Raw genomic sequence first — 72,089 nt, forward strand, 5'->3', positions numbered from 1 at the left:
TCAATCAAACAAACTGCCTAGTTTGAATTGCTTTCTAATTATGAAAGACTTATCATGTTGTCAAATGTTGTATAGTAGCTTGACTTGAAATAATGTGGAACTTGATTTATTATGAATACTTTATTGTTGCTTTTTAAGTATTAAGAAACTTTCATAGTAGAAAATGTTTTATTTTCTCTTGATTTTGTTAACTAAGAAAGTTTCAACCTGTCAAATGTTTTATTTTGGCTTTAAAATTATGATACATTTTCATATTGTCAATGTATTATTTTGGCTCGATTATATCACTTTTGTATTTATAGGAACTTTAGTATAAAGAACTTTATAAGGCATTTGGGCATGTTCGTTGGATGGTTATCGCTGAAACTATTGTTTGAAGTAATAATACATCTTTTGCCAATACATATTTTACTATTTCCCCTATAATTATTATGTTCAGAATCCATTTCTGTAAAATGTTGTTTTGCATTCTTTTGAAGTTGTTACTTTTATGTTTGAATTTATAATCATGTGATTGACAATAGTGTTCAAACATCAAAGTCCAGCACCAACACTGGCTTGTTAACATGCTGGTGTATTGAATAAATGACAGCATTATGCCATAACTGCCCTATTTATACCCAACTTTTTGGATGGGCAATTTATTATAAAAGGCAGGTCAGAAGTTGGCCAAGCAGGAATAGCCAGGTGTAAGAATCTCCATCACTGAGCTTAATATAATTTAACATTTATTTTATTACAAGGAATCATCATTCGCACATTTTGTTATCAATGTTGTATATAATATTAGTAGTATTCTAACGTTTTAGCCATTTCATTCCGCATGCTAATTATAACTTTTTCAAACGCCAAATAAACAATCCATCAAAAATAGAATCATGTGTACTTGACATCTTCAAAAGACAAGTAGTCTTTTTCTTTTCATTGTTCATATCAAAACTTGAATAAATCTGGAAATATCCTTTGTTTTTGTTGTATTTTGGTTTAAATTTGTTCACCTGAGCACAATGTGCTCATGGTCATGGTGAGCTTTTGTGATCGAGTTTTGTCGGTCGTGCCTGTGTGGCATCAATATTTGCCTTGTAAACACTCTTGAGGCCACAATGATTGTCGGGTTTTTATGAAACTTGGTCAGCAGATTTGTTCAAATGATATCTTGGTCAAGTTGGAAATGGGTCTGGTTTGTTGAAAAACATGGCTGCCAGGGAGCAGCGCATTTTCCTTATATGACTATAGTAAAACCTTGTTAACACTCTAGAGGCCACATTGATTTTCCGTTACTAAGATATTGTTTCTAGCAAGTTACTAAGACAACATTTTTAATCAATTAATAAGACATAATTTTAAGTCAATTACTAAGACATCATGTCTAGCTAGTTCCTAAGACATCATTTATAGTAAATTACTAAGACATCATTTCTAGCCAGTTACTAAGATTCATTTCTAGCCTGTTGAGCTCATTTCTAGCCAGTTACGAAGACATCCTTTTCTGGTCAGTTACTAAGACCTTATTTCTAGCCAGTTACTAAGACCTCATTTCTAGCCAGTTACTAAGTCATCATTTCCAGTCAATTACTAAGACCTAATTTCTAGTCAATTACTAAGACATAATTTTTAGTCAATTACTAAGACATAATTTTTAGTCAATTACTAAGACATCATTTTAAGTTGATAACTAAGACATTATTTCTAGCTAGTTTCTAAGACATTATTTCTAGTCAGTTACTAAGACTTAATTTCTAATCAGTTACTAAGACATCATTTCTTGCTAGTTACTAAGAAATAATTTCTAGCCAGTTACTTAGACATCATTTCTAGGCAGTTACTAAGACCACATTTCTAGTCAGTTACTAACACCTCATTTCCAACCAGTTAATACAACGTCATTTTAAGCCAGATACAAAGAAATCATTTCTAGTCAGTTACTAAGACATCATGTTTAGCCAGTTACTAAGAAATCATTTCTAGTCAGTTGCTAAGACATCATTTCTAGTCAGTTACTAAGACATCATTTCTAGCCAGTTACTAAGACAACATTTGTAGTCAGTTACTAAGACATCATTTCAAGTCAGTTACTTAGACAGCATTTCTTGTCAGTTACTAAGATATCATTTCAAGCCAGTTACAAAGACATCATTTCTAGCCAGTTACTAAGTCATCATTTCTAGTCAGTAACTTAGACATCATTTAAAGCCAGTTACTAAGACATAATTTCTGGTCTGTTACTAAGAAATCATTTCTAGTCATTACTAAGACATCATTTCTAGTCAGCACCTAAGATATCATTTCTTGCAAGTTACTAAGACATCATTTTAAGTCAATTACTAAAACATCATGTCTAGCCAGTTACAAAGACATCATTTCTAGCCAGTTACTAAAACATCATTTCTTGTCAGTTACTAAGAACTCATTTCTAGTCAGCAACTTAGACATCATTTCTAGCAAGTTACAAAGACATTTATAGTAATTAACTAAGACCTCATTTATAGTCAATAAATAAGACCTTATTTCTTAACATTGTCAGTTAATTAAGAAATAATTTCTAGTCAATAACTAGTCCAGTTTATAAAACCTTCTTTCTAGTCAGTTACAAAGACTTCATTTAAAGTCAGTAATTTAGACCTAGTGTTTAGTCCGTGACTTAGACCTCATTTCTAGTCAGTTACTTAGACCTCATTTCTAGTCAGTTTCTAAGTCATCTTTTTTAGTCATTTACTTAGACCTCATTTTCGAGCCAGTTACTAAGACATCATTTCTAGCCATTTATTAAGACATCATATCTTGTCAGTTATTTAGACATAATTTCTAGTCAGTTACTAAGACATCATTTATAGTCGGGTATAAAGACATCATTTGTAGTCAGTTACTAAGATATCATTTTTAGACAGGTACTACGACATAATTTCTACAGTAACTAAGACATCATTTCTAGCCAGTTATTAAGACATCATTTCGAGTCATCCACTAAGACATCATTTCTTTGCAGTTACTAAGACCTCATTTCTAGCCAGTTACTAAAAAAGCATGTCTAGCCAGTTACTAAGACATCATTTATAGTCGATTACTAAGGCTTGATTGGTGATTGTCGGCTTGGGTACTACTTAAATGTACCCCGGGTGCTCTTAAGTATACTTAAATGTACCCCGGGAACGGAAAATATACTAACATGTATCCGGCCAATTTAGCCTGTACCCAATTTTTATTCCCGCCCAAAATCCTATGTCGTCAAACGCGGTACGGAATAGGAAACACAATTCTCTTTGAACAAAAATTGCCTCAACATGCTTTTTTTAGCAGGAGTTTCGATAATATAGAAGTCATTTAACAGAATATGTACATAAATATGAACATAATTAATTTGAAGAAAAAAAAGTCGACAACCACCAATTTAGAGTTATGATTTCCCGAGTACGTTCCAGTTTATTATCCGTACCCGGGGTACATTTAAGTGTACTTAAGAGTACCTGGACTACATTTAAGTAGTTCCCGAGCCGACAATGACCAAACGAGCGTTACTAAGACAATAGTAAATATACAGTCAATAAATAAGACCTAATCTCTAGTCAGTTCCTAGGACCTCATTTCTAGTCAGTTACTAAGACCTCATTTCTGGTCAGTTACTTTTATTGTTGTTTTTTGTCAATTTTGTTCAAGTGTGTACAAGTCCCTTTAAATGCCATAAGATCTGCAATTATTGTTGAATGATTTTCTTTGTATGTGACCTTTTAGTAAAGCATGCTGGACTAGGCACATGAACAATTACACAATATATATTTTTTAATTATAATCTTGATATGTATAACCAAATGTTACATTGAAGTTAACAAAACAGCAATAGCAAAATCATGTATTGTGTAATATTAAATTTAAAAACAAATGTGAATACAAATGATAGCAAAACATCACATGTTCAAAATCTTGCAAGTGGAAAAAAAATGACAAAAAGGTGCAATTTGTTAACAAATAAGAAATATTGTTTTATATTCTTAATTCAATTGACAAAATACAGACAAAAATTGTCTCACTACCTAGTACATGTACGTGTAAATATATGGTAATTTAATGCTTTTGTATTTGTAAAGTAAAGAATTGCATTTAAAAAATGATTTTCATTTATAATTTATGATATTCACATTGTAAACAACAAATTTGAGTTGTAAAACAAAATGACAATACATGTCTAACAATAATGCAGTACATCTAATCAAAACCTGAATTATTCAAATTTATTTTATGCTTTCCGGTGGTTTATAGAGAAATATCAGTGAATTAAAACTGATAATTTCACTGTTGCAAACTGTGAAAATTATCAGTGAACATTATCGATAATAATTTCACTATTTTTTGTGAAATGACGTCTTTTTTGTCACGAAATGATGTCATATCCCAGCGAAATTCTTCAGTTAAACTGTTTAAAAATGCATATAAACTGTGAAAAAAAGCATAAAATAAAAAGAAAATTTGTTGGATTCAGTGGACTATCGATTTTAATTCACTCTTGATCAAAGAAAATATATATATATAATATTATTTTCTATGATCACTCGTGAATTAAAATCGATAATCCACCGAGTCCAACCAATATCCTCTATAAATTAACTTCAAATAAATTAACAACTTTAGCACAAAATCATTTACTTCATTAGCAAATCATAAATATAAATTTAAATCCCATTAGTAAACTAGTGTACAATTTTGCAGTATAAAAGTATAATCACGTTTCTGTGAAGAAATATTAATATTAAATACTTGTATTATGTTGTCCATGTCAACCAATAGAGTAAAGCTGAGGGAAATGTATGAGACGTGTTAATCTGCACATGCATCATTTGTGTCCAGTTCTGAGAAAACTGGGCATAATGCCTGTGTTGAAAGTGTTGTCCCAGATTAGCCTGTGCAATCTGCACAGGCTAATCAGAGACAACACTTTTCGCCTAAACAAGATTTTTGGTAAGAAGGGACTTTCTTTAAATGAAAAATACCATAAAAGCAGCAAGTGTCGTCCCTGATTAGCCTGTGCAGACTGCACAGGCTAATCTGGGACATCACTTAACGCACATGAATTATGCCTAGTTTTCTCAGAACGGGACACATTAGTTTAAGAATTGTCCATTGCATAACTTTCAAGTTTTCTGACAAGTAACATGATTCTTTATGCTTGTTCACATAGTGGAGGCACACAGACCTGTCAATCAGCCTACATTTAATACAGGACACTTTTAAATAGGGTACAATGTCACATATCTGAGTATTATATACAAAGTAAAATCAGTTTAAATATATCACTGTTAAGTACACCAACCATAGGCAGCCCCATTTAGCATTGTGTCCTTTTAACAAATGAGCAGCGTTCTAGGACAACTGGGCTTAATGCATGTGCGAAAAGTGTCATCCCAGAGAAGCCTGTGCAGATCGAACAGGCTAATCAGAGATGACACTTTAAGCCTAAACTAGATTTTAATTTAGAAGAGACTTCTTTAAAACACTAACTAGGGACAATACTTTACACACTTGCATTAAGCCTAGATATTCTAGAACATGGTTCATATACATTATTATACAAAGAAAAAAATGAATTGTTTACCATAATTTCTCTAAGTTTTTGGCCCTAAGATTTCATACAGTCTCTTTTTTAGCAAAAACAATGATTTTTCGTGACTTAATTTACGGACTTTTGTCCAAAATTAATGCCTCAGCTCTTAATTTTCGGACAGTATATTTTACCGCCCTATTCTACAGTTATCTGCCCTGTTTTCGCTTATCTTGTGACAATGCGATCATGGATTTTTACTTAAGAATTGAATAGCATTTTTCTGCATTTTATTGGTGTATGAACTGTTGGAAAAATTATGTCTAATCTGCATAAACGCCGACGGCGTTTGTGCATAAATTAGGTGTTCTTTTCCCTTTTACACCGATGAAATGCAAAAAAATGCTGTTCAATTTTAATAATTACAACACAAAATGATCTTAAAGCTGAAATTCTATCGTGGTAAGGGACATAAAAGTCCTTGTTTATCTAGCGTATGAATCTATTTTCAGTTAGGTTGCATCACCGTCAAATGGGTATATCGTTTAAGTTTTGCCCAAAACATAATGTCATTTTGGCAACTTGTTTATTACCAGAAAGTAGCGCCATGAATATTTATGTTAAAATGTGCATACAAAGTGGGTTCATTGGAAAATGAAAAACTGGTCATGTGAACAAATTATCCAATCAGAATGAAGCATTAATATAAAAGTGACAGAAGTTGTAATTATAACCAGATTAAGGTCATAAAACCTGGCAAATGCATGCCTGAGGGGAATGGACCCTGACATTCTCCTTATTGGGTAAATAACAATGTATAATGGTAGAAAACAATGGATTTTCCCAACAGCAGTTGAAACAGTGTTGTCCTAGTATGGAAGCAGATTGTTTTCTGTTTTTACGTTTTGTTCTATATCATTTCAGGCAAGAGTTTTTAAAGCAGAAAAAGAAGAGTTAATCACACACAAAAATATTGTACATTGATTTTTATGTATTGTTTTTGCCCTGTCAGTTGGTTTGGGTGTTTGTTTGTTAGCGCCAACTTTAACATTTGCAATAACTTTTGCAATTTATGAAGATAGCAACTTGATATTTGGCATGCATGCCTATCTCGTGGAGCTGCACATTTTGAGTGGTGAAAGGTCAAGGTCATCCTTCAAGGTCAAAGGTCAAATTTATAGCTTCAAAGAGGCGCAAAAGGGGACATAGTGTTTCTGACAAACACATATCTTGTTTGCATTTACTTTAATTATAATATTCAGACACCTTAATTTTTGTCTTAATTTTTGGACACCTGTAATTATTGAATATTTTGTGTATCTAAATTTTCAGACACGAACAAAATTTATTATTTTAAAGTGTCTGAAAACTTATATTAATTTCGGTATATCAAATACATAAAAAAAATCCTAACCAGCACCATTGATCTTCGTTTCTCTTTAACATATAAGATATAACAAGTTAATCACATAATATAATGTCTCGTAAGCTATACAACGCTAACTGTCCCCTCACAAGCCCTTGTTGAAGTACACACGGTCGGGTAAAGAACCAAACTGGCTCTCCAGTACAGACAGGTCTTTCTTGTCCATAGTGGCTAGACGGGAAACAGCAATTGAGCTGAAATAACAACAATGCATACATGAACCACGGTCTTCAAAAAAGGGGCTTAATGGATATGTGTTAAATGTTGTCCATGATCTGACAGGCTAATCAGGGACGACACTTTCCGCTTTGTATACATGAACAACGGTCTTGGAAAAAGAGGCTTAATGCATGAACGTAAAGTGTTGTCCAAGATCTGACAGGCTAATCAGGGACGACACTTTCCGCTTTGCATACATGAACAACGGTCTTCAAAAGGGGCTTAATGCATAAACATAAAGCGTTGTCGAATATTTGGCTATGCAGTCCACACAAGCTAATCATGGACGACACTTTCCGTTTTTCTGGTGTTTTTTTATTAAAAAAAGTCTCTTCCTAGCAAAATCCAGTTTAGGCGGAAAAAGTCGTCCCTGATAAATCTGTGCACATGCATTAAGCCCAGTTTTCCCAGAATGAAGCGCATATAATTATTTTGGATTTGTTACTTAAGTAAATATTCCATTTACACCAACCACTTCTGGAAATCAACATAATTATATGTTCTGGCATTTCTGTCAAACAAGTTAGTTTTCAGGCAAAAAATTTAATTTCATCAGAAATAATGCCATGTAAACATGTAGCAGCAACCAACTTACTCATATTCTTACATCATACATGAAAATATCTTGTGACTTAGTTTATCATTATGTGCATTATATTGAACATTAAAAAATCCATACCTTTTTTGGTTGAAGAGAGCACATCCAATAGGGACCATAATTAACAACCTGAATAAAATGTTAAAAATGTTACAAATACATTTAAAAGCCAATGTTCTCCATTATAAAGAAACTAAAACGGGCATTTTTTGCACTGTTTTGAATTGATATTTTGGGGAAAAGTAGTAGGGCCAAGATTGTTTGTAACGGTGAAATTGCCAGCTGCTGGTGCTTCTGGAGAACACTGTTGAAAGCATACTTAAATGCCAAAATAGCTCTGAAAGAAACACAAAACAAGTTATGTGTTTGTCAGAAACACAATGCCCCCTACTGCGCCGCTTTTAATTCTTTTCTTTTTTATTATATCCCTTTAAAAAATATTACTTTCCTTGTGAAAATGATCTGTACCTGCCAAATGATTTCACATAGAAATTATCTCCCTTTAAAGCTTGTTACTTCCCTTGGATTTTGTTTTTTGACCTTTGACCTTGAAGGATGACCTCGACCTTTCACCACTCAAATATGTGCAGCTCCATGAGATACACATGCCAAATATCAAGTTGCTATCTTCAATATTGCAAAAGTTATGGCCAATGTTAGAGTTTTCGGACGGACGTACACACTGAGGGACTGACAGTTCAACTGCTATATGCCACCCTACCGTGGGCATAAAAAGTTCTCATTGACTTATTTTCATACCGTCGCTGTCGTTCTCAAACCTCGTAGCTCCAAACTTTTCAAAATATTTTTTTCGTCTTTTCCGAATATATGAAGTCTGGCGCGTGTTTTGTGCTATCCCTTCTCAAAAAAGTGTGTGAAATGTACGTTTTAAGTACGTTTTGCGTGTGTTAAACGTGGCGGTATTGGCACTGCGTTTTTTGTGCGCTTTTTCTTACCGAGTGAGTTTTTAACAAAAACAAACAAACAAGAAAATGTGCGCTTTTTGTGGATAAATGTGCGCTTTATGTGCGTTAAACGTGCGCTTTTTATAAGTGTGTTCAATGTGCGCTTTTATGTGCGTTAAACGTGCGCTTTTTATATAAGTGCGTTTTTGACTACCATTTATGTGTGTAAAATGTGCGCTTTTAAGTGCGTTAAATGTGCGCTTTTTGTGAGTTAAATGTGCGCTTTTTTAATTTAAAAAGCGCACATTTAACTCACAAAAAGCGCAGTTATAACCCACATAAAAGCGCACATGTGTGTTAAATGTGCGCTTTTATGTGCGTTAAATGTGCGTTAAACGTGCGCTTTTTATAAGTGCGTTTTTGACTGCCATTTATGTGTGTAAAATGTGCGCTTTTAAGTGCGTTAAATGTGCGCTTTTTGTGAGTTAAATGTGCGCTTTTTTATTTAAAAAGCGCACATTTAACTCACGAAAAGCGCAGTTATAACCCACATAAAAGCGCACATGTGTGTTAAATGTGCGCTTTTATGTGCGTTAAATGTGCGCTTTTTAAATAAAAAAGTGCACATTTAACTCACAAAAAGCGCACATTTAACGCACGTTAAGCGCAGTTATAACCCACACAAAACGCACAATTTACGCACATGAATGGAAGCATAAAACGCACTCACAAAAAGCACACATGTGCGTTAAAGGTGCATCTTTTGCCTTAACAGTTGATTCAATTATATGCTGTTAAGTTTTTTTTAATTCAGATATGCAATAAAAACCAATAATTATATAAACATATATATTTGTGTATTTTAATAATTACAAGATAATTCAATTTTATACTTTAATGTACACCAACATTTTTTAACATACATGAGTAAATATCAATGGCAATTTGATGAAATAAATATAAACATAATTTGATTATAAATAAACAAAAAATAATAGCATACTATAATAACATGTACAGTATATACACACGAACAGCTATATACATAAGAAAGATGCATATCAATCAAGTCCTGTCAGCATTTCTTCATATCAATGGCAATTTGATGAAATAAATATAAACATAATTTGATTATAAATAAACAAAAAATAATAGCATACTATAATAACATGTACAGTATATACACACAAACAGCTATATACATAAGAAAGATGCATATCAATTAAGGCTTGTCAGCATTTCTTTGAGGCGGCAGAGTGCAGCTCTCATCTTTCTCTCCACGTCTGCCACCAGCCGGTCAAACTTCTTTGCAACTATTATACTGTCATGGCCTTTGAGCGATGTGTCTCGTGCATGATCTCATTTGATCAGGTCCTGAAAGATATTTTATAATGTAAGTGTTGCATATTGCTGTTATGGTAATCTCGTTGCTATAAAAATTATAAATTTAAATCAAAACTAGTTTGTTTGCTTGTTGTTTTTGGTTGTTTATTTTGCAATTTTAATCCCCTGATCACATGTGACTTAACGCTTTTCATAAATAAATGCGTTTGATAGAAAATACTGTTCGAAAATGTACCAAGATACGTGGTCTCATTTTGCTGTGTGGACTGGTCGGAAGTGTGACACCTTTAAAATGCAATAGCCAGTACCCTGTATAGTTTTACCTCTAAACAAATCCAGCTTTTCTTGGTCAAGGAGAGGGCGCAATTTTCCCACTCCTGTTCTCCTCATGTCGGCCAGCTTGTGCAGGGTAAAACCTGGTATTCAAGTCCATACATCAGGTAGTCTCTCTTTTGCTCCCTTTTTTGGCAGGCGATGCGATGATGCACATTCTTTCCAAAGGATCTTCTGATCAATGTAAATTTCACGGTCACCATGGAGTTTAACCCTTAAATTAAAAAGTTCTTATTTAATATGGGGGAAAATCTGTTCATTAATGACCAAAAATAGGTATAAATAACTTAAAGATGACAATAACCATAAAATACAGCCATAATAATTCAAATGGTGTTGTTTTTCTTTAAAATTGCATTACATTTACTCATCCATTTACATTTCCCAGTGACAATACATAAATATGATAATGATCATAATTAATTCAATAAACTAAATAAAAAACGGATGCAGAATTGAAAATACGAACCTGTTACAACAGAATGTTCTTCAGTATTCCAAAAATACAGGCAGCTTTGAACTAGACCATATCACTTTATATGTCTTTAACCACCCACTTTTAATCTCATTTGCAACAAACTTATTGTTGATTTACACATTGTAGTAAATACACATTTTTTTCATCACACAATACTTCATGCTGAAAGTATTTCAAGACATTTTACACTAGAATAATAAGTCTTAATTCTAGCTTAAAGTCAGTTGCTGATGCTGCTTGTTTAAAAAAAATAACTTCCTATCTGTGGTTCTCAAATAGATGGTGCCTGAACAAATCAAAAGTATATCAACAGCCCTTAGTTAGGCTTAGATGGAGGACTGATAGGGAATGGCTATTCTCTTATCTGATTCCATGCTGTGTATAAGCCAAAAATTGCATAATTTGAGAAATACTGATAAGGCAGTCATTTCAAAACCAAAATATTTATTGAATAATACACAGTACCCTTAACACATTATATTTAATTGTAAATATTTAAATATAACATGCTGAATGGTTTTAGCAAATAATATTAATAGTTTAAATATTATTTTAATTGCCTTTTTAAATGTATGTTTATGAACAATGTGGTAGACATTAATTGTATTAGGGTATAAATATCAGTATAAGAAAGTTCAAATACTTATTTATGTTGAGGAAATATAATTGATACTATCAAGCACACATAATACTTTTGACACTTTCAATATTTTTAATTAGTTACACACAGTCTGATTTAGGTGGAAATTTTTTAGAAATGTTTGAGATGAAAACGTAAGCAATAGGGTATGCATTGAAATTGTATGATAAAGTATGTAAACATTAAACAGGTTAATATGGACAACCAGTAATTATTCAAACTGCCCCTTATATTATTACAGGTTACTGAGATATGTCTATGTTTATTCATTTGATGTAAATAAATTGTTAGAGCCTACAATAATTTTGTTTCTTGTTCAATTTCTGTACAACATTTGCTAAACGGTTGTTAAAGACGCACTTTTTAAGAAGTGTGTTAAACATGTGTCTTTTTTAGATACATCCGTTTAAAACAGATCATATGATAAAAACGCACTTATGAAATAAAAGACTAACTTATGCTTAAAAAAGACGCACATCAAAATAGAAAAACGCACTTTTGTGAGAAAAAAACCACATCTGTAAACCTTAAAACACACTTCTTAGATAAAAGACGCACTTCCTAAATAAAAGACGCACTTCTTAGATAAAAAACACACATTTTGCTCAAATCTACACTCAAAAGCGCACTTACAGATGAAGAAAACACACAAAAAACGCACTTCCTAAATAAAAGACGCACTTCTTAGATAAAAAACACACATTTTGCTCACATCTACACTCAAAAGCGCACTTACAGAATGATGAAGAAAACACACAAAAAACGCACTTTTTCACTAAAATAACGCACTTGTAAAGAAAAAACGCACAAAAAGCGCACTTAAATGCACTTTTGAACACGGAAAACGCACATATTAACAAATAACACACAATTAACGCACTTTTAAGTGCGCTAAATGTGTGTTTTGGTAAAAAGTGTGTTTTTATTTGACAAGGGATATCTCGTAGCTCTACGCCAATCAGAGCCCTTGAAAAAGCCATGTGACGTGACGAAATGTTGTAGAATGATTGTTGGCTTTTTTCCCGGCGAAAAGTCGTAGCGACGCCATTTCACCTATAGGTACGTCGTTTCGTTTGGACAAATTTGACAAAAACGTTTTTATAATTTTTTTTATTTGCAACTACGAGGTTTCCTATTAAAAAAATGAGACGGTTTGAGAACGACAGCGACGATACAGTAATTTTATTGTATATGTTATTTTGCACATTCATTCAAACACTTCTTAAGGCAAACTTGGAGCTAGCATTAAATTGAAACAAGAGCGCCCTGGGTCCAAGGATGCTCACCTGAGACTTTGGAGTACTTAACTGTTCTAAGCAGCTTTTGTGGTTTTAAAAATCATTTTGTAATGTTTTTCCAAACCATTTTTTTTCTAATTGTCTGAGATATCATTAGAAGCAAATTTTCTGGGCAAGTTTTACAAAGACTGGACAACAACTTTGACTTCTATAGTGTTCACAATGATTCACTTCTGCCATATGAGAAAACTCACCACCCTGGCAGCCATGTTTATCTATGACCATAACCATTTTCAAACTCTGCAAAGATATCATTAAAACAAGTTATCCCCAGGATGGGGCCAATTTTGACCCCCTGGGACTTGATTTGAACAAACCAGTAGACAACAACTGTACGATGTTAAGTGCTAAATAACAAACCTCTGTGTAGTGGAGTTTCACAAGAGATGTTTCACTACATATAAGGAAAACAAAAACGGGGCAAATTTCAACCAAAGGACCACTATAAGATGTTACATGACAAATAACAAAATTCTAGGCCTAGCAGTTTCAGAGAAGATAATTTTTCAAAGTTTTCATTAAATACATATAAGGAAACCTAGTATCCCCAGTGAGGCCTCCAGAGGCATGATTTGAGAAAATTTGGTAGAGGATAACCATATGATGGTAAACATCAAATATCAAACCCTCACTCTAGTGATGTCTAGACAGACATCAACAGACAGACATACTGACATTTACAGACAGATGTCATTAGACATACTGACAGATATAAACAGACTCACAGACATCGACAGACAGACATCAACAGACAGACAGACATTGACAGACATTGAACAGACAGACAATGTCAGACATAGACAGACAGACTGACATCGACATACAGACATTGACAGACAGACAGACTGACATCAACGGACAAACATCCACAGACAGACATTGACAGACTGACATCAATAGACAGAAAGACTGACATTGACAGACAGACTGACATCAACAGACAAATATCCACAGACAGACATTGACAGACCGACATCGATAGACAGACAGTCTGACATCAACATACAGACTGACAGACATCTACAGACTTACAGACAGACATCTACAGACATTAAACAGACATTACAGACCAACAGACAAGTCAAACGACAGACACATATCAACAGACATGGATGGTCTGACACACAGACACCCTAGCACAGACTGTGAGACAGACAGACAAAAATGCACTGACAGCTAGAAAGAAAGACACGCAATGCCAACTTTAAAATGATTTGTCAAGCCTGTCCTATATATCTTTGTTTATATCCTTTTTTTCTTTTACACTCTTCTTCTCTGCTGAAAAACTCAACTTCAATCTTATAAAATGTTTTTTCACGTAAATAATGATTAAAAGATTCACTGGCAACTAAAATATACTAATTTCAATTAAAAGCATCATGATGAAGCATAATTTGCAGCTTTCAAGCCTTCTACCCAAAATTAGCTCTTAAAAAGTACTTATTGCTTTGTTGACATCTTACAATCAATGCAAGTTGATGTTTGTTGCCAATCCAGTCTCTTTTTACCCTTTCCCCTATAAGAAGCAAAGTGAAAATGGCTTTTGCAACGAGCCTACAACCAAAACAGCCTGTGATTAACTCTCAGTCTGTCCAGGTTTTATGCTGTTTGCTGCTTATCAGTGACTAAGGGTTGGAAATGAAGCCTTTAAAACTTGAATTTAGTAAGAAAGGTATTTAATTAAATGTAACTTTCTAAGGGATTACAAATGCGTCAAAATATGTATCTAAGTGGTAAAGGGTTCAATGTGTTTGATGTCTGACAAAGGCTGCAGTTGTGTATGTGATACATCACCTGGTCAATGAATTGACATAAAGTTTCTGTTAGCTATATACAAGCAACAAATTTTAGAAGTGGAAACACAAAATGAATCCTATACGGTTTCCTTTAGTAAACTAGATCTTTGTCACAGACATGACGTACGGTATACTCCCATGTGCCGCATTGACACAAACTATTTTGAATGCTGTCTTCACAAACCATGAGAATCTAATTTATGGCGATTTTTAAGAATTAATATGCATTTATCATTTATAGCCATTTTGACCTTTGAACTCTAGAACTCTTTCACATAACACGCCGTCCAATGACTTTGAACAAAGAGCCAAATGATTTTAAAATCTCACAATAAACGACATAGTTTTGGCATGGACTAGCTCATTTAAGGCCATTTTTGACTTTTTAACTCAAAGTAAGACCTTGACCTTGCAGATATCGACGTAATTCTTTCGCGCAACACACCGTCCAATGATGGTGAACATATGTGCCAAATGGTATTTAAATCTCACAATGAACGACATAGTAATAGCCCGGACAAGATCATTTATGGCCATTTTTGACCTTTGAACTCCAAATGTGACCTTGACCTTGGAGATATCAACGTAATTCTTTTGCGCAACACACTGTCCTATGATGGTAAACAAATGTGCCAAATGATTTTAAAATCTCACTATGAACGACATAGTCATGGCCCGGACAAGCTCATTAATGGCCATTTTTTACCTTTGAACTCCAAATTTGACCTTGACCTTGGAGATATCGATGTAATTCTTTCTTGCGACACACCGTCCAATCATGGTGAACAAATGTGCCAAATGATTTTAAAATCTCACAATAGACAACAAAGTTATGGGCGGACAAGATCATTTATGGCCATTTTTGACCTTTGAACTCAACGTGTGACCTTGACCTTGGAGATATCGACGCAATTTTTTCACGAGACACACCGTCCAATGATGGTGAACAAATGTGGCCAATGTTTTTAAAATGTCACAATGGACGACATAGTTATGACCTAGACAAGCTCATTTATGGCCATTTTTGACCTTTGAACTCAAAGTGTGACCTTGACCTTAGAGATATCAACGTAATTCTTTCACACCACACCGTCCAATGATGGTGAATAAATTTGCCAAATGATTTTAAAATCTTACAATAAACAACAAAGTTATGGCCCGGACAAGCATTTGAACTTTGAACTCAAAGTGTGACCTTGACCTTGGAGATATCGACGTAATTCTTTCGCTTGACACACCGTCCAATGATGGTGAACAAATGTGCCAAGTCATTTCAAAATCTTACGATAAATGACATAGTTATGGTCCAGACAAACTTTCGGTTAACAACGCACTATGTGACCCCGTGACCTAGTTTTTGACCCGGCATGACCCATATTCAAATGTGGCTTAGACATCATCTAGATACAACTTTGACCAAGTTTGGTGAAGATCGGATAAAATTTTGGGACAGACAGACAGACAGACAGACAGACAAAGTGACTCCTATATAGCCCACATTACCAATGGTAATGGGGGTATAAAAAGAAGGGGTATTTTATTTATGCATATGAGCTGCACTCTGGGGAAAGGGGGCTTAATGCATGTGCATAAGGTGTTGTCCCAGATTAGCCTGTGCAGTCATACTGGACTTTCCTTTGAAAGAAAAATTCGATAAAAGCTGAAAGTACCGTCCCTGATTAGCCTAGGCGGACTGCACAAGCTAATCTGGGCCAATACTATAAGCACATCCATTACACTCTGTTTTCTCAGAGCAAGGCTCATACAAATTTTTAAAACCTTATTACGTACATAATTCCTGACAAGCCAATTTGGATTGGTCCATTGATGTATGGATAGCGTTTAAACCATGCCGTGGTCTCAAACCTTTGTATCATCACAGGCAGCAATACTGAAACAGGGAACCAAGAGTTATTGAGCTGCGTTCCTATAAAAACGGGCTTAATGAATGTGCTTAAAGTGTGGTTCCAGATTAGCCTGTGCAGTCAGCAAAGGATAATCAGGAATGATACTTACAGCACCCTCACACTACTTTGGGGGGAGGGGTCCGCAGCCTTTAGGAGGGGGAATTTTCGCGGCGTTTCCCTTTTGGGGGGATTTTTTTACTTACTCTCTCATTATTACATTTGTACATGTTTGCACTATATTCATTGCATTTTTCATAATTTAGTATGTGTGCAAAGATTAAATTGAAATAGAATTGAGATATAATAATCATGAGACACATCTTTATATTAAAAAAATTATTTTTTTTTTTTTTCAGGGGGAATTTTTCCCCCCAAAAAGGGAACAAAGTATACGTTTCAGGTGGGGGACTACTGCCGAATTGCTTTTATGACAGCTTACAATCAATGCAATTTGATGTTTGTTGCCCATCCAGTCTCTTTTAACCCTTTCCCCTATAAGAAGCAAAGTGAAAATGGCTTTTGCAACGAGCCTAAAACCAAAACAGCCTGTGATTAACTCACAGTCTGTTCAGGTTATATGCTGTTTGCTGCTTATCAGTAACTAAGGGTTGGAAATGAAGCCTTTAAAACTTGAATTTAGTAAGAAAGGTATTTAATTAAATGTAACTTTCTAAGGGATTACAAATGCGTCAAAATATGTATCTAAGTGGTAAGGGTTCAATGTGTATGATGTCTGACAAAGGCTGCAGTTGTGTATGTGATACATCACCTGGTCAATGAATTGACATAAAGCAAAGGATAATCAGGAATGATACTTACAGCACCCTCACACTACTTTGGGGGGAGGGGTCAGCAGCCTTTAGGAGGGGGAATTTTCGCGGCGTTTCCCTTTTGGGGGGATTTTTTTACTTACTCTCTCATTATTACATTTGTACATGTTTGCACTATATTCATTGCATTTTTCATAATTTAGTATGTTTGCAAAGATTAAATTGAAATAGAATTGAGATATAATAATCATGAGACACATCTTTATATTAAAAAATTATTTATTTTTTTTTTCAGGGGGAATTTTTCCCCCCAAAAAGGGAACAAAGTATACGTTTCAGGTGGGGGACTGCTGCCGAATTTCGGCGGCAGATTTAATAGATTGAGGGCCCCGACTAACCGTCTACACTGAATTTTTGTTTTAAAGAGACCTTTTTAAACAAAAAAATCCATCAAAGCTAAATGTCTCTTCCCTGATTAGCCTGTGCAGACTGCGCACATGGATTAAGCACAGTTTTTCCAAGATCTGGACTCAAATTATTCACAAGTACACCCTATAGACTTTCTCACTCTCAACTTTACCTTTTCACACAGTATGACCATCACTAGCATATGCTAATCAATGTGACACTAATAAATAAACTGTAAAGTCTTTATTATTTGTGAGAAAATAATTTTCGCTGATTTAGTGAGATGACCGATCCACAAATTGAACAAAAATACACTTGTTAATGACCGACGCAAAATTCCTCATTTTTTCCCCAAAATAAGAAATGCACAGATGTGTCAACAAAATTATTTTTTTCACAAACACTTCATTTAATGCCAAAAAATATCAATAATTTTTCAGGTTTTGTTGTGAAATGGATCGATATATGAGCCTCATTTTGGAAAAACTGGGCTTGATGCATGCGTGGAAAATGTTGCCCCAGATATATCAGGGACATCTTTTTCTACCTAGACTAGACTTTTGTTTAGATACTTCCTTAAAACTCAACATTCCACAAAAGCACAAAGTGTCAACCCTTATTAGCCTATGCAGACTGCACAGGCTAATCAGGGACGGCACTTTATGCAGATGTATTAAGCCCTGTTTTCCCAGAACAAGACTCATATACACTCCTCATACGTACACATGCTTGGTGCAGCCATGAGTATACGACTGAACGTGACTTGACTGATGCCTTTGACAGCTGCATAGCGCGACTCTGTCACTTTGCGATTGTTCTCATCATATACTGCTATACCATCCAATAACTCGCTGAAACAAATATGGAATTCGTTTTGAGACAGGCACACCACAACATCAATTAACTGTGCCACTTTTACAGGGCTTCATCCTCATAACCACAGGCTTATCCCTTTAATAAGAGGTGCACCCCCTTTATCAGTGGTATGGTCCCTTTACCAAAGTAATAGCCCTAACCAGCAATACTGCCTTTTACCTCAGTTAAAGACCCTAATAAAAGTTACTGCCCTAACCAGGTATACAACCAATGACACAAGTAATAGCTTCTTATCAGAGTTACGGCCCCTTACCTCTGCCTCATCAGAGGAATGTTCACCATGTTGGATCAGAGGTACAGCCCCTTACCTCTGCCTCCTCAGAGGAATGTTCACCATGTTGGCAGAGTTGCGGCCCCTTACCTCTGCCTCATCAGAGGAATGTTCACCATGTTGGCAGAGTTATGGCCCCTAACCTCTGCCTCATCAGAGGAATATTCACCATGTTGGCAGAGTTACGGCCCCTTACCTCTGCCTCATCAGAGGAATGTTCACCATGTTTGCAGAGCTAAGCCCCTTACCTCTGCCTCATCAGAGGAATGTTCACCATGTTGGATCAGAGTTACGGCCCCTTACCTCTGCCTCATCAGAGGAATGTTCACCATGTTGGCAGAGTACTGCCCCTTTACCTCTGCCTCATCAGAGGAATGTTCACCATGTTGGCAGAGTTATGGCCCCTTACCTCTGCCTCATCAGAGGAATGTTCACCATGTTGGATCAGAGTTACGGCCCCTTACCTCTGCCTCATCAGAGGAATGTTCACCATGTTGGCAGAGTTACAGTCCCTTACATCTGCCTCATCAGAGGAATGTTCACCATGTTGGCAGAGTTACGGCCCCTTACCTCTGCCTCATCAGAGGAATGTTCACCATGTTTGCAGAGCTAAGCCCCTTACCTCTGCCTCATCAGAGGAATGTTCACCATGTTGGATCAGAGTTACGGCCCCTTACCTCTGCCTCATCAGAGGAATGTTCACCATGTTGGCAGAGTACCGCCCCTTTACCTCTGCCTCATCAGAGGAATGTTCACCATGTTGGCAGAGTTATGGCCCCTTACCTCTGCCTCATCAGAGGAATGTTCACCATGTTGGATCAGAGTTACGGCCCCTTACCTCTGCCTCATCAGAGGAATGTTCACCATATTGGCAGAGTTACAGCCCCTTACCTCTGCCTCATCAGAGGAATGTTCACCATGTTGGCAGAGTTACAGTCCCTTACCTCTGCCTCATAAGAGGAATGTTCACCATGTTGGCAGAGTTACGGCCCCTTACCTCTGCCTCATCAGAGGAATGTTCACCATGTTGGCTGCGGCAACAGCAGCAAAAGGAACAAACCTCTGCATCAGAGGAGAGGCACGCTGAAATAGGAAACAACAAGAGATGTGATTGTCATTAACACAATGCCCCCTACTGTGCAGCTTTGATTTATTTATTTATATTCTTGATTATATGCCTTTAAAAAATATTACTTCCCTTGTAAAAATAATCTGTACCTGCCAAATGATAAATAGAAATTATCTCCCTTTAAAGCTTGTTACTTCCCTTGGATTTTTGTTTACCTTTGACCTTGAAGGATTACCTTGACCTTTCACCACTCAAAATGCGCAGCTCCATGAGATACACATGCATGCCAAATATCAAGTTGCTATCTTCAATATTGCAAAAGTTATGGCCAATGTTAAAGTTTTCCGACGCATGCACAGACAGACAGATAGACAGACGGACGGACGGACGGACTGACCCACAGTTCAACTGCTATATGCAACCCTACCGGGGGCATAAAAATACATTATTATTTATATATATCAAGAACCATTTTGTGGTAAATGCAAATAGCAAATGTGCATATTTCTGTCATAGACAAAACACCAGTCCCCTACCACGTTGATGTTGTTGGAGTAATTCTTTTGCCTGACTAAAAATAAGAACAACATATATGGACTGTGCTCTGTGAAAGGGGCTTAATGCATGTGTGTAAAGTGTCGTCCCAGATAAGCCTGTGCAGTCCCCACAGGCTTATCAGGGACGACACATAACAAACTTTTCGTTTCAAGAAAGTCTCTTCTTACCAAATATCTTGTTAAGGTGAATAGTGCCATTCCTGATTAGCCTGTGCGGACTGCACAGGCTAATCTTGGACGAAAATGTATGCACATATATTAAATCCCCTTTCCACAGAGCGCGGCTCATATATATGTCCCATAAGGCTCTCTATCTGCATACTAAATTGCATCAACCTAGCTGAATACTTTTTTAGTTGTTGCAGGATCCAGATTTTAGTTTTAACTTATTTATTTAACCGCAGCAACCACATTTGATTTTGGACAAAAATGTAAGTAAGTCCATCTATTTACACACCAAGTTTCATCATTCTTGCTTGAGAACTTTCTGAGCTATTGAAAGATCCAGATTTTTGAAACATTTTTCACTAATTTCTGTAAATTAAATAACCACATTTTTGGTCAGATATAAAATCTAAAACAAGACCTTGACCTTTGACCTAGTGACTGAAAAATGGGTGTGGCATGTAGAACTCATCAAGGTGCATCTACATATGAAGTTTCAAAGTTGTAGGTTGAAGCACTTTGATTTTAGAGCCAATGTTCAAAACCTTGACAAAATGTCAAGGTTTTAGCACGACGCGGACGGCGAACGACACAACGACTGACACAACGAGCTGGCTATGACAATACCTCAAGGTTTCTCAGAAAACAGCCGAGCTAATAACATGCATATTTCCCACATGGCGCTCTATCCATACAACAAATTTAATCAACCTAGCTTAAGAACTCTTTAAGGTATCACAGGATCCAGATTTTTATGACAGTCTTACTTATTTATGTAACTCTTGCAACCACAATATTTGCTAGATTAAACAAGCGATGTGTTTGTGAAACACTATGTCCCCATATATTTGACCTTTGACCTTGAATGATGACCTTGACCTTTCACCACTCTCAATGCGCAGCTCCATGAGATACACATGCATGCCAAATATCAAGCTATCTTCAATACTGCAAAGGTGTACATTAAATTAGCGATTTTGACCCATATATTTTACCTTTGACCTTGAAGGATGACCTAGACCTTTCACCATTTAAAATGTGCAGCTCTATGAGATACACATGCATGCCAAATATGAAGTTGCTATCTTCAATAGGGCAAAAGTTATTGCAAATGTTAAAGTTTGCACAAACAAACACACAAACCAACCAACAAACCAACCAACAGACAGGGCAAAAACAATATGTCCCCCACTATTGTGGTGGGGGACATAAAAAGCTGCAAAATGTGCATATTCACCATATGGCTTCCTATCCACATACCTTGTTTCATCACCCTAGCTTTTGTATCATTTAAGTAATCACATGATCCAGATTTTTCCGACAATATTCACTTATTTCTATTACCATAGAAACAACAATTTGTGATGGTAATTAAAAAACATCAAAGTTGTGCTGTAAGGACACAAGTTGCATGTTTGTGTTCTATCACACTAAGAAATAAGGAATTGTTATCCGATTGCTGGTCTTTTATATTGATAATCAGGGCTTCTTTCACCATCTGGGTGTAATGACTGTCATTCACTAAAATGGGAATTTTAAAGTGCCTTTAAATTGGGAAAAAATGACATTGTTTTATGAATAACTTAACTGAACAAAAATCATGAGTAAAAGCATATGAGTGCAATGGTTATTACAACTTCAAACATTTTTTATATTTTTACACTATTTCCAAAGAGCTTCTTAAAATCTAACACCATAGAAATTTGGGACTAGATTTAGGTAAAAAAAAATACTTTCTAAAAAAAAATACATTGAAAAACTTTGGCCACCATATGATTGTTAAAATTCATGAGAAGTTGGACAGCATAATTGAATTAACAACAAGCAATGCAATATGTTACACTCTATTTTTAGACATGTATTTATTAACAAAAATCAATACTCTTCATCAATAATGCACAATAGGTACACGGATCTTAAAGGTGATTGACAAATCAATCTGCAAACTCATTTGTTTGTCTAAGTTATCCAACAAACAAACATTCCCAGATAAACCCTACCTTTGCCAGCTGCCCCTTCAAGCCTAGGGCCACAGCTAATGCAGAGCCTGTGGCAGATACGTAGGCTACTCCTATTCTCCTGCAAAACATCGAGGGTGTAAGTCTCATACCATAAGGAGTCTTTTTACTTGTTAAAATAGCAAAAAGAGTCTTGCAACTTGTTTGAATAGCATGATGTGTATTGCAACAATTTGGTTTGAAATGTATGTCAGTAAATATACATATTACCGGTAAGCATTAGTATATTCATATTGACTAAACAATTAAAAGCCTATCAACTTACTGTGGAGTAATTTCCGACTCGGCATTTCTGTTTGTATAGTTGACTAGAGCGTTGAATGACTGGTTGGCCCACTGCCAAAATATGACTGCTGCATTGGACCTGATTATAGATGAAAACTAGATTGCAAAAGTATTACAGGACCATCATCATCAAATATTGGTCTTATTACACACATTAAACAAGAGATGTGTTTGTCAGAAACACAATGCCTCCAACTGCACCGCTTTGATTTTTATTTTTTTTATCTTTGACCTTGAAGGATGACCTTGACCTTTCACCACTCAAAATGTGCAACTCCATGACATACACATGCATGCCAAATATCAAGTTGCTATGTTCAATATTGCAAAAGTTAGTGCAAAAGTTTAACCAAGGTTAAAGTTTGTGACAGACAGACACACACACACAATGACAGATATACAGGCCAAAAACAATATACCCCCGATCATTCGCTCCGGGGAAATAAAAAGGAATTTTAATTATTTGTTCTGTTCATATACTGTACATTTAGATGTATAGAATAAACCTTGCAGCCAAGATTCACTTTTCAATAAATTCATTAAATTTTTGTCATGAGTTAATTAAGAGATTGCCAAGCAATATTGTCCCCTACCGGTGAAACTCATACATTGTCAGTAATTTTTTATATATTTTTTTATTTTTTATATTTGTTGCCATAGCAACCAGAATTCTTGACGTAGGAACAAAATGAAATGATGTGCATAATCTCCATATTGCCATCTATCCATGTTTCAAGTTTCATGAAAAAATATGAAGAAATTTTAAAGTTATCGCAGGATCCAGAAAAGTGTGAGTGACAGACTGACAGACAGACAGAGCGCAAACCATAGGTCCCCTCCGGTTTCACCGGTAGTGGACAACAAGCACAAATCTCTGTGGCTCTAAGGGTATAAATTCTCCAATAAGGGAAAACTGAAGGCCATGTGGTACATGTACAACAATTTTTTTCAATTTGCCCTAATGAACTAGTTGTTCACTTCATGTGAAACAGATTTAAACATGGCTTCATGTAAATATGATCAAGGCATTCAGACGAAATTTCATTAAAATCAGGACACAAATAATGCATCTACACTGTTTATGTCTTTTCTTTTATTTGTGGAATCCAACAGCCAGAGTGCAGAAATATCCTTTTATGTATCCTTTCAGTTAATGAAAAACAGTGTCTTTATGTTCCCAAAAATTTTTGCTTATAATATCATTAGAATTATTGTCTTAACCCTAGTTATATCAATTTATTACATAATATTTTACTTTTACTGTGTTTTAATATTGTAACCGGCATTGTTTTATTGCTTCCTTACAGTATTTTTTTTATATCACATAATTTTAGATTATTAATCCTTTAATTAATTCTCCATAATAGTATCAATTACTCTTATTTTTTATCAATTTTATGTACATACAGATGTTTTGTACAACGCCATTGAATATAATTATATAAATAGGCGTTTCATCAAATTAGCAAGTTTCAAGTATTTGAATTTGTGACCTAGTTTTTGACCCCATCTGACCCAAATAAATTGCTGCCAAGGTTGCCCTTGATATAAAAGATAAACATTTTATGCAAGAATCCTGAGAATTCAATCATAAACATGGCATGTAGAGTTGTTGCAAAGTTTTTGAAAAGGTGACTTTGTTCTAAAAAAAAAACACTTGACCGAAATTCTGATTCCAAATTCCTGGTCTAGATAGTGTTAATCTAACATATTCCAACCAAGTTTTATCAAGATTTTGCATACTTTAATTAATATAATTAATATATTTTACCTGGTGACTTTTTTTTGGGGGGCCTTCTAGGCCCAAATTCGATCTGGCCTAGATACTTTCAATGTAAATATTTTGACTATGTTTCATCAAGATATAGCCAAAACTATGGCATTTAGACTTTTGAAAAAGCTGAAAGTTGATGATACACAAAGCCGCACTGCGGACATAGACTTATCACAACAGCTACTTCATGCCCAGATGCGTAAAAACCCCATAACATATTTTTCTAAAACCAAAACATTTTGGTAAAAAACAAACACAATACCCAAAAGAAAAGAACACAACATGTAAATTGTTCTATTATTGTGTTGTCAAGTGGGAGGTTGTTTTTTTAATAGCATTCTATTGAAGCTTAACTCTGCCAATATCAACAATGATGTTACTCTCAGCATTACATGTATAAGACTGAATGTGCAGGCTGTCTAATATTTTTATGACTAACAATTTTGTACGTCAGATTTCTATAGTCTGTATCAAGGTATCTGAATCATGCAACATAACTTACTTATAAAAAGCCACCATTCCACTGATGAGCACCATGCCTCCAGGCACGTAGAAGGACATTCGACCAATCACATTCTGCAGATCTCCCGTGTCTGGGTGGAAAGCAGACAGGTAGAGCTGCTGAGCGCGCCACACTTTCTTTGGGTCAGTGCCGGGTGGTTCTGTACCTGCTCTTTGGAGGAAAAAAACAAAAGCAGTTTGAAGAGACTTTATGTTGCGAGGCTTAGAACGCCGGGGGTGAGAGCCTTGGTGAGCGCTTTCGGTGTTTGAGCCGAGCAACATAAACTTCTTTCTATTCAACGCCAATATCAAAAACAATGAAACACAGCGAATGATTGTTTGTTTATTAATGACATCATTTGTCCGTGCACGCAACAGGTTTATTCAACAAGGTGGGATAGAGGCTAGCCAAAATGGGACCTAAAAATGCTCATCAGAAGAATGTTCACCAATTGGATACTTTTTTCCATCGGGAATGGAGCCGGATACTGGCCCCAATTTGAAACAAAACAAGGGACAAAATTGTCACAAAACCAGGTTTTCATTGTGAAAAAAATCTGATAAAGGGAGACAACTCAAACTGAACTTTTGAAATGAACAAACAAAATTAACCCCCTTTGTAAGTTTGTTTTAAAATAAATCTATTTTTAGTCGTGGCGACCTTGACATTGGAGATATTGACGTGATTCTTTGGTGCGACACACCGTCCCATGATGGTGAACAAATGTGCCAAATGATTTTAAAATCTCATAATGAATGACATAGTTATAGCCCAGACAAGCTCATTTATGGCTATTTTTTACCTTTGAACTCAAAGTGTGACCTTTACCTTGGAGATATTGACGTAATTTTTTCGCGCGACACACCGTCTAATGATGGTTAACAAATGTGCCAAATGATTTTAAAATCTCACAATGAACAACAAAGTTATGGCCCGGACAAGCTTGTTCCGCCCGCCCGCCAGCCCGCAAGCCAGCCAGCCAGCCCGCCCGCATTCGCCAATCTAATAACCATTTTTTTCCTTCGGAAAACCTGGTTAAAAATCCCACGGGTTTAAAAAAACAACAACGTAAATCCTATTTGCAACATGTCTGTGTAAGAATCTGGTACATTTCAATGTAACACTTGTCAGTTAATGTTCTTAGACCATGAGAACAATATGGACAGTTGATTACTTTAATGCCTTATCAAAGCAGAATAGAACGGTGAAGTAAAGAAAATAGGACAATTATGAATTTGAAATTCTTATGGTCCGTTAAACACAGGTAGCTGTAAAATGAAATTATATGAAAAGCTTAAGAATTTTAATTACTGGCAATCAGAAAATTTGAAGAATGTTTTTTTTTCTATTCAACAAGAATGCAACCAACTAAACCCTGTGTTTCATTAGTATTCACCTGTACTGCTGTAGCAATGTTTTAGCATCATAAAGCTGTTTGCTGGAGCACACACTGAGTCTAGGGTCTGTAATCCATGCAAAGTACTTGAGCCGACCCATAAAAGTGTCCTGTGACCACATAGGCTTGTCTAGATCAAGCCTTTCCCCTGGACTCATGATTGTTGTTTTGTCTGAAAGCAAAATTTAATATAAACTCGTCAATAAGAATACGAATGGTCATAAATAGTACAATATAATAATGAATATTTCAGAAAAACTCAACAGCCTATTATTAAAGTGATATTTTAATATAAATGAATACATAATTCAATGATTTTAATTATCCCCATGTTTTTCGGAGAAAAAGTGGGGATATTGTGGTGATGTGCGTCCGTCCGTCCTGGCCACCTGCTCCTCCTACACTATTAGCACTAAAACCTTAAAACTTACATACATGGTAGCTATGAGCATATGTGCGACGGTGACAGTGACGGAATTTAGATCTGACCCCTGGGTTAAAAGTTATGGGGGTTGGAGCAGAGCCGGGTCAGAGATTTTCACTCATTTTTTTATGTTATTTTACATTAACTTCTTCATTTCTGCACTGATTTACTTCAAATTGATACTGAGCCTCTTTTATGACAATACGGTTAATCTCATCTATGCATGGCCCCATTACTGACCCTGGGGCGCCCCGGCCACATAGGCCACGCCCATCCAAAATTGCCTTTTACTATAATTTCTTCATTTCTACATGGATTCACTTCAAATTGATACTGAACCTCTCTTTTGACAATACGTTCAATTTCAGCTATGCATGGCCCCATTACCAACCCTAGGGCACCCCGCCCACATAGGCCACGCCCACATAGGCCACGCCTACCCAAAATAGCCTTTTACTATAATTTCTTCATTTCTACACCGATTCACTTCAAATTGATACTGAACCTCTCTTATTACAATACGGTCAATCTCAGCTATGCATGGCCCCATTAATAACCCTGGGGCGCCCCGCCCACATAGGCCACGCCCACCCAAAATTGCCTTTTACTATAATTTCTTCATTTGTACATCGATTCACTTCAAATTAATACTAAACCTCTCTTATGACAATACAGTTAATCTCAACTATGCATGGCCCCATTACAAACCCTGGGGCGCCCTGCCCACATAGGCCACGCCCACCCAAAATTGCCTTTTACTATAATTTCTTAATTTCTACACCGATTGACTTCAAATTGATACTGAACCTCTTTTATGATGATACAGTCAATCTCAACTATGCATGGCGCCATTACCAACCCTGGGGGGCCTCGCCCACCCAAAATTGCCTTTTACTATAATTTCTTCATTTCTACACCGATTTACTTCAAATTGAAACTGAAAATCTCTTGACAATACGGTCAATCTCAACTATGTATGGCCCAATTACCAACCCTGGGGCGCCCTGCCCATAATAGGCCACACCCATCCAAAATTGTCCTTTACTATAATTTCTTCATTTCTACACCAATTCACTTCTAATTGATACTGAACTTCTCTAATGACAATACGGTCAATCTCAACTATGCATGGCCCCATTACCAACCCTGGGGCGCCCCTGGGTCAAACATGCGGCGTGGGGATACGCGTCAGCCTCTGCCGCGCCATTTCTAGTTATTTTTGTAATTTTGTATAAGTAGTTTGCAATAAATTCTTCTTAATGATTATTAACACAATATTGTGATAAATTATACATAGAATATCAAATTGTGTTTGAGTAAGAAAAATAACATCATTCAATCATTCAATTCAACAGAGATCAAGGTTAGGATAAGTATTTAATTTAATTATGAGTGATTAAAATGGGAATTCAAATTAAAGTAGCTTAAACCTTGAATCAAAATCCCTTGTTGGTGTATTTAACAATACAACTATTTTTTTTAATTGTTAATTGCCTGTGTAACATATGACGCCCTGTAAATTTGAGAAAATTGGTAATTATATCAAATAATAAATATCAACTTAAATATTCTTATTGTTTATGAAATAATTACTTATTTTATTATTGAAATTCGGGCATCATAATTTAACTGCACATATGAGAACAAAGTGAGTTTCCAGAGCGGCAATTTTTAACAAGGACTGTTTGTAAAACATGCAAGCCCCCCATAAGCCCTCTCCGTTGTAGTGACAGCAATTGTGTGAATATGTTTTTTGTCACTGTGACCTTGACCTTTGACCTAGTGACCTTAAAATCAATAGGGGTCATCTGCCAGTCATGATCAATGTACAATTATGTTCGGGTCACTGTGACCCTGACCTTTGACCTAGAAACCTGAAAATCAATACGGGTCATCTGCGAGTCATGATCAATCTACGTATCAAGTTTCATGATCCTAGGCCTAAGCTTTCTTGAGTTATCATCCGGAAACCATTTTACTATTTCGGTTCATTGTGACCTTGACCTTTGACCTAGTGACATGAAAATCAATAGGGGTCATCTGCCAGTCGTGACAATCTACCTATCAAGTTTCATGATCCTAGCTATAAGGGTTCTTGAGTTATCATCCGGAAACTATTTTACTATTTTGGGTCACCGTGACCTTGACCTTTGACCTAGTGACCTGAAAATCAATAGGGGTCATCTGCGAGTCATGATCAATCTACATATAAAGTTTCATGATCCTAGGAATAAGCTTTCTTCAGTTATCATCCGGAAACCATTTTATTATTTCGGGTCACCGTGAACTTAACCTTTGACCAAGTGACCTCAAAATCGATAGGGGTCATCTGCGAGTCATGATCAATGTACCTATGAAGTTTCATGATCCTAGGCATAAGCGTTCTTGAGTTATCATCCGGAAACCATTTTACTATTTTGGGTCACCATAACCTTGACCTTTGACCTAGTGACCTCAAAATCAATAGGGGTCATCTGCAAGTCATGATCAATGTATCTATGAAGTTTCATGATCGTAGCCATTAGCGTTCTTGAGTTATCATCCGGAAACCATTTTACTATTTCAGGTCACCATGACCTTGACCTTTGATATAGTGACCTGAAAATCTATAGGGGTCACCTGTGAGTCATGATCAATCTACCTATCAAGTTTCATGATCCTAGGCATAAGCGTTCTTGAGTTATCATCCGGAAACCATTTTACTATTTCGGGTCACCGTGACCTTGACCTTTGACCTAGTGACCTGAAAATCAATAGGGGTCATCTGCGAGTCATGATCAATGTACCTATAAAGTTTCATGATCCTATGCATAAGCGTTCTTGAGTTATCATCCAGAAACCATTTTACTATTTTGGGTCACCGTGACCTTGACCTTTGACCTAGTGACCTGAAAATCAATATGGATCATCTGCCAGCCATTATCAATCTACCTACGAACTTTCATGATCCTAGGCATAAGCGTTCTTGAGTTATCATCAGGAAACCATTTTACTATTTCGGGTCACTGTGACCTTGACCTTTGACCTAGTGACCTGAAAATCAATAGGGGTCATCTGCCAGTCATGATCAATCTACCTATCAAGTTTCATGATCCTAGGCCTAAGCGTTCTTGAGTTATCATCTGGAAACCATTTTACTATTTTGAGTCACTGTGACCTTGACCTTTGACCTAGTGACCTGAAAATCAATAGAGGTCATCTGCGAGTCATGATCAATCTACCTATCCAGTTTCATGATCCTAGGCCTAAGCGTTCTTGAGTTATCATTCGGAAACCATTTTACTATTTCGGGTCATCATGACCTTGACCTTGTGACCTCAAAATCAATAGGGGTCAAATGCGAGTCATGATCAATGTACCTATGAAGTTTCATGATCCTAGGCCCAAGCATACTTGAGTTTTCATCCGGAAACCACCTGGTGGACAGACCAACCGACCGACATGCGCAAAGCAATATTAACCCCCTCTTCTTCCAAGGGGGGCATAAATTTTTTTAAAACTACAGTTTGTCAACCAGTTCCAGATACTCAGCAGTTCCGATTAATTTGTATTTGATTTTCCATAATGCCCCAATATAAACAAAACGATTAATGTCTCAGGTATACATTTGGTAAAGGAATAAATAAACAAAGTTTTAGCAAGAAAGCTTTTGTATTATGCTTACAGGGGAAATAAATGCAGCAAAAAGTTAACCGGAACTGATTGAATGAGTTATGTTTTGAAATGTGCATATGGATATAGAAGGCTTTATTATTTTTATATAAACTTTTTGCCGATTAAAAACAAATGCCATGACAATGTTTTGACATACTAATTTTGTAAGTTGAATGATTTTTATAATTTTCCGAGGGGTGAACTTTAATTGGCTATTTTTGACCAAAAAATGCATATGCCGTCTTGCCTAACCTGTTATCATACAAAACAAATTTTACCCTTTATTTTTACATCTTCTCATATAGACACTAAATCCCGAAATAAATTATTATGGTCAAAAGAATTAACATTTTTTGCCAGGTTATTCTAAACTGGCTGACTGACTCAGTGACTGTATTTGATGTCGGACAGTTCTAAAATATTTATTTTTTATTTCATCAATAACTAAATATTACAGCAGTGATGTTACTGGACAGCTATACAATAAAATATCATTTATGTTACAAAAAATGCTCTGTGTTACGTTAAAATAAAAGTGAAAACATTTATTAAAGACAATTATATGTTCACTTTCATTACTTTATTTTCTTTGGGGTCTTATCATTCTGAAAGTGAAATTTCCAAAGGACTGCCATATTGCTTCGTGCGAAGGGAACCAATGCTGTCATTGGTTTTGCAAAATAAATAAAGCTTTACTGTTACCTAATGTTTCTTTTGCAAACGAGTTTCGTTCACAAATTGTGTGCAAGTTTTAAATGCATTCACAAATGTCAATGTTTTCAATGTCAAACTCTTCTCTGGAGTTACAAAAAGCTTCTTCCGCTTATGACGTCACGCGTAGTTACACCAAGCCAAAATATTTTGTGAAAAATGGTATAAAACAGCTGTTTCATGATCTTATTGTTCACGAAGATCACACCTTTTGATAAACATAATATATTTTTTATTGTGTAATGATCATTCATTATTTTATGTTTAAAACTTCCTTTATTTTGGTAACAAATGCCAGAACCAGCATTGAGGTTTTCGTTTTGCGGCTGATAATAGTGGGTGGGGTAGCATTGCTGTTAATTATGCATCAGCCAGCGCCCTCACACTAGTTTGGGGGAAGGGGTCCGCAGCCCTGAGGAGGGGAAATTTTAGCGGCGTTTCCCTTTTTGGGGGATTTTTTTTACTTACTCTCTCATTATTACATTTGTACATGTTTGCACTAAATTCATTGCATTTTTCATAATTTAGTCAGGGTTCCCGCTGTCGATCGCCATTGGCGCCAATTGCGACAAAATAAAAAATCTGGCGACAAAATTTCGTAAATGGCGATTTTAAAAAAATCGGCATTTTTCTGCGTTCATATTTTCTTAAAATGACAAAAGACGCTGTGTTTACCAGCCGCTTTACGGCAGTCGTAATACTATAGATTTCCATGGTGTAAGCGATACAGCTGTAATCAATGGAGCGTGGTGCTGACTGCCGACTACCGCAAAGTGGAATGTTATGGTGATAATTGCGTTGCGTTTTTGACCCCTAATGACCCATATTCGAACTTGACCTAAACTTCTGACCAACTTTGGTGAAGATCGGATAAAAACTTCTTGAATTAGAGAGCGGACACCATGCTAAATGTTTAAATGTTGTTGCAAGTTATCTTAATTGGTCGGCAGTTTTATTGCTTCAGAGATAAGGCAATATTGAAATATACCGACTTTGCGCTTAAATGTGAAGTGTTTGTCACAGTGTTCGAAGCAGATTCAAGACCGTTAAATTGACAACAATGACAATCAAAAAGGTAAGTATCGATTGTTTTTAGAAAAATCGGTGTAATTATAGAAAATAGTAAAACATTTTACATCTATTGGTTCTATTTAAACGGTGACATATTGCTGTTTCACTCGTCAAAATGGCAAGTTCAGAGTGTAAAACGACTTTTAGAAAGTGAACATTAGATGCTGCTTATTTTGAGACTCATTCAAAATGCAAACGTTCCCACCGCTATTGTTCACCAGCTAACAAACAAAAACCAAACAAAGACAGTTGTTTATCAGAATTTCATTTCCTTCAATATGATTTCCAACACACAATCTATGCTGTGTGAACTCTTTATATCCTCAACACTTATCAATTCATTCACTACCGGATGTACCTTAAAAAAAAGGTAAACATAGTTTAGCACATGGAAATCAATTTGACATTTGATATACACAAATGCTTATTTTATTTGACTGTTGTGTTAAGGGCTCTATGTAGTAGATCATATGCTAGCACACATTTATATTATTTATATACTTCACATTCATTGATTATTATTAGTATTATATTAATATTATATTTCCCTTTTTGTATTTTCAGAATACCACAAAGCTTCTGAAGCACCAAAACTGTGGCAACATATTCAGGCTGCTAAGAAGGTGTCAATCAACAAGAGTTACAACTGATTGAATGTGCCTTTATTTAATTAACAATGTTAAATGTGTTGTTATTATTAATACTACTGTTATTAAATCGATTCCTTTAACATACTGTAAATGCTCAGTTTTTGTTTGTATTATAATAACATGATCTTCATTGCCCAAATGTAGCCCCAGTGTGGCGACAACTTTTTAAATTTGGCGAAAGTAAGTGGCGACAACTTTTGAAAGCCCAGAGGGAACCCTGTTAGTATGTTTGAAAAGATTAAATTGAAATAGAATTGAGATACAATAATAATGAGATGAGACACATCTTTCTTTTCGGAAAAGGGGAAAAAAGTATACTTTTCAGGTGGGGGACCACCGCCGAAATTCGGCGGCAGATTTGATAAATTGAGGGCCCTGCATCAGCTCAGTAAATGAATAGTCATTTGGTATACATTCCTCATTATTATGCCACCATATATTAAGAGATATACTGCATGTGTCCATAGTGTAAATATAATATGTGCAGGCCTTTACCTGTTAAGGCACACGGAGACAGGTGCATAGACAGTAAGCAATAGTTTTTTTCTTAATTTAAGTCGCCAGTAACGGATTTTCCCCAGTAGCGGATCATTTGTCGGAAACATTTACACATACATGCCAGACGTCCCGATCTCGGCGGGACAGTCCAGCTTCTGGGCTCTTTATCCCGGCATCCCGATATGAGACGATTTGTCCCGACATTCGTTAAAAACAATATAAAGGTCTTTAAGTTCCCAATAAAATTCGCTTTTCGAGCTCTTTCTGGCTAAAACTTGTCATCGCTAATCCCTTTATTTCCCCCAAATAACAACCCTCTTCTACTACTTGAGTGCACCAGTGTTGTTTTTGACACCTTATCAGCTATTTATCGGCAACTTATTTATTTAATGAGCATTCACACCATGGTGTTTTTATGATAGAGGTGGCTAATTGCTATCAAAAGATGTATCGTACAGAAATTAACGGCACCTGCGTTTGTATTTCATGGCCCAATCAAGTCCAACGATACTTTTATTCTGTGAATTATACAACCTAAGGTTATAAATCCTGTTAAAACACCGATTTTGTACATCAAACAAATTGAATGATGACCAATATACATTGATGTTTCTCACAAATTACCTTTCGTATTCGACTGATTTTCAGGAAATAGTTTGTACATATTGCATCAATCTAAATTAAGAGTCAATTTACGATTGGTTGAATAAGAACAGTGCTCGATGCACTCACATCGTGTCACGCGATTTACATATCAAGGGGATATCCCTGTACCAATTGAATTTATGGAGTGTGTTTACTTCCGGAAAATGGAGAACGTCTGTGCTCACGAAATTCTGAACACACATTTATCGTCAAGATTAGGCAGAACTTTAGAGTTTTTGTAAGTAATATACTGACTGTTGAGTATATAGAAAAAGTGGAATGATTGATCGTTTTAGTGTCCCGCTTTTTGGTAAAATGTCCCGACAATTTTTTATGGAAAGTCCCGATTTGGGCCTGAAAAATTTTGGCATGTATGATTTACATTATAAATTAAAATATTTTATAAAAACATTTTAAACTAAATTACTCAAATATACATGTAAACTTAAAGAATAAACAATAATAAAACTATCATCTCTGTGCCACTCGTGAAAATATTATTTTCCATGATCACTTGTGAATTAAAATCGATAATCCACCAAATCCAACAAATATCCTCTATTTATTTAATAATAATTATTTTTACTTTTTTAGAAACCTTCAATTGGGAATAATTTTTGACAGCAATTTGTAGTTTTTTTCTTATTGGAAAATTGCATTTTTTCCGGTACTTGATAAAGAAGGAAAAAAATCACTTTACCATGGTAGGCACATGCATGAAAATTGAGAAGGAACATTAATCATTTATTAAGTTTTTGTGTATTGCATACATTGCTGTAAAACAATAGATTGTCAATTGCTGAAAAGCAACAGCTTGTCACTATGTTTAAAGGCTGATTTTAATGTTTAATGAAGGCAAAAGGGTAATACTTATGCTGTGATCAAGGCTTAAGGTATGTTTTAAATATTACATTTGAAAAACATGTTTTCTGTTGGTTTAATGTTTATTTTTGTCGATTTCCATGCTATTGATAATAAAGCAGCTGATTTCTGTCATATTCAGGTGTTTTGACATGCCCCCCCCCCATGCCAATTCCACATGATTCTATACTGGAGAAAATGGTCCCCTAATGGAGAAATCCTCGCCGATGTACAACATGCTGAAACATAATTTTGCTGACAGATTTTGTAATCTTCATTGTAAATAATATTTGTATGTTAAATAGCATTTTTTTGTGAATAAAGATTTATTAATATCTTGAGGACATTGTGCATTGTTTTCTTCTATGTACTGGAAGTGATCCGTTACTGGCGATCAAACTGCACTTTAATATTTTCTTAATCACTAAAAAGTACAACCAAGCTGTGACATAACGGTATATCCATATTGTTTATTCTTATGATAGAAATTTAAGTACAGATAGATTTAATAATAGGGAAATATTTTAATAATATGTTTGAGTAATTAATTAGTAACTGTTATAATTACTGATATGTAAGGAAATGTTGAAAGATTATTTACATCAATATTTCTATCTTATACATAAACAGAAGTTAAAAGTTTAAAGTGATCAAACTATTTGAGAGTTCATCTTGTAAAGTAGCTGTATGTTGCGGGTATTTAGGAATTAACATAACAGATGTCTTTGGATGGGGTATGTAATAAAGTTTAAAAAATTGATTATAGAAGTATGGTTTCATTTCTCCAATCTAGTTCAATTATCGGGAACATCTGTTGACATGGTCTTGGTATGATTAACAATTTGGCTCGTAGGTCAACATTACTTCAAACCAATACATAATTCAGATATGATAATTATATAAGGGTAATTCCAATTTGCCAAGGTACATAACAGATACAAGTTCGGATTGAATGTGTATCGGGGTTTACATAATTGATTATAGAAGTGTTAGGTTTCATATTACCAATTTTGTTTGTCCATAGAGAACATCTGGTTATATGATCGAGTATGCTTAATGAAATTATCTGCACATGGTCATCACAAACTGTGACATATGGTAGTTGCATGAGCGATCCATCCAATCAACAAGGGTTATTCGAAGGGGTGGGTTTAGTAAATCGGGGATAGAGTAACAGTCAACCAATCAAGAATGGGATAAGACATATCTAAACTTTATGTTTATTTTCCTCAGAATAAAATGCTGTGGTGTTGTTGTAAGAGGGGGATTCTGCTGTTAGATTTGGAAAAGGACTTTGAGAGTTGTCACGTCTTCTTGGCGTGGTGGCCATGTTGGCCGCCGTGCTGTAAAATTGTATTTCATTAACAATAGTTAGCATTGTGTTAGAATATATTCAACAGAAATAAATCACGATGAAAACAGAAATGAACTTTGTTTGTTACTGTGTGTTTTCCACGAGCGATACATAATTACGTGACAAAGCAAACACAGATAATCACAGGAAATATAGATACAAAGGTGTTCCTGAAATGAAATTTCAGACATATGGGTACTCTTTTTTTGGGCGAAATTCAGGCACAGGGGTACCAATAATGTGGAAATTCAGGCATAACAGTATCTCTGTGCTTAAATTCCCAGGGAAATAGCCTGACAGTGGCAGGTGTTTAAAATATTTAGTTTTGAATAATTTCTTATTTGCTGGCATGTTGCTTTCTGGCCATACATATTCTTATCCATCACTTTAATTTTATTTGCCTTATATATACCGATCGCAGTGGTTAAGTATCCATTTTAATAAACAATCAAATTTTTTATTGTGCAAATTCTCTGGCTTCTACCCTGACAGACTGAATACACACGTATTGCGTGTGTCACTTTGATTGGGTATTGGAAGGTCATTTTAAAATGACCTCTTATGCAATATTATCAGATCCAGTCAGCGAATAGCATACAAGCTTCAGAATAGAGATTATTAACAATCTCCAAAGGCAGAGTTTTGTTGTTGTGTGCAAGTCTGTCAGTCCGTTTGTCTACCTGTCACAATTTTTCAGGGCTTTATCTCCAAAACTAAGTTAGATTTCAACATGAAACTTCATGGATGTATACATGTAGATATCAATAAGGAGAAGTGCCATGTACAATAACCATAAGTTAACCCTACAATGTCTTAAATAAGAGTTGTTGCCCTTTGTTGTTTTGTTGTTTAAACTGGATTTTTGCAAAGAAGAAACTTTCTGTAAACGAAAAAAAACATAAAAGCAGAAAGTGTCGTCCCTTATTGGCCTGTAACCCAATATTTTTATATGTATTTTAGGGTTTGCTTGCGCTGCTGAGGAAGCTCAAGTCAAGCGGGGACAAGGAGCTTCGAATACTGTTGCTTGGTCTAGACAATGCTGGTAAAACCACGTTACTAAAGAGCTTGGCATCGGAAGATATTAGTCATATTACTCCTACACAGGTATGCCAAAAGAATATTCACCCTTTTCCACTTAGAATCAAAGTGAAAATGGCGAGTAACTCGCAGTGTGTTCAGGTTTTATGCTGTTTGCTGCTCATCAGTATCTCAGGGTTGGAAATGAAGCCTTTAAAACTTGAATCTAGCATGTTTAATTAAATTTAACTTTCTAAGGGACTACAAATGCGTCAAAATACGTATCTAAGTGTTGAAGGGTTAAAGGAATATTAAATATAAGGGCTTGTATTGAGTAGCCTGCTGTCATAATGGTTGACTGTATGTGTCTCTATTAGCCTGCTGTCATAATGGTTGACTGTAGCCTGCTTGCTGTTGATATAGCTGTCATAATGGTTGACTGTATGTGTCTCTATTAGCGACGTTTTTCAAACATTCATCTTGTTGAAGTGTCATTATTTCAGACACATAATTTCATTTCAAATACATGTAGATTTGCCATAAAATTTATCCTACCACAACATCCTTCATCCCCACTTAATATTATAATAAACATTTTCAAACCCAAAATGACAAAAATAATATTTTGTAAAAAAAATAAGTGCAAAGGACCTCATTTTGAGCTTTCAGTAGACATAAATTTTATATTCATCCTTCTGCTCTAGTGTGTGACAGAGAAGGAGATATTTTTAGCTCACCTGAGCACAGCTCATGGTGAGCTTTTGTTATTGCCTTTTATCTGTTGTCTGCGTACGTCATGAGTCTCAACATATGCCTTTTGTGTAGAGGCCACATTTATTGTTAGTTCTTCGTGAAAAATTATCAGATTTGTCCCAATGGTATCTTAGACAACTTGGTCTCAATAGTTCTGGTTGGTTGAAAAACATGGCCGCCAGGGGGCAGGGCATCTGTCATTATTTGTCAATATAAATACCTTGTTAACATTCTAGAAGTCACATTTATTGGCCAATCTTCATGAAACTTCATGAAACTTGGTCAGAACATTTGTTATTTGATGAGTTTGAAAATGGTTCCAATCTGTCAAAAAACATAGCCACCAGGGGGCAGGGCATTTTTCGTTATATGGCTATAGTAAAACCTTGTTAACTCTCTAGTTGATATTTTGGCCCAGTTTATAAATGGTTTCAGAAACATCTCAAACGTTGCCAAGAGCAGTTTAGTTCCCTGAAGTCTCAGGTGACCGACCGTGCGGACTGCACAGGCTAATCTGCGACTGCACATTAACCCTTTCAGTGCTGGAACCTAATTTTAAAAGCCTTTGCAAACAGTTTGGATTCAGATGAGATGCCACAGAACGTGGCGTCGCATCAGGATCCAAACTGTTTGCTATTCTGATAGTATTCTTTGAAAAAATTCTAAGAAAATGCTACTTTTAGAAATTAAGCAGACGACATTTTAGCAGACTACAAATTTCCCAGCATGCAAAGGGTTAAACCCCTTTTCACAGAGCATGGCCCCAATGTGTCATATGCATTATATTTGTATTGTTTTGCAGGGTTTCAACATTAAAACAGTGCAATCAGCAGGGTTCCGTCTAAATGTGTGGGACATAGGTGGCCAGAGAAAAATACGACCATATTGGAAGAACTACTTTGAAAACACTGATGTTTTAGTGAGTACTCTATTATGTGTATTTTGCATTGTGTATACATAGCTGCTTTTGCTCATAAGTCATGAAGTTATGCTGAAAAGTTACAGTTGTGTACAATTATGGTATTTAATTACATGTATGTGTATTATTTCTGTTGAAATCTCAGAACCAAAAGAATTCTTGTATATGTTACTCCTTGGGTTACTCATGTTTCATAGGTACTTCAAAGTTTTACCATACAGTATTTGTCTTGTATTTAATGAAATATATAGTTTTTCAATGTTCTTTCTTATTTTCAGATATATGTAATTGACAGCTCAGACAGAAAAAGATTTGAAGAGACAGGAGAGGTTTGTTTGTACCCCCATTCGCCCCAAAAAATGTTTCGTTAAAATAAATGAAAAACAGCATTATCATGACTGTTCACAGTTACAGGTTTCAATGCAGGTCTTATGACCATGCTTGAAATAATCGTACAATAAATCAATGGGAAATGGTATATATTATTTATTTTTATAGGAAGTTGAGAAGTTATTCGAAGAGACTAACAAGCCCAACTAGAGATGCATTCTGTTGCTTGTATGCCTGTTTTATTGTTGGGAGTGTAATTGGAATCAAATGTAAAATTAAAAACAACATGGAGTGTTCAATATTTCTAAGGGAAATGGGAAAGCTATTAGAGCAGACTTATTTGAGATGCATCTAAATGTTCTTTATTTCTAAATAAATAGCGGGGTTTATTGGAAGAGCATTTTTGGAGATGTATGCAAATGTTCTGTATTTCTTAAGAAACTGGGGAAGTTATCAGAAGTGAATTATTTGAGAGACATGTTTGTGTTCTAGAACTGAGGTAGGCATTAGAAGAGTTGAAGTAAATAAAAATATTTTTTATAAGAACAAGCAGATTTATTTGATAAGCCTAATTATAATTCATGAAAATGTTCTGCAGAAACTTGGGGAATAATAAGAAGAGCCAAAGCTGAAGAAAACCATATTATATAAATTTAATATGTTTCTATAGGAACTGGGGGAGCTACTAGAAGAGCCTAAACTGAGTGGTGTTCCGTTACTGGTGTACGCAAACAAGCAGGACCTGCAGCATTCTGCAAAGGCCTCCGAGGTATCCGAGGGACTCAACCTGAACACGATACGAGACCGCGTTTGGCAGATCCAGGCGTGTAGCGCGCTCACCAACGAAGGGGTCCGGGTGAGTTACAGGCCTTGTCATTTCCCCTTTCAGTGGTTAATTATGCGGAAAATTATATTCAATAAATTAACTCAGTTTTTACAGATTACAATTAGGATGAGTGTGTATTTTTCGATAAGGATTTGCCAATATTGCCATTATGCACCACCAGTAAAAACAATAGCTGACAAGTATTAAAATGAGTTTATGTATATTTATTGGAAAATTACTAACATAATTTACTCTTTTTCTATCCTGTTTTAGGAAGGAATGGATTGGGCTATGAAAAACATCTCCAGTAAAGGAAAGAAGAAATGATAACCATTTAATTGCCATAGCAAAATATCAAGGAAAACTAGTAGCTTACAATCCCAAATCAAACAACAAAGGGACTAGCTTTTGGTGTTTTAGTTCATTCTTGGAAGAAAATAGTTGTTAACACTTTGGAACCGTAAAATGAATGAAAAGACTTGACCTTTTAACATTATCTGTATAAGTGTTTCTTCAAGTGTCTTGCAGAATTTGTATTGTATTGACAATTACTCTAAATGTTGACATTTTGTTTGGATAAAACTGGTAGATTTTGTTTGTCTGAAGTTGTTGCTTCTATAGATAGGCTGTTACACATGCATTTGGTATGAATTGCATTATACAAGTATTTAATTATTACTCAAAACTTAAAAATTATTGTGGATAAATTATTGAACTACAAAATTAATACATACAAACTCAGAAAGATTATAAAGTGATCAATATTTTAATTTAATAAATATATTTAAATGCATATTTAAATATATTTTTTGCTAGAAAATTGACAAGGGACCTATTTATGAACTGATTCTAAGACTGTCTAAAAAAAATGCTCCCATAACTGTATAATGTATAAATAATTCTTAAAATTAAGGTCTAGCATGGCAATAAACACATATAATTGGACCTTTCTCTGTGAAAAGGGGTTTAATGCATGTGCGTAAAGTGTCATCCCAGATTAGCCTATGAATTCTGCACAGGGTAATCAGGGACAACACTTTCAGCTTTTATAAAAAAAATTGCTTACAAAAAGTCTCTTCATGGCAAAAATCCAGTTTAGGCAGAAAGTGTCGTCCTTGATTAGCCTGTGTGGACTGCACAGGCTAATCTGGAACGACACTTTAGGCACATGCATTAAACCCCGTTTTCACAGAGCAAGGCTCAATTATATAATTCCTCAAAAGAACAATATGTTAATGATGTGAGCACCATTTTTGGCCTGTATATATGAGAAAACTGTGCATAATGCATGTGATTAAAGTGTCGTCCCAGATTAGCCTGTGCATTCCGCACAGGTTAATCAGGGACGACACTTTTTGCCTAAACTAGATTTTTGCGAAGAAGAGACTTTCTTTGAACAGAAAATATCATAAAAGCGGAAAGAGTTGTCCATGATTAGCCTGTGCAGACTGCACAGGCTAATCTGGGACGACACTTTACGCACATGCATTATTCCCGGTGTTCACAAAACGTGACTCATTCTTTATTCATATTCTATGAGTGGTGAAAACAGACCCAGATCAGTTTATAATATTTCCCATTTTGCTTTTAAGTTATTATATGTTGTCTTTCCTGTCATTTTTTAGTGCAGGACATTTTGTTCGTGTCAGCTATTGAAGAGTTTATCAATGGTTGCTTGTCTGTTTTGGATATGAATGTCTAATGTCCATGTGCTATTTACGTTAATGTATTACTCTATGTAATTCGGATTTACAAAATGATAAGCTTGATTAATTGGTGTTAAATCATTAAACTCTTATTTCGAAAGTAAGTGATGTGTAATCATTTAATTGTATATTAGGACAAAATCAATGTGATAAAAAATATTGTTAATGGACATATTATAATTGTGAAAACTTTTCAATGAAGTCAAAACATGTAGATTCATGTACACAATTATATTTCTGTCCTCTGACGGTATTCATTGACATGATTATGACTGGGGCACATTATAAGTTTGAATACTTCAAATATAACCATACGTTGTTCATTCAGATTGTCATTATATTCCCTCAAAAAAATCAGTCTGTGTATTTTTTGTTGTAATTTTGAATTCTTATAATATACAATGTCATGTTTTTGATCTGTTTTGATCTGATGGTTGGTTGAACTTGAAGGGTTTACTGTAAAACACAGTACTTTATTGAGTACAAAGATTGCTTACAAATTATCCGTCCTTTTACCATATACACATATCAATGTCTAGTGATAATTGTAGCTAGTTCTCTTGCATCTGAATTATTAGTATTAATTTTCTGTTAAGAGATCTTTAATCTAACAATAAACGGTCATATTTACATATTTCATATATTAGCTTTGTATGAGAGATGCATGTTTTATGATGAATTCTGTAAGAGATTTAAATGAGTATGTGTGTATACATGTGCTTTTTTTGTAAAGTCCAATGTACATGTCTGATTTGTAACATTTTGAGAACTACATTCTCTACAAATAATGGTTACAGTCTTTATAAGTTTTGACAGTGACATAAGTAAGAACAGTTTAAACAAGTAAATATTAATTGAAGGCAGTAGGGTGAGACAGAAAGTTGTCAAAGCACACTAATCAATATCATTACATGTTTGAACATTATTAAGCCTAGACACAATGCACTTATGTTGCAGATGGTATCATCTTTTGACCCATCTCACAAGTCTGTTTAACAAATATTTCTGTAATACAGTTGATTGCATAAGCAAGATTATTATTGCTTCTCTGTAAATTTGATAAAATGAATTGACGATTAAAAAAAACACACCAAATTAATGTTTGATGTGTCTTTCCTTTACTGTAAACCTGTTGTGCTTTGGTATGCTATAAATGATTAGTTGTATTTATGTTTTGTTTGTTATCTCCTGCCAAAGGCGGAGGGATATAGAATTGGGCGTTGTCCGTCCTACCTTTCGTCTGTCTGTCACACAATTTTGAAATTGGCAGGGGATATCAATTCAACAAATTTGCTTTTTTTCATATTAAATTGATGGTTATTGTATTGTATTGTGCCAATATATTTTTATCAGGTGAAATTTACCTTTATAAAAAGCAAAAATGAAGATTATGCTTGTATTTACATTTAAATATGACATATTTTCTAAAGCCATACAATTCTAAAATTATCTTTTTTTCCCTAATATATCAATAAAGATTCAATGAATTGTATCACGTTTCCTTTTCAACAAAACAAACAAATGGTTGATAGTGAAAAGACAATCATTGTTTTTAAAGTTTGAAAATTGATGGATATGACAGGATTTTCCTTAAAAGTTTCACAAATAATGGATCTGCTCTTATCAAAAAGAGGTAATTGCTTATCCGGAAATGTGCATAGAATACTTATTTCATACAAAAACGTGTTGAGCATAATTAGTTTTATCATGGAAATCAACAAGATACAAGATAGGTTTGTTTTAAAAGCATTTAAATATCATATCATGCCTGGGTTGTTTTCATCATAACAGTGTTTATAGTTTACATTTTTTATGCTTGTTTAAGGTCATTAATATATCTGAAAATTACATGTATAGTGTTTTATGTTTAATTCATATAAATTTGTGTGCAAGTGTTAGAATACAAATGTAGCAACTACAAGCTTTGTGTGTATGTAGTCTTGTCTGAACATTTTCATCTGTGTATTATGATCCTCATAAACAATTAAAATGTATCATTAATATCTAAAAGAGTTTTTCGAGCTTTGTTTAAGTAATTTTAAGAGTTTTGTAGAGCTTTGTTTATGTCTATGTTCCCTGGATCGCCAGTTCAATAAACTATTTTGACGCATGAACATTTGAAGACAAGCAAGGGCAAGACATGCTTCCCTACTAACGCCTGGGTCAAGGTCACACTCTGTAATCAAAGGTCAAATCTAGGTCTTATATAACATGTCCAAACCAAACATTTCACATCGTCACTTATCAGGGAATTTTCACCCTTTACCACTTAGATACCTTTTTTGCGCATTTGTAGTCCTTTAGAAAATTACATTTTATTTAGAACCTTTCTTGCTAGATGCATGCTGTTCTGGTTTTATGCTGTTTGCACATGCATAGCCATTGTCACTTTGCTTATGAGTGGGAAAGGGTTGAATACCACAAATCATGAAATGTCACATATATAATTGGGACTATCTTTAAGGTCAAGATATTACATTGAGATCCAATTTCAAACAAACACAATACGGCTTTGGGTATCATATGGAGATGCATTTATGCTGAAAAGCATTTCACAAAAAAGAATTAACCAAAAATTATGGTATGTTTCATGCTTGTATTTATCACTTTCCATTTTACAAACGCATTTTGAAGTTATTATGCCCCCGGAAAGCTGGCATATAGAAGTTGAACTTCCCATCAGTCAGTTCCTCCATCCGTCCAAACTTTAACATTGCACATAACTTTTACAATATTGAAGATAGCAACTTTATATTTCCCATGCATGTGTATCTCATGGAGCTGCACATTTTTAGTGGTGAAAGGTCAAGGCCATCCTTCAAGGTCAAATATATGGCTTCAAAGCGGCGCAGTAGACGCCATTGTGTTTTTGACAAACGCATCTCTTGTTTATTTTATTTAATTAGTAACATAATAACAGAAACATGTTTTTATGCACCCGGTAGGGTGGCATATAACAGTTTAATTGTCCGTCTTTCCAAAAACTTTAACATTGCCCATAACTTTTGCAATTTTGAAGGTAGCAACTTGATATTTGGCTTGCATATGTATCTCATGGAGCTGTACATTCTGAGTGGTGAAAGGTCAAATTCATCCTTCAAGGTCAAATATATTGCTTTAAAGCGGCGCAGTAGGGGGCATTGTATTTCTGAAAAACACATCTCTTGTTTTTCTTTCTTTCCTTTCAGGTATGCCATACCTGAAGTCATTTTTAATGCCAAAGTATAACAAAATCTCTTGAGAAAAGCTGAACTGACCAGAATCTAGAAATCTACTGAATATGTTGTTGTAGTAATTGTGATGGCACTTTCGACTATAAATCAGGATCACTTTGTCTTCATCATGACTCACAAGAGGGTATCGAAAGGCTTTACTCCGGCATTAAAGTCCCCGTTCATAGCTATATATATGGGCAGAATCGTAAGAAAACGTGTTTTTATGGAGAATATCACTGAAAATCCGGTTGAAATCGGTTGAAAACAAACAATGAAGCGATTTTTATGTTGGGTCGAGTACTGTAAAGTACGAAAACGACCTTATTATAATAAATGATTTGACATGTTTATTCAAACCTTAAGTGACAAAATTGCGGATATGGGCAAATTAAGCGGAGAGAAGTTAAGAACAAATGCAAGTACATCTGATACAGATGGAAACTGAGTTGCTAAATCTATGTATTTATCTTCCATATGCTAATAATGTTTAGCCGAAGCTAAATATAAATATAATTTGCATAACTCGTGACGCTGCAATGATTTTCGCCTATTGCTTGTATTTATGATCATTTATATATTATTTTATCGATTAAAAATCGATTTTGATCAGGTTTTTGATATCAACCTCGATAAAAAACATATTTCAATGAATTTATGTAAAGTTTATTTCTCGCTAAACGATTTACATGCACAAAAAAACGATCTATTCCGCGAACTGGGACTTTAAGAGAGAGAATATTTTGCACAGCAATCAAATTATCGACACCTCCGTAAATAGCGATTTTTCCTAACACACACACACGATTCCATAGCGAATATGTATCTGTCCGCGTTCCACTGTTCTGATAGTTTTATATGTCAATAACCTTGTTTATTTCTGTTCGACTAGTTTGGCTTTAGCGCCCTTACACTACTTTGGGGGAAGGGGTCCGCAGCCCTTAGGAGGGGGAATTTTCGCGGCTTTTTTGGCGTTTCCCTATTTGGGGGATTTTTTTTACTTACTCTCTCATTATTACATTTGTACATGTTTGCACTATATTCATTGCATTTTTCATAATTTAGTATGTTTGCAAAGATTAAATTGAAATAGAATTGAGATATAATAATCATGAGACACATCTTTCTATCAAGAAAAAAAGATTTTTTTAAAATTTTTTTAAGGGGAATTTTTCCCCCCAAAAGGGGAAAAAGTATACTTTTCACGTGGGGGACTGCTGCCGAATTTCGGCGGCAGATTTAATAGATTGAGGGCCCTGGGCTTGTCCTGTGATGTTAGCCCTTATTTAAACAAGAGGACCTGAAAGGCCCAAAGTCGCTTACCTGAGATAACAAGATATTATTGGGACAAATCTTCTGACCAAGTTTCATGAAGATTGGAAAATAAATGTGGCCTCTAGAGTGTTGACATGGTTTTACAATAGCCATATAAGGAAAATGCCTCGCCCCCTGGCAGCCATGTTTTTCAACCAACCGGCATCAATTTTGAACTCGTCCAATATATTATCGGGATGAATCTTCTGACTAAGTTTCATGAAGATCAGAAAATAAATGTGACCTCTAGAGTGTTAACAAGGTTTTACTATAGCCATATAAGGAAAAATGCCTTGCCCCCGTGGTGGCCATGTTTTACAACCAACCGGCATCATTTTTGAACTCGTCCAAGATATTATTGGGATGTATCTTCTGACCGAGTTTCATGAAGATTGGACAATAAATGTGGCCACTAGAGTGTTAACAAGATTTTACTATAGCCATGTAAGGAAAAATGCCCCGCCCCTGGTGACCATGTTTTTAAAGAAACCATAACCATTTTCGATTTCATCCAAGATATCATTGGGACAAATCTTCTGACCAAGTTTTATGATGATCGGAAAAATAAATGCGACCTCTAAAGTGTTAACAAGGTTTTACTATAGCCATATTAGGAAAAATGCCCCGCCCCTGCGGTGGCCATGTTTTTCAACCAAAGGGCATCATTTTTTATGATTTGGATGAATCTTCTGACCAAGTTTCATGAAGATCGGACTATAAATGTGGCCTCTAGAGTGTTAACAAGATTTTACTACAGCCATTAAAGGAACAATGCCCTGCCCCTTTGCAGCCATGTTTTTCAAGCAAACATAACCATTTTCGAACTCATTCAAGATATCAATAAGACAAATCTTCTGACCATATTTAATGAAGATTGGACAATAAATGTGGCCTCTAGAGTGTTAACAAGGTTTGCAAAAGCCATATGAGGAAAAATGCCCTTCCCCCTGGTGGCCATGTTTTGAAAGAAACCAAAGACATTTTCGAAACCATCCAAGATATCATTGGAACAAATCTTTTGACCAAGTTTCATGAAGATCGAAAAAAAAATGTGGCCTCTAGAGTGTTAACAAGGTTTTACTAAAGCCATATAAGGAAAAATGCCCCGCCCCCAGGCGGCCATGTTTTTCAACCAACCGTCATCATTTTCAAACTATTCCAAGATATTATTGGGATGGTTCTTCTGATCAAGTTTCATGAAGATTGGACAATTAATTTGGCCTCTAGATTGTTAAATAGATTTTAATATAGCCATATAAGGAAAAATGCCCCGCCCCTTGGCATTCATTTTTCAAGCAAAGGTTACCATTTTTTAACTCATCCAAGATATCATAAGGACAAATCTGAGCAAGTTTCATGAAGATCGGAAAATAAATGTGGCCTCTAGAGTGTTAACAAGGTTTTGCTATAGCCATATTAGGAAAAATGCCCCCCCCCCTGGCGGCCATGTTTTTCAACCAACCGGCATCATTTTCGAACTCATCCAAGATAATATTTTCATTGGGATGAATCTTCTGACCAAGTTTCATGAAGATCAGACAATAAATGTGGCCTCTAGAGTGTTAACAAGATTTGACTATAGCCATATATAGCCATATAAGGAAAAATGCCCCGCCCCTTGGCAGCCATGTTTTTCAAGCAAATGTACCCATTTCAAACTCATCCAAGATATTATTGGGACCAACCTTCTGACTTAATTTCATGAAGATTGGACAATAAATGTGGCCTCTAGAGAGTTTACAAGGCAAATGTTGACGCCGCATGACGGACAACAGACAAAAGGCGATCACAAAAGCTAAAATCTAAAAAGCATGCGCTTAAAGTGTTGTCCCAGAACAGCCTCTGCACTCCACACAGGCTAATCACGGACAAAACTTTCCGGTTTTATGGAATTTTTCATGTTTAGAAAGACCCTTATAAGTCAAATTGAATTTAGGCGGGGATTGTTGTCCCTGATTAGCCAGATCAGAATACGCAGGCTCATTTGGGTCGAAACTTTGCGCACATGCATTATGCCCCATTTTCCCAAGTGTGGCCCATTTTAAAGAGTATTCAGTACAGTGCTCCCAACTAGCCTTCATTTACATCAAGAAACTGACAGTTAAATGATGCTGTATTAAATTTGTATGTACCCCAGTTTTTGCCCTGTCTGTTGGTATGTTGCTTTGATCAAATTGTTGTTTTGTTTGCCTCAAACTTTAACATTGGCCATAACTTTTGCAAATATGAAGCAACTTCATATTAGGCAAGCATGTGTATCTCATTGAGCTTCACATTTTGAGTGGTGAAAGGTCAAGGTCATCCTTCAAGGTCAAAGGTCAAATTTTGCAATATTGAAGATAGCAACTTTATATTTGGCATGCATGTGTATCTCATGGAGCTGCACATTTAAGTTGTAAAATGTCAAGGTCATCATTCAAGGCCAAGGTCAAATATATGGGGGGACACAGTGTTTCACAAATACATCTTGTTTGTGACTTGTTTTCATACTTTGTGCCATTAGTATTAATCAACAGTTATATCACAGCCACTATGTACTTTTACTGAGAACCCTCTGCATGTGAAATAAGCATTTATAGATATACAAATATTTGTATATTGAAGACACGTTTATTGCTGCTTGTAACAAATTTCATACTAACACTTAATTCGTATTCAATGGGATCATGTTTCAAAGAGTCAAGTACTAGAACAAGAAAGAATATTTTTTATGGGCTTTTCCTTTCCAATGTTATGGGTGTTCCAATTACCAATCATTACAATAAGCTACCTTGGTTCAATGATATATTATCACTTGATTGATTTAAGTACTGTCATATAACGACTGCATAGTATAGAACGGAATTTCAAATGGTAATTTTACCAATATGGAAAGGGAACCTTGAATATAACACCTTAATCATCAGTATGGTTTAATTTAGGTTATATCAAATTAATGATGATCAACTGTGGAGTATATAATTTATTCCACATTTTAGGGTGTCTAGATTCTAGTTTTTAATAATTAATCTGTTCTGTCTGCTCAAAGACACACTTTTCTACCTTAGTATGCCTCTAATAAACTTTTCAACTGAAAAAAAAATCAAACTTGCATGTATTCTTTGTTATGATTTAATGTTTAACCTGTGCACTCTTAACGTATGTCTCGTATAATTTGTATTATCCTATGTAAATATTTTGAAAAGTCATGTCCCTTTTCAAAATTATATAGTTATATATGTTTATAACATGATCATTTTAACTTCCTACACATTCGAGAGATACTTTTGTCATTTAAAAATTATTTCTGATATATTGTGAAATTAAAACACCAACAACAATATATCAATATTATTACTTTTCATTTTACCAATAACATTGAAAGTTTTATTTTGTTCATGCACAAACTGCAAACAAAAATGTTTTTCACATGTCGGTAGGTCAGTCCACCAGATGGTTTCCGGATGATTACTCAAGAACGCTTAGGCCTAGGATTATGAAACTTCATATGTACATTGCTCATGACTGGCAGATGATCTTTATTGATTTTGAGGTCACTAGGTCAAAGGTCAAGGTCACAGTGACTCGAAATAGTAAAACGGTTTCCGGATGATAACTCAAGAACGCTTACGCCTAGGATCATGAAACTTCATAGGTACATTGATCATGACTTGCAGATGACCCCTATTGATTTTCAGGTCACTAGGTCAAAGGTCAAGGTCACAGTGACTCGAAAAAAAAAGATTTCCGGATGATAACTCAAGAATGCTTACGCCTAGGATCATGAAACTTCATAGGTACATTGATCATGACTGGCAAATGACCCCTATTGATGTTCAGGTCACTAGGTCAAAGGTCCAGTTACTCGACACAGTAAAATGGTTTCCGGATGATAACTCAAGAAAGCTTACGCCTAGGATCACCAGATGATTACTCAAGAATGCTTACGCCTAGGATCATGAAACTTTATAGGTTCATTGATCATGACTGGCAAATGACCCCTATTGATTTTCAGGTCACTAGGTCAAAGGTCACTGTGACTCGAAACAGTAAAATGGTTTCCGGATGATAACTCAAGAATGCTTACGCCTAGGATCATGAAACTTCATAGGCACATTGATCTGATGACTGGCAGATGACCCCTATTGATTTTGAGGTCACTAGGTCAAAGGTCAAGGTCACAGTGACTCGAAATAGTAAAATAGTTTCAGGATGATAACTCAAGAATGCTTACACCTAGGATCATGAAATTTCATATGTACATTGATCATGACTGGCAGATGACCCCTATTAATTTTCAGGTCACTAGGCCAAAGGTCAAGGTCACAGTGACAAAAACATGTTTACACAATGGCTGCCACTACAACTGACAGCCCATATGGGGGGCATGCATGTTTTACAAACAGCCCTTGTTTATAATTGTTCTTGTTTGTTAAAAGGTTAAACGTTCAATTTAATAAATCATGGATTCATTAATATAACATAATGGAACTGTCATTTAATCAAAGTCCTGACAGTACTGGTGCGACGATGCTTTTCAACAGGATTGATATAAAAGCATCTATTTAAGTTTATCAACATCACCACAATTGTGTATGTGGGCATGACAATTTTGGGTAGGAAAAAATGGGTATGAAGTTTTGGGTACAAAAATTATGCCCCCCAAAAATTGGTACTAAAAAAGATTTGGTTACGAAAAAAATTTGGGTAGGAAAAAAAATTGGGTAGGAAAAAAAATTTGGTTACGAGCAAACATTTGGGTACGAAAAATGTAGGGTACGAAAAAAAATTAGGAATTCGGGGAAGTAGTACCCGTGGGAAACTTGATCCATTCAGTAAAACTGGGAGACGGGTTACATTCTCGATCAAATATAACAAGAAATATATTTTAAAAGATATTTGACGTGTATTTTCTGTACCACTTATCTTTAAAAAAAAACCGTTCTGTTACAGTAAAACGTTGGTGGGTTATAACATTACTTTTCAGCATATAAATTCAAAACTTGACATGCTCTTTATTTACACCATGCTCTGTTATTTCACATGTATATCATACCAAACTTTATATTTCGTTGTTTCCTTTCCTAAGTTAATGATGCTATGTGTACGGACGTGATTTTTACATGCCCATGTGCATGAACATATAATTTTTATTATTTAATTATTTTTGTTTCTTTAATTCAATAAGCTTATGCATGTTTGCTAAGTACGGGAATAATTTCATGATGATTCCCGAAAGTAGGTATGAGCACATATTCGTAATAGCACTTGAATACGTGAGTTCGCCCATGAACACATGGTAAGGTTAACTAAATCTCCGCGATATGACCTAATATGTGTTTAAAACAGCAAACAATATGCAACAAACGAATGAATTATCAAACAAAGTATGTGCACTGACGTGGCTCTGTAATTTCTGTTTGAAACGTTTATTAAATATGCAAAATGAGAAAGCATGCATAAGAGCGAGTTTCAGAGAAGCCATACGCTATTATGCTGTTTATATACCATAGTCGCTACAACGTTTACAAATGGCAGGTTCGAAATAATTCGTTTTTTTTCTTTACACTCATGATCGCGTTGAAAGTTAATTATACACGTTTTAATTCGCAATTTATTTACTGAATCACGACAAATGTCAAATACAATACAGAAAATGCACAGTTGTTTCATTGATCTATAAACATATAATGGATTGAATATAACTGATTTAAAATTTACGTTTTTAAACTATTATTAAATATTTTTTCCCAGAATATGCTGTCCTATTTATAGCTGAGCTTTCTATACCTTTATCAAGGATAATCAGCGAGGTATGCCGATTAAAAAAAATCGAGCTATCTCAATCGGACTGGCTTGGTCTTTTACATAGGTCGCCATTGTGAAGAATTTTTTTCATGGTAGGATAACTTAGACGAGCTGCTTTGCAGCATCGTCAAAAAGGTGAGCCATTTAAGACTCTGACTGTGATACGTATCCCATAACTACCCGATACCAGAGGTATAAAAGTCGTCACACTTGACAAACCGATTATAAACGAATAAACGATATCAGATATCGGCGAAAGTATTAAGACTGCTTTTTAATCAGTAATTCAGAATGGATACTTATCATGTGTTTGATGCATTCATTTTGTCTTAATTATTTTGCGGTCAAACGAATACGATTGTACATTGCAAGCTGTCATCGTGTGTGCACTAACGTATGCCAATTAAACTGTAACAATAAGAAAATGATTGTTAAGTTACTATTGCTTTGTGTGTGCACAATTACAGTTTTCTCGACTTCTAATGGAATGACATATGAAGCTATCAACAAATTGAAGGCGGATCTTTTAGACGGCTACAACCCGGATACCGTGCCAGTCAAGAATTCGTCGACAATTGTACACATAAACATCGCATTCGGATTGTTTGCTATTCCAAAACTTGATCCAGTGATTGGGCTCATTCAAGCTGTGTTTTCACCTATTTGCTTGTGGACTGACGAAATAATGACATGGGATCCAGCGAATTACAGCAATATACAAAATGTAAATTTCAAAGAAGAGGACATTTGGCATCCGAGTCTTTTGCTGGCAACACCATTAAAGTTTGGAGTGACGGGAGGCTATGGTCAACGCATACAAGTGAACGCGAACGGCAATGCTGAGTGGCTGCCAGGTGAAGTATGGGAAAGCTCTTGTAGATTCAATATGAAGTTTTGGCCGTTTGATAAACAGACATGCGTTATAGAGTTTATTCACGCTGACTTTAAAGCTGATAAGGTGCAGTTACATCATTTGATGTTTGACGAGGCCAATTATCATCATAACAGCGAATGGACACTGGAGGGACTCTCGGCAATGACCCTTACGAGACTGAATTTTAGTGTAATCAGGTATTCGTTCAAGCTTAAACGAGAGTCAACGTTTTACGTCCTGACATTGATATTGCCGATAACGTTCCTTGGAATTTCCAGCGTAATGGTGTTTTTGCTGCCCGCCGAGTCTGGAGAAAGAGTTGGATTTTCAATAACGCTTATGCTGACAATGACGACGTTTCTCTCCATAGTTTCTGACGTGATTCCCAAAACAGCTACGCCACCATCACTTATGGCCGTGTTCGTTTTCCTACTTGTGATGTTCAGTATTTTGTCACTAATACTTGCTATCTTAAACTTAATGCTTTACCACAGATCTGATGACATTAAAATACATAAAAACTATTAAACTATCTTTAAATTGTCTAGTTTTGCATTTTGTTTTAAAACCAAGGGAAATCGTATTGGGACAAGTGATGAAATTCATAGGGATGGGATTAAGATAATAAATGTTGAGTCTGCACAGAAAAGCGAGTTGGTGGCCAATGAACAAAACCCTGATACAGAAGAAATAAAATGGGCTGACATCAGTAATGCATTGGACACCATATGCTTCTATACTCTAACTCCACTTTCAATTCTTGTGTAAATTGTTTTCTTATTTTATTTAAGCTTTGCCTCTCATTATTAATTGTTTCAGCCGGTTGGGTGAAAATGACACATTTAATAACAAGAGATACACAATAATCTCATATGTTTTTCTTTATATTATTGAATGAGTAACACGTTAAATTTTAATACACCGTCTTCTTGGAATAAAAAAAGATGTTATAACGTAAAACCTTGTATGGCTTATATTGATATTTTTTTAAATAATTTAATGGAGAGCCTCGCATATTTTATTTACTGATGCATAGAATCATTCAATATCATTAAGCATGTATCGCATGTTTTTACTGTTCATTTTTGTGATTTATCAATTTTTTGAATGTACATTAATTATAATTGTTGTCAGAACCTTTATTCGCACTAGTACTTTAAAAGTATACGACGAGTAAATGACTTGTTAACGCCCGAGAACCCAGCTCTCCTAATTTGAATAGTTCATGCTTAAAACAGTGACTTCAATGACACGTGACAACCTTTATTTAAAAATACATGTATCTTCCAATGAATGAAATAAGAACTTTTGGATTTCCTGAATGAACGAGATGCATGAGAAAATAACAATACTATCGTTGATAAGGTCATAGATTTAGTTAAAGAAATTGGTATAAAATTAAATCAATTTGTAGGGTATTATTCTGTTGTTGTTTTTTCATTAGAAGTTTTTTTTTTTAATTAGAATGATTAGTTGTCGGCAATGAGCATTTGTTTTACACTGTATGCCAACGACTGGGTGGGGTAACGACGTAGGAATGTATACCAACTGACCAACCATCTAAACAGTGGTGATCCAAAAACAACGGCCACTTGGTCTTTTCGCTTGACGAACCGCTGTTCTCAGTTTTGATTGTATACATTTCATATTATACTAACTCTTTCAGTGCTGGAACCGAATTTTGAAGTCTTTGCAAACAGTTTGGATCCAGATGAGACGCCACAGAAAGTGGCGTCTCCTACAGAACGTGGTGTCTCATCAGGATCCAAACTGTTTGCTATTCTGATAGTATTCTTTGAAAAAAAAAAGAAAAAACTAATTGTAGAAGTTCCGCATGACGACATTTTAGAAGACGACAAATTTCCCAGCATGCAAAGGACTAAACAACACACTCATGCACCCATTCGCTGACTCAGTAGCTCACACAATAGCACGGTCTCTTTCTCATTCAATCACCTATCTGTCCACTAGGACACTCCAGTATTGCTCGACGGCCATTGCTAATGGAAATATACTCAAATACATTTACCATATTTAATCAAGCAATTTATTTAAATGCAATATTATAAATATATCATTAACCAATATTTTAAATCATCAATGTAATTAATTATGTTACGAGTGAGACTGCAGTGAGAATGTAAACATGCGGTTTTACATCAAACTTATTTTCAATACATTTTTGGGAATAAAGAATGTTCTTAACTCATACATGCTATCTTATTGCTGATCTTACACTCTTCTGTAAAAACACACAACATAATTAAGCTTTCTGATGGATTTTTTCTCTAATGGCATAATGTTCACTTCTGCAAATGAAAGAACGTTGAATACTGATTAATAAATTACTGTAAAGTGTATAACTTATAGATAAATGATGTAAATAAATGTTATTGAAAACATTTGTCTTAATAATCAAATATGTTTTATATATACTTTTATTACTTATCACGGTATTGTATTTCTTGGATTAAGTGTGTTAAGGATGATTGCGAACTTAATATAGAAGAAGATATTTGTCTTAGTTTAGATTTAAACCTTTTTCACAAATTACTTCTTTTATATCTCAAAACCTAGTCCATGCTGTTTTGGACCATGCTTGAAATGAACGTTCAGGGTAATCGGTTACAAAATCGGCAGATCGACTTACCTAAATGAGCACATTGGAAACAGCTTTGCATACTACATGTATACATTTACTTCTGATTTTAATAATAGTTTCCGTTTAACAACATAAGTTGTATTGCTTTGAAGGTTAAGTTATATTACTAATACTATTATTTATATATTTTATCATACCAAATATTTCTGCAACTATGGCCTATTTTCTGCGGGAATGCGCGTCATATATAGCGGACAATCAAAGAGCGTACAGTTCATACATGAGAAATGTCTACTCTGGTTTGTAATTTTCGTTTAAATGCAGTCTCTTCTTTACAAAGATCCATTCTATGCAGAAAGCGTCGTCCCTGACTAGCCTGTGAAGATCCAGAAGGTGCATAATTTGGGTCATAACAATACGATTCACAAATAATAATGTAACTACAGTGTTATACATTATATGTTAATCAAGAATTCAGAGAGTCACTTTAATACAAACACAAAGTTTAATGCAAATCTAAATACAAAGCAGTGTACGGCAAACATACAAAAATGCAATTTGGATCCACGCGACCAAGTGGGAATTGCGAAATTGATCGAACGATGACCTACGAGTAGTCGCCTATAAAAGTAAATGTGCAAGAATATAATTAAATCATATAAAAATACCTAATCAATAGAAAAGTAGACATCAGGAACCTGATTTTAGAAGCGTTATTATGTAATTTAAAAATGGTTTGAAAAACGAGTCATAACCAAACATCAACATTTACCTTTTTTATCAAGTATCAAGTATTGTCACTGTATAATGAAAGTGCATTCTGCTACGCAAAAGAAATTTATAAAAAAAGGCAACCTCAATTGGCGAAGATCGGATAAAAGCTACTTGAATTAGAGAGCGAACATCATGCTGAATGGTTATAACGCACCACGTGACAAAAAATAACACATACATAATCAAAGGGCAATAACTCTCTGAACAAGCATGGGACCTGAATGACCTGCTTATATGCGCATGTTTAGCCTATAGGAATGCTGCTCATTTAGTTTGAATGAAATCAGACAATCATGTCAGAGATTTAAAATGGAAATGAAAAGTGTGACGGAAATGAAAAGTTTGACGGACAGAAAAACTATCGGATAAACATCCAGTGGGATGAAAAATAATTGTCGGGGAAATGTGTTTCAGACCCGAACAAACTATATTCCATCAAAATAACAAATTAGGGCAGATAGACCAAGAAGTGTCTTTATACTCTCCCTTTTTGGGGACCAAGAAAATATAAATTATTTGTAATTTTTCAACACAACTGTTATTGAATTACAACATTATTGATAAAGTAGATGGCTTGAAGAGGAAAAAACTTAATTTTAAATTGGAATAAAAATATATTACCAATAGAACAAAATATTAAAGCAATATATCAGACAAAAGACTATACATGATGAAAAATAAAGATCCTTTGGAATATTGAGAAAAATGTTGAAGGCTAAAACAATCAGGAACATAAGAAACTTTGCATTATGGCCAAGGAAATTAGCATGAAACATATTTCTAGTCTTATAACTACATTGCACAATTGATCTTGATCGCAAAAATTTACGAAACACTTGTGCTACTATAATATCGTCAGAGTCAATAATTTCTTGGTTTGTAATTATATTTGTTTATTGTGTATGTCTCGTGGGCACATTACAATTTTGATATATAGAATGAAGATTGGCAGTAAAAAAAAGTTCTTTGGGGACAGTTTCCAACTTAGTCTTAGTATTGATATTGGTCATTCCCATTTCATTTTAACGATATACAGCAATCTATAATTAGGATCATAATGAAAATCAAACAATCAGCTAATTGGTCAATTTACAACGGTTATTGTAATTTAAATGCATTAGTTCAATAAAACCAATAAGAACAACTTATTATTGAAATAATATAATAGGGATATTGATTTTACACCCAGTGGGTATCACTTGTTGAATACTAATACCACATATATTTACACAAAACACATTTGATCATGATATATTAAATTCTACAGGTACTTAAGTGAATGTTTAGTGAATATTTTCAATAATGTAAATATACACAAGCTAATGACATAACAGTTGAAATATGACGCCCTTTATATCTTGTACAATAAAAAAAAAGAGTTTAAACTAAAAAATTGGACCATGATTGCCAATATCATTCACTGGAGGACAAGCAAATACGAATGGTCTAAATAATGTGCAGATCTGGGTTTGCCAAGAAAACGCGGTCCAAGTATAGTAAACAAGAGCTGTCAGAAGACAGCGCGCTCAATTATTCAAGTGCTTGACTGTATAACGTAAGCCACCATGGGGAAATTGTTCATACTCAATAAGGTCAAGGTAATATAATTAAATTATAACTGGAAGAGGACCATTTAATTCAAACATATTGATCGCTTATGTTTTAGAGAAGTTATACTTTATAGACGATTCTGAGTTCAGGTATATTTTCCACAATCTATTGAACATTTGTAAAGACATAAAACAAATACAGTCCACTCTCGTTATCTCGAAGTCGGCGGTTACAAGAAAAAATATCGAGATAACGAGAGTTCGAGATATCCGATTAGGCGTTTTCAAAGAGAAAATAAGGCGAAAATATACCCTGTTTTTAACATCTTTATACATGCTAAGTGGTCTAACTAAACCGTCACCGTGTGGCATAATAATCTTTACCTGATATATACGCGTTTTTACGAGGCACGATTAATTTTGCTATTTAAATGCTTAAAATGACGTTTTAAGTATTACAGAATTGCATGAACACATGCGGTTATAATTTTTCTAAACTGCCGAGTAAACATCCGTTAATGTAGCTATTTAAAGTTATGATGCAATTGACGTCCAATCAAGACGAATTTGCGACGGTTTATATACGCAAAAATAGAACTCCATTCATTTTGGAATGTTGTTTGTAAAAAAAACAATTAATCTTGCGGCCTTTCGGCAGGCTGTGTATTAATTGCATTTAATTGATGTTAATGTGACAGTTAAAATGACAGGCCTGACTCAAGTGTTACCGGTAATGGCTAACGACATTACACACGTATGATCATTGATGCAATTAACGGATCAATTTCTTGCCGCACAGTATCGGGAGCAGCCGGGCGAAGCGGGACGGTGAAGTATGAAAGAAAAAAAATCGCACCTTTTGCCGACACTGGAACAGTTATTCGCACTTCGAGATAAACCGCAGTAAATACAAGATCTGAAATGTAATGTATCTGAAAAAGACAAATCTATTTACGTTTTTTGCACCATCTAGAGCTATGTGTTATGCGCAGTTGATGGTGCACTTGCAGTATATGATTCTCAAATTATTTGTCTGCATAATCTTATCTGATTTCTTTTAATGAATTCAGTGCCTTTTTTATCAATACAGGAAACAACTGTATTCAATCTACTTTTGAATAGCAACAAAAGAAGTAAAGTAAAAAAAACTGTGCAAGTTTGGTCAGAACTTAAAATAATGATAGTTATTATAAATAACGAGCCCATATTTGACAACATGGGTTTTGTTCTTTGCATAAGACCAAATACTGGTAACAAGTATTCCAAGCATATAGTTTCTTTTCAATAAGATCATTAGTGGCTGAGATTTCAAACAGCAAGGAAAAGTGTGACAGACATACAGACAAACAGATGGGCATCAAATGGGATCAAAAAGGGTTGTCAATGTAATGTGTTCCGGACTCTCAAAAATTCAATGAATCACAATACGAGTGGAAAGCCTGACAAGTCCTGTGATATTATTGGCGTCGCACTGAAGTGCGGCGACTAGTATGTAATACGTTTTTTTTTCGCTTATAGGAGAATAAGTTATTTTACGGATCAATGTATATATTTTGTTGTCAGAATATCTTGCATAGTGGTGATTTTTGTGTGTAAATTAGTGTTAATAAATACTGCATTTGTTCCTATTACATTTATTACAACGTTTATTGCCAATCATGCAAAGCTAATTCTTTTAATTAATAACTGAACACAGGGACTGGGCAATAATAAAAGATCACAGGGACTGGGCAAATACGCGAACCGGTGAATCTTTCTGGTTTTGTAAAACAAGAGGGATGGAAAGGCCCAAAGTCGCTCACCTGAGATAACAAGATATTATTGGGACAAATCTTCTGACCAAGTTTCACGAAGATCGGAAAATAAATGTGGCCTCTTAAGTTTTACTATAGCCATGTAAGGAAAAATGCCCCGCCCCCTGGCAGCTATGTTTTTCAACCAACTGGCATCATTTTCGAACTCGTCCAATATATTATTGGGATGAATCTTCTGACCAAGTTTTATGAAGATCAGACAATAAATATGGCCTCTAGAGTGTTAACAAGATTTTACTATAGCCATATATAGCCATATAAGGAAAAATGCTCCGCCCATTGGCAGCCATGTTTTTCAAGCAAACGTAACGATTTTCGAACTCATCCAAGATATGATTAAAACCAATCTTCTGACCAAATTTCATGAAGATTGGACAATCAATGTGGCCCATAGAGAGTTAACAAGGCAAATGTTGACGCCGCACAACGCATGGTTAACGCGTATTTTCTTCAATTTTACAAGACGACAGCGATTACACGTTTTTTTGCTTTATCATAATGTACACACCGGTCTTACTGACAATAACGTAGTGACGTCACCATCTATGTATAGAATGATTGCTTTATCGATAACCGTTACACTACAGTCACTTATTAATATCTTAGTTAGAAGGCGATTTCAAGCGGTTCCGTAGTGTAGTGGTTGCACGCTCGCTTCACATATGAAAGGTCCAAGGTTCGAGCCCCAGTAGAATCAAATTATTTTAATTATGTTTTATGTTCACATTTTGTTTTGATGTAGACATTTTAGTTTAAATAAATATGCTGTTTTATTGTAACCATTTTTTGTTTTTATTATGTCCATGAAATATATGTGTGAGAGGTTGGGGGCTCGTAAACACTTTAAACTTTTACAGTGTTTTCGAATCAATCAACCCCTATCGAAAATGAGCAACGTAAGAATAAGTTCAGAATCATCTCCCCTTGAAACTGAGAAAAATATGAAATTACGCTTACAAGATGAAGCAGATTTTTTAAAAGCTACACAGTTCTGTTCCAATAATGAAAACTGCACACGGATGCCAGTAAAAAAAGGAAACCAATGTAAATATAATGAAACTATAAAATAGTTGGGGGTTACAACACAAAATCATAGATAATGGTTATTTGGGAGTTATAACACAACATCATAGATAATGGTTATTTGGGGGTTATAACACAAAATCATAGATAATGGTTATACCAGTATCTTTTTTTATTTTGTTTTAAATAATCGGCCAATATATTATTATTTACAGTAGAATAAAAAGCGTTCCATGTAACTTCATTGAGTGCCTTTTACACTGAAATTCCCGACGCCCTTTGATGCTTTGCATCAATACTTATCTTGAATAAGGAATATTACGCTAGTCAATTGTTCTATGTGTTTGTATCAGTCGAGTGGCTTGTGTGATGACATATCTCATGAGAGGCGGAGCCTCGAGTGTGATACGAAATAGCGCAAGCCACGAGACCTTTTTAACACCACTCACAATGGGTGATCACAATAATTCACCTGGAGGGTTGCGTGATCAGGTGACAATCATTCACCAGGAGGGTTGCGTGATCAGGTGAACTAAAAATGCTTAAGTAGGATTTGACGGCTCATTAAATTTCAACAACAATGTTCTAGAAAAAATCTGGAACACAAGGTCAGCACTATTTACCTAAGCATAATTACCGGACAGTTTCTGGGACATTGTTAGGATGGTCACCTATTTATGGCCCTGTTATTTATTTGTCTTGTATTTATTTTTTCAGAGTCTTAAATGGCTCACCTTTTCTAAATGATATATAATATAAATAGCGTTTGACACAAAAAATATTAAACTTGCCATATCGTTGTTTGCAGTTTGTAAGTTCTATTTACTTTCGTGATTAATTTCAAATATTCCGCCTGTACCAGTATTAGGTCTTGTCTAATCTACTTTACGGTGAAAAACTCACAATTAAAAACACACATGGAAAGTATTGAGTTACACCATTTGTGACTACCTTAAATACAATTGATATAAAAGTCGTCACACTTGGAAACCCGATTATAAAGAAAAAGTGACATCAGATATATGCGAAAGTTTTACGATTGTTTTTTAAATTCTGAATGGATACTTACACGTGTCTTACAAATTATTGCGATCAAACGAATAGGATTGTAAATGTAAGCTGTTGTAATCTGACTAGTTCCAATTAACCTGTTACATCAAGAAAATGATTGTTAAGTTACTATTGCTGTGTATGTGCACAATTACAGAATTCACGACTTCAAATGGAATGACATACGAAGCTATTAACAAATTGAAGGCGGGTCTTTTAGACGGCTACAACCCGGATACCGTGCCAGTCAAAAATTCGTCGACAATTGTAAACGTAAACATCGCCTTCGGATTGCTTGCTATTCCAAAACTTGATCCAGTGATTGGACTCATTCAAGCTGTATTTACACCTACGTGTTTGTGGACTGACGAAATAATGACATGGGATCCAGCTAATTACAGCAATATACAAAAGGTACATTTCAAAGAAACGGACGTTTGGCATCCGAATCTTTTGCTAGCAACGCCATTAAAGTTTGCAGTAACGGGAGGCTATGGTAAACGAATAAAAATTCAAGCGAACGGCAATGCTGAATGGCTGCCAGGTGAAGTGTGGGAAAGTTCATGTAGGTTCAATATGAAGTTTTGGCCGTTTGATAAGCAGACTTGTGAAATAGAGTTTTTTAACGCTGACTTTAACGCTGAAGAGGTACAGTTACATCATTTATTATTTAACCAGGGCAATTATATTCCCAATAGCGAATGGACACTGGAAGGACTTTCGGCAATAGAATTAACGAGATTGGGTCATAGTGTAATCAGGTACTCGTTCAGGCTTAAAAGGGAATCAACATTTTACGTTCTGACATTGATATTGCCGATTACGTTCCTTGGAATTTCCAGCGTAATGGTGTTTTTGCTGCCCGCCGAGTCTGGAGAAAGAATTGGATTTTCAATCACGCTTATGCTGACAATGACGACGTTTCTCGCAATAATTTCTGACGTCATTCCCAAAACAGCTGCGCCACCATCACTAATGGCCGTTTTCGTTTTCCTACTTGTTATGTTCAGTATTTTGGCACTATTGCTAGCTATCTTTAACTTAATTATATACCACAGATCTAATGACATTAAAATACATAAGAACTATGAAATTATTATAAAGATAATGTATTTGTAAAACAAAGAAAAGGCGTGTTGCGGCAAGTGATAGGGATGGCACTAGACAAATAAATGTTAAATCTGCAAAGAAAAGTGGCCGATGAACAAAACCCTTATACACAAGAAATAAAATGGCCTGACATCAGTGGTGCATTGGACACAATATATTTCCGAGTTCTAACACCAGTTTCAATTCTTGTGTCAATCGTTTTCTTATTTTATCTAAGCTTTGCCTCTCATTATTAATTGAGTCGCGTTCTAAGAAAACTGGGCATAATAAATATGCGTTAAGTGTCGTCCCAGATTAGCCTGCGCAGTCCGCACAGGCTAATCAGGGACGACACTTTCCGATTTTATGATATTTTCTGTTTAAAGAAAGTCTCTTCTTTGCAAAAATCTAGTTTAGGCGGAAAGTGTCGTCCCTGATAAGCCTGTGCGGACTGCACATGCTAATCTGGGACGACACTTTACGCAAATGCATATAGCCCAGTTTTCTAAAAATAACATATTGAATGAAAAGAGGTACAAAATGATTTTATATGTTTTCCTTTCGAGCCGTAACTATTGAATGAGTTAACGGGATATTTTTAGTAATTTATCTACTTGGATTAAAACATAATTTTACATCGTAAAACATTACGTGATTAATAGTTAATATTCTTATATTCTGAAAACAAATGAGATTTAAATCACCACCTAAACCATCAAATGCCAATTTAAATTCCATAAAAAAGTCTTATAAAATATTCTGAGTTTTATTTGGTACGGGCATAGTAAAATAAAGGTTCCAACCAGTGGCCCAGATAATTATTTGGGAAATAGGGTTTTCACCCTTTCATTTTGAAAAATAGGGTGATTTCATTCTTGAAATAGGGTGAACTGAGTTATAAAACGACGGATTAAGTCAGATTGAAAACGCATGAATGTCGTCGTAAATTATTTGGTCAGACTCTTTATTTTACTATGAAATCTAGTCCGCAGAGCGTTTTATTTAGTTTGACTGTTTCTTGCTCAAACATCCAGGTGCTTGCTGAATGAAAGCATCGCCTCGTTACGATAATACTTCAAAAGAGAAAATACCGAAGATGAGAAAAGCATTTTCGATCGAAGCCATTGTATTGTACGCATCCCATTTGACGAGTTTGCGTAAAAGTCAAATTGGTTGCGTTTTCAATACGCATGATATTGTATTTCTTTGCTTTTTTAAACATTTTAATAGGGTAAAAGACGCAGATACGCAGCTTATCTGGGGCACTGGTTCCAACACTAGTAAAAAAAATATAGTGTAAGGGGTTTAAAATGATAAATTTGGATGCATTTATTTTAGTACTGAAACTTACTTGGTTACAAAGAAACATGCCCTTTCGGGGAAATTTGATAGAAAGCCCAAAACTGTATATTGATACTTATAAAGTCCTTAATTGAAGTCATCGTTATGCCTTAAAAATATATAACAGACTTTCAAACCCGTTTTGTGTAGATTGTGAGAAATAGGAAGTAAACACAGAAAAAATCTTGTTTATTCGCAGTTTAATCATACAAATATATTGATAGGAAATAAAAACTTTTTTCTTACAATCATGGCTTGATGCCGAAATTCATTGTATAGTGTATTCCTTTGATAAAAATGGAACCTTTGTTTCTGTTGATGAATTCAGTAGAATGTACAATTTGAAAAAAAAATCATCATTTATACAGGATAACAATAGATAAAATTATGACAAAAATATTGTTTATCTTATGCTACCAACCTATTTATTAAAACAGTTTTGCCCCACTAAAACAACTTATAGTGACAAAAGAAATTGGTGCCAAAAGACTAAACACCATTCTAAATAAATATAATGAACAAGCATCAGTTAAAGCAAACAAAGCAAATAATAAAAGAAAAAAATGGAATTGCATATTCGATCTACCCATTTAAACCCAATTATGTTAAGGTCAAGTGGTTCCAATACAGATTAATTCACAATATACTTTGAACAAATTCTCTTTTGAATCAAATGGCAATTACCGATGATGCATTAGGTTCATTGAGCAAACACTGTGATGAAAATTTAGAAAATGATGTATTCACAGGATGTCAGATATCTAAAGCAATTTCTGACAATATGTTGCAAGGATAATCGTTTTCTTTCATGAATTAGCCCTTTGTATGCTGGGAAATTTGTCGTCTGCTAAAATGTCGTCTGCAGAATTTCTAAAATTAGAATGGACACTGGAGGGACTCTCGGCAATGACCCTTACGAGACTGAATTTTAGTGTAATCAGGTATTCGTTCAAGCTTAAACGAGAGTCAACGTTTTACGTCCTGACATTGATATTGCCGATAACGTTCCTTGGAATTTCCAGCGTAATGGTGTTTTTGCTGCCCGCCGAGTCTGGAGAAAGAGTTGGATTTTCAATAACGCTTATGCTGACAATGACGACGTTTCTCTCCATAGTTTCTGACGTGATTCCCAAAACAGCTACGCCACCATCACTTATGGCCATGTTCGTTTTCCTACTTGTTATGTTCAGTATTATGTCACTAACACTTGCTATCTTAAATTTAATATTTTACCACATATCTGATGACATTAAAATACATAAAAACTATAAAACTATCTTTAAATTGTCTAGTTTTGCATTTTGTTTTAAAACCAAGGGAAATCGTATTGGCACAAGTGATGAAATTCATAGGGATGGGATTAAGATAATAAATGTTGAGTCTGCACAGAAAAGCGAGTTGGTGGCCAATGAACAAAATCCTGATACAAAAGAAATAAAATGGATTGACATCAGTAATTCATTGGACACCATATGCTTCTATACTCTAACTCCACTTTCAATTCTTGTGTCAATTGTTTTCTTATTTTATTTAAGCTTTGCCTCTCATTATTAATTGTTTCAGCCGGTTGGATGAAAAGACACATTTAATAAACAGAGATACACAATAATCTCATATGTTTCTCTTTATATTATTGAATGAGTAACACGTTAAATTTTAATACACCGTCTTCTTGGAATAAAAAAAAGATGTTATAACGTAAAACCTTGTATGGCTTATATTGATATTTTTTTACTAATTTAATGGAAAGCCTTGCATATTTTATTTACTGATGCATAGAATCATTCAATATCATTAAGCATGTATCGCATGTTTTTACTGTTCATATTTGTGATTTATCAATTTTTTGAATGCACATTAATTATAATTGTTGTCAGAACCTTTATTCGCACTAATACTTTAAAAGACGTGTTAACGCCCGAGAACCCAGCTCTCTTAATTTGAATAGTTCATGCTTAAAACAGTGACTTCAATGACACGTGACAACCTTTATTTAAAAATACATGTATCTTCCAATGAATGAAATATGAACTTTTGGATTTACTGAATGAACGAGATGCATGAGGAAACAATACGATCGTTGAAAAGGTCATAGATTTAGTTTAAAAAATTGGTATGAAATTAAAGGGATCTTTTCACGGTTTGGCAAATTGACAAAATAGAAAAAAGTTGTTTCAGATTCACAAATTTTCGTTTTAGTTATGTTATTTGTGAGAAAACACTATTACTGAACATTTACCATAGTCCAATATAGCCATTATATGTATCTTTTGACGATTTGAAAACCTAAAAATTATAAAGCGTTGCAACGCGAAACGATTGAATAATTTGAGGAGTTCTGTTGTTGTCGTTTAAATTTACGAAACTACAGAGATTGTTTATATAAGGTATAAAATACTTACACAGTGCATACTCGGCGGAATAGTCGAGAGGGCTAATACGTTTTTACTTCAGACTAATTCCAGGACTCCGGGGGTCACTGGTTCGAGCCCTGGTACCGGCTACTTTTTTTTTCCTTTATTTAATTTTATTCTTGATTTTTTACTGCAGCTTTTAAGATCCAATGTTTACATTTATCAATATAAAGCATTTAATGACAAACTTCAAAATATGCCAAAATCTGTGAAAAGGCCCCTTTAAATCAATTTGTAGGGTATTATTCTGTTGTTGTTTTTTCAATAGAAGTTATTTAAATTAGTATGAATAGTCGTCGGCAATGAGCATTTGTTTTACACTGTATGCCAACGACTGGGTGGGGTAACGACGTAGGAATGTATACCAACTGACCAACCATCTAAACAGTGGTGATCCAAAAACAACGGCCACTTGGTCTTTTCGCTTGACGAATCGCTGTTCTCAGTTTTGATTGTATACATTTCATATTATACTAACTCTTTCAGTGCTGGAACCGAATTTTGAAGTCTTTGCAAACAGTTTGGATCCAGATGAGACGCCACAGAAAGTGGCGTCTCCTACAGAACGTGGCGTCTCATCAGGATCCAAACTGTTTGCTATTCTGATAGTATTCTTTGAAAAAAAGTCGAAGAAATTGCTAATTTTAGAAGTTCAGCAGACGACATTTTAGCAGACGACAAATTTCCCAGCATGCAAAGGACTAAACAACACACACATGCACCCATTCGCTGACTCAGTAGCTCACACAATAGCACGGTCTCTTTCTCATTCAATCACCTATCTGTCTACTAGGACACTCCAGTATTGCTTGACGGTCATTGCTAATGGAAATATACTCAAATACATTTACCATATTTAATCAAGCATTTTTTTTTATGCCATATTATAAATATATCATTAACCAATATTTTATTTCATCAATGAAATTAATTATGTTACGAGTGAGACTGCAGTGAGAATGTAAACATGCGGTTTTACATCAAACTTATTTTCAATACATTTTAGGGAATAACGAATGTTCTAAACTCATACATGCTATCTTATTGCTGATCTTACATTTTTCTGTAAAAACACACAACATAATTAAGCTTTCTGATGGAATTTTTCTCTAATGGCATAATGTTCACTTCTGCAAATGAAAGAAGTTGAATACTGATTAATAAATTACTGTAAAGTTTATAACTTATAGATAAATGATGTGAATAAATGTTATTGAAAACATTTGTCTTAATAATCAAATATGTTTTTTATATACTTTTATTACTTATCATTGTATTGTATTTCTTGGATTAAGTGTGTTAAGGATGATTGCGAACTTAATATAGAAGAAGATATTTGTCTTAGTTTAGATTTAAACCTTTTTCACAAATTACTTCTTTTATATCGCAAAACCTAGTCCATGCTGTTTTGGACCATGCTTGAAATGAACGTTCAGTGTGATCGGTTACAAAATCAGCAGATCGACTTACCAAAATGAGCACATTGGAAACAGCTTTGCATACTACATGTATACATTTACTTCTGATTTTAATAATAGTTCCCGTTTAACAACATAAGTTGTATTGCTTTGAAGGTTAAGTTATATTACTTATAATATTATTTATATATATTATCATGCCAAACATTTCTGCAACTAAGGCCTATTTGCTGCGGGAATGTGCGTCATACATAGCAGACAATCAGAGAGCGTACAGTTCATACATGAGAAATGTCTAATCTGGTTTGTAATTTTCGTTTAAATGCAGTCTCTTCTTTACAAAGATCCATTCTATGCAGAAAGCGTCGCCCCTGATTAGCCTGTGCAGATCCAGAAGGTGCATAATTTGGGTCATAACAATAAGATTCACAAATAATAATGTAACTACAGTGTTATACATTTCATGTTAATCAAGAATTCAGAGAGTCACTTTAATTCAAACACAAACTTTAATGCAAATCAAAATACAAAGCAGTGAACGACAGACATACAAAAATGCAAATTGGATCCACGCGACCAAGTGGGAATTGCGAAATTGATCAAACGATGAACTACGAGAAGTCGCCTATAAAAGTAAATATGCAAGAAAATAATTATATCATATAATAATACCTAGTCAATAGAAAAATAGACACCAGGAACCTGATTTTAGAAGCGTTATTATGTAATTTAAAAATGGTTTGAAAAACGAGTCATGACCAAACATCAACATTAACTTTTTTTATCAAGTATCAAGTATTGTCACTGTATAATGAAAGTGCATTCTGCTAAGCAAAAGAAATTTATAAAAAAAGTGATATATAAGCAGCCTCGATTGGTGAAGATCGGATGAAAGCTACTTGAATTAGAGATCGGACACCATGCTAAATGTTTATAACGCACCAAGTGACAAAAAATAACACATACATAATCAAAGGGCAATAACTCTCTGAACAAGCATTGGACCCGAATGACCTGCTTATATGCGTATGTTTAGCCTATAGGAATGCTGCTCATTAAGTTTGAATGAAATCAGACAATAATGTCAGAGATTTAAATTGGAAATGAAAAGTGTGACGGAAATGAAAAGTGTGACGGACAGAAAGACTATCGGATAAACATCCAGTGGGATGAAAAATAATTGTAGGGGAAATTGGTTTCTGACCCGAACAAACTCTATTCCATCAAAATAACAAATTAGGGCAGGTAGACCAAGAAGTGTCTTTATACTCTCCCTTTTTGGGGACAAAGATAAGATCAATTATTTGTAATTTTTCAACACAACTGTTATTGAATTACAAAATTATTGATAAAGTAGTTGGCTTGAAGAGGAAAAAACTTAATTTTAAATTGGAATGAAAATATAGAACAAAATATTAAAGCAATATATCAGACAAAAGACTATACATTATGAAAAATAAGGATCCTTTGGAATATTGAGAAAAATGTTGAAGGCTAAAACAATCAGGAACATAAGAAACTTTGCATTATGGCCAAGGAAATTAGCATGAAACATATTTCTAGTCTTATAACTACATTGCAAAATCAATCTTGATTGCAAAAATTTACGAAACACTTGTGCTACTATAATATTGTCAGAGTCAATAATTTCTTTTTTTAATTATATTTGTTTATTGTGTATGTCTCGTGGGCACATTACAATTTTGATTAATAGAATGAAGATTGGCAGTTAAAAAAAGTTCTTTGGGGACAGTTTCCAACTTAGTCTGATTATTGATATTGGTCATTCCAATTTCATTTTAACGATATACAGCAACCAGGAATAAGGATCATAATGAAAATCAAACAATCAGCTAATTGGTCTATTTACAACGGTTGTTGTAATTTAAATGCATTAGTTCAATAAAACCAATAAGAACAACTTATTATTGAAATAATATAATAGGGATATTGATTTTACACCCAGTGGGTATCACTTGTTGAATACTAATACCACATATATTTACACAAAACACATTTGATCATGATATATTAAATTCTACAGGTACTTCAGTGAATGTTTAGTGAATATTTTCAATAATGTAAATATACACAAGCTAATGACATAACAGTTGAAATATGACACCCTTCATATCTTGTACAATAAAAAAAGAGTTTTAACTACAAAATTGGACCATGATTGCCAATATCATTCACAGGAGGACAAGCAAATACGAATGGTCTAAATAATGTGCAGATCTGGGTTTGCCAAGAAAACGCGGTCCAAGTACAGTAAACAAGAGCTTTCAGAAGACAACGCGCTCAATTATTCAAGTGCTTGACAGCATAACATAAGCCACCATGGGGAAATTGTTCATACTCAATAAGGTCAAGGTAATATAATTAAATTATAAGTGGAAGAGGACCATTTAACTGAAACATATTGATCGCCTATGTTTTAAAGAAGTTATACTTTAAAGACGATTCTGAGTTCAGGTATATTTTCTACAATCTATTGAACATTTGTAAAGACATTAAACAAATAGTAAGATTTTATTTCAAGTTTGATAGCAATAGCTTGGGTGGGATGGTTGGACGGTCCTTCAATATAAAATAAATACATATTTGTGTGTTTTTTTGTCCATGCTTAAAAAAAAATTGGGGTGGGTGGGGGTTGGGGTGGGGGTGGAGAGGGGGTATTATGTGGGGATGTGGTCATTTATTAGATGATCTTTTAAAACTAAGAAAAAATATATATTATTTTTTGTTTAGAGGTTGGGGATTCTGAGGTGGGGCGTTGGGGATGGTTTGGGTAGAGTCCATTGTGGTATGTCAGGTAAATGTTGTTTTGTCAACGCATGAATCAAATTTGATCATGAATAAAGAAGTTATGGCAATTCATGCAAAATTTATTAATTTGACTTGAGTCAAGGTCGTTCAAAGGTCAAGGTCAAATTCAACTTGCCAGGCACAATACCCTCATGATAGAAAGAAAGTATTTGAAGTTTGAAAGCAATAGCCTTGATAACTAAAAAGTTAAGTGGATCTAAGCACACAATTTTACAAAATATTCAAAGTTACTTAGACAAAAAAGGGCCATTATTCTGTTAAAATGCCAACCAGAGTTATGCAACTTGCCCTGTACAGTCCCTATATGATAGCGGTTTTTCCAAGGATGAAAGCAATAGCTATAATACTTTAGGAGTAAAATGGACCAAACACAAAACTTAATCAAATGTTCAATTGTCTAAGTATAAAGGGGCCATAATTCTGTCAAAATGCCAGTCAGAGTTTCATAACTTTGCCTGCACAGTCCCCTTATGAGGGTTAGTAAGTGTTGCAAGTATGAAAGCAATAGCTTTGATACATTAGGAATAAAGTGAACCTAAACACAAAACTTAACCAAATTTTCAATTTTCTAAGTATAAAAAGGATCATAATTTTTACAAAATGCTTGATACAGTTGTCTGCTCTTGTTTATAGATTGGGGTCATGTTGGTAAAAATGTATGCAAACTATAAAAGCAATGTGACAATGTACATATAAAATATTTGAGGTGGTACACAAACTTAAACATAGATTTATCAATAATATGCATATTCTAAGTGGGAAAAGGGCCACAATTCTTACAAAATACTAAATACATTGTCTGCTCTTGTTTATAGGTTGGGGTCATGTTGGTTAAGAAGTATGCAAAAGATAAAAGCAAATTGTCAAGGGACAAATAAAACATTTGAGATGGTATGCACACTTTAACATTGATTTATCAATAATATGCATATTCATGTTGGTAAAGAAGTATGCAAAATATAAAAGCAATATGTCAAGGGACATAGAAAATAGTTGAGGTGGTACGTAAACGTT

General features: G+C 34.8%; 3 protein-coding genes and 1 long non-coding RNA gene across 4 annotated transcripts in view; 3 read left to right on the plus strand and 1 right to left on the minus strand.

Moving 5' to 3' along the window:
• Window positions 1-961, plus strand: part of LOC127842738 (uncharacterized) — a 10,081-nt gene extending 9,120 nt beyond the window's left edge. The window contains exon 3 of the mRNA XM_052372436.1: window positions 1-961. This exon is cut by the window's left edge and continues 271 nt beyond it. The gene's annotated coding sequence lies outside the window, so the exon portion shown is untranslated.
• A 2,810-nt stretch (window positions 962-3,771) lies between these two features.
• LOC127842733 (sideroflexin-2-like) lies at window positions 3,772-31,468 on the minus strand. Its single transcript, XM_052372419.1, has 10 exons — window positions 31,346-31,468; window positions 26,566-26,737; window positions 25,170-25,340; window positions 22,874-22,972; window positions 22,591-22,669; window positions 19,797-19,882; window positions 18,376-18,503; window positions 16,359-16,458; window positions 7,855-7,902; window positions 3,772-7,150 (listed from the first exon to the last, which is right to left on the minus strand). Exons 2-10 carry the CDS (start codon window positions 26,721-26,723, stop codon window positions 7,042-7,044), a joined length of 978 nt encoding a protein of 325 aa, XP_052228379.1. The 5' UTR covers window positions 26,724-26,737; window positions 31,346-31,468; the 3' UTR covers window positions 3,772-7,041.
• On the plus strand, window positions 31,368-43,999 carry LOC127842737 (ADP-ribosylation factor-like protein 3). The gene is made up of 6 exons (XM_052372435.1): window positions 31,368-31,516; window positions 37,394-37,537; window positions 39,006-39,122; window positions 39,401-39,451; window positions 40,123-40,308; window positions 40,552-43,999. Exons 1-6 carry the CDS (start codon window positions 31,514-31,516, stop codon window positions 40,603-40,605), a joined length of 555 nt encoding a protein of 184 aa, XP_052228395.1. The 5' UTR covers window positions 31,368-31,513; the 3' UTR covers window positions 40,606-43,999.
• LOC127842739 (uncharacterized) lies at window positions 31,889-33,159 on the plus strand. The gene is made up of 2 exons (XR_008031858.1): window positions 31,889-32,429; window positions 32,990-33,159. It is a non-coding gene; the product is annotated as an uncharacterized LOC127842739 (long non-coding RNA).
• Window positions 44,000-72,089: the final 28,090 nt, after the last annotated feature.

The sequence above is a fragment of the Dreissena polymorpha genome, chromosome 8 (assembly GCF_020536995.1).
Source record: "Dreissena polymorpha isolate Duluth1 chromosome 8, UMN_Dpol_1.0, whole genome shotgun sequence".
NCBI lineage: Eukaryota > Metazoa > Mollusca > Bivalvia > Myida > Dreissenidae > Dreissena > Dreissena polymorpha.

Bases quoted from the DNA above. Each gene is read 5' to 3' on its own strand.
- LOC127842733 (XM_052372419.1), bottom strand. From the start codon at position 26,723: ATGAGTCCAGGGGAAAGGCTTGATCTAGACAAGCCTATGTGGTCACAG. The intron at 22,670-22,873 runs GTAAGTTGATAG...GATGTTTTGCAG, and splicing joins GAGTCGGAAATTACTCCACA to GAGAATAGGAGTAGCCTACG. The intron at 7,903-16,358 runs GTACGTAATAAG...CATTTTATTCAG, and splicing joins ATTGGCTTGTCAGGAATTAT to GTTGTTAATTATGGTCCCTA.
- LOC127842737 (XM_052372435.1), top strand. The intron at 39,123-39,400 runs GTGAGTACTCTA...TCTTATTTTCAG, and splicing joins TTGAAAACACTGATGTTTTA to ATATATGTAATTGACAGCTC. The intron at 39,452-40,122 runs GTTTGTTTGTAC...ATGTTTCTATAG, and splicing joins GATTTGAAGAGACAGGAGAG to GAACTGGGGGAGCTACTAGA.